Source organism: Pyrus communis, chromosome 6, assembly GCF_963583255.1.
Source record: "Pyrus communis chromosome 6, drPyrComm1.1, whole genome shotgun sequence".
Classification (NCBI taxonomy): Eukaryota; Viridiplantae; Streptophyta; class Magnoliopsida; order Rosales; family Rosaceae; genus Pyrus; species Pyrus communis.
The window spans coordinates 8,634,959-8,707,047 of NC_084808.1; the positions used below are offsets into that span (position 1 = coordinate 8,634,959).

At 36.9% G+C, this 72,089-nt stretch overlaps 1 protein-coding gene across 1 annotated transcript; it reads right to left on the reverse strand.

Moving 5' to 3' along the window:
• Positions 1-35,658: 35,658 nt before the first annotated feature.
• LOC137735995 (uncharacterized) lies at positions 35,659-36,687 on the reverse strand. The gene has a single exon (XM_068475346.1). It carries the CDS (start codon positions 36,685-36,687, stop codon positions 35,659-35,661), a length of 1,029 nt encoding a protein of 342 aa, XP_068331447.1.
• Positions 36,688-72,089: the final 35,402 nt, after the last annotated feature.

Below are 72,089 nucleotides of genomic sequence, written 5' to 3' on the forward strand. Positions count from 1 at the left end.
CATTGATGAAGGGTGGATGACACTACTCCATTATTGTGGATCCAAGGCCTTACTAAGAATAAGTTGTTGGAAGTTGTTACACCAATCATGTGGAATAACATGCTTGATTTGAGTTCATCACTGATCATCTCCACTCAGATCATGCCTATTGTTTTTTGTCCTCCTTGGTTAAAACCTCGGATTAGGAGCCGGCTTCGGGACAGTTCACCCACCTTGATGCCGATTGTGGTCATTGTTGACTTTGGCATGATGTTTATGGCCGACCCACCATCCACAAGCAAGCATGCGGTTGATTTTGTGCTCTCTCACTTACCCAGAGACGAAGAAATGACGGTTGTGAGGCTTTGATCCTAACAGTAAGTCTTCGTCGATGAAGTTGATTACATCATGGGCGGCATAGCATGTGGCATATTCATCCTTGCTTACTTGCACCTCGTGGTCATCGGGACTCGCCAAGACCGCTACTAATGCTTTTCGCATTTCCTTAGACAATAGTAGTGTTTCCTTGATGATAAATTATGTTGGCATGCCTTTTTTGGGCGTGAGGATCTTCTTTTTCTATCTCTACTTCAACCATGTGACAAACAATAGTAGTGCACTGTTGGAAGAAGTCCGTTGGGAAGTATTCATGCAAGGAGACGAGATTACGTGGCTTTTTCTCCATAGGTCCCCCAGCGTATGTTGGCTTAGCAGCTCTTACGTTTCTTTTGGGCTTCCTACTGTTGCGGTGGCAGTGCTTTTTCCCTTGTTCCACCTTTGGTCTTATGGCTTGTGGTCTTGGCTTCCTTATCCTTTTGTAGGTCACCAATGTCCATCATTCTTCATCAGTGGTAGGCATATTTTGGTCGCTTGCACCTAGTAGTCATGCGTCAGTTGGAGAGGCATGGGATCGAATGATCTAAACACAATCGTGGTAGCATGTGGTGTGGCATCTTCCAGGTCAAGTTCAATTTGCCCTTGTTGTGCAAGCTTCATGATGAGCTCTTTGAGGACGAAGCACTTACCGGCATGATGACTTACAATATGATGGTATTTACAGTACCTATGATCGTTAATACGATTTATCTCTTCAAGGCACTTGCATTCAGGCAACTCAATTACCTTATTTTCCAGCAAGTCGTCTAGCATTACAGCCACGTCAGAGTCAGGAAAAAGGTATGTTTTCTGCTCTAGTTCCCTCAAGGAGTTTTTGTACCCATCTTGGGTGTGAGAAGGCTCAGCTCCCTTCATCTCTTTCATTTTCTTTTTGGAAGAGATCTTGACGGGCGCAAAGGAGGTCTTGATGGAGGCAGTAAAGATTGTAAAAGCTTACTTGGCGGGCTTTTTCCTTGTCTTGTCTACCTTTGGGGTGGACACCTTATCCTTTTTGAAGTTGGTGATCAGCTCCTTCTTCCCATGATTGGAAATACTAAGCTCTATATCATGGGATCAAGTTGCCAATTCTTCAAATGTTCTCAGATTTATGCCTTGGATGATGTAATGTAACCCCTAGTGCATACCTTGAACACACATCTCAATGACGAAGGTTTCAAAAAGCCATTTTTTTGCAATCTAGACTTAATGAACGCCACCTATTGATGTAATTGACGACAGGTTCATTCTTCCACTATTTGGTACTCGTTAGCTCCAGCATGCTTATGGTGTGGCAAGTGTTGTAGAAGCGGTTGAGGAATTCCCTTTCAAGCTGGTCCCAATTATTGATAGACTCGGGCTCGAGGTCGGTGTACCAGTCAAAAGCATTACCTTTTAGCGAGTGAACGAATTGCTTATCGAGGTAGTCTCTTTTCGTCCTATCATTGTTGCAGGTTTCAATGAAATGGGCAATATGTTGTTTAGGATTACCCTTTCCATCTATTTGCATGAATTTGGGTAGCTGTTAACCCTTTAGCATCCCCAAGGCATCAATCATTTTAGTGTATGGCTTTGAGTAGAGCATGGAATCATGCGAGCTTCCTTCATATTGCACCTTAATTGTGCTTGTGATTATCTCTTGCAGCTGTTAGATAGAGAGAGATCTATTTAGCTTCTCCTCAGCTTTGTCCATCAGAGGCTTCTCATTTCGTCAGTTTCCTCTTTTGGTGGATCAAACTTCGGGTTAACTTTCTCTTCGTGCTGCGCCTCTAGACAGTTGAATAATGTAGTAATCTCCAAGTCATTTTCCTCTACGGTCATTGTTAGCCCTGTGATTGCTTTGCTCATTTGTGATAGCTGCTCTTTGGTGGATACGAGTTGTTGCTTGAGTCGGCATCGGAAGTCAACGACTCGGAGTACCTCCTCGGGCTTTCTTCCCTTGGCGCACTTAAGAAAGCCAGGGTGATCACAGGCTCATGCCTTGGGTGCTCTTGCTCATTCGGTAGAGTTGATGCAGGAACGGCAGAGAAAACACTTACCTTGCTTTGGGTTGTGACGCCCAAAATACCATTACTTGCAGCAAGGATGTTCTTGTTCTTCGCGTTAGTTGCGAGAATAGCTTGATCCTTTCTTGATGCCATATGTGTTTCTTGTGGATTCGAAGGCAGAGATGAGAGGCAAAAAAGACCCACTAGGCGTGCCAATTTTGTAAACACGAAAATTCTATAACGAATGAAATGAGAACGCATGTACAAAATAGATTTGTATTGATGAATTTGTAGGGCTATAATCTCTGTTTACAATTTTCCTTTGATTCAGTCTTCAAATTTGATGTAGATGCATAGGTTATCGATCCAAGGGTCACGATGATTTGATCTCGGACGAACGATTGAACGATTGCCTCAAGTTTTGAGCTTGAAACAATGTGTGGATAGTTTTCACCTCAAAGTTGCGGCAAAGGTAGTGTTGATGAATGATTTCATTGATTCAAGGGTCTTGGCGACTTGATCTTACTTGATCTTGAAACAAACATTGTTACAAGTTTTGAGCTTGCAACAAAGTCTTGAAGGAATCGGCACAAGTGCTTGTTGATTCTTGAAGGGAATGCTTCGGCTTTGGTCTAAAGAAAGCTTCGGCTTTGGTTGTATGTTCTTCGAAGAGAACTTTGGCAACATAGTAGTCTAAAAAGATTTGGCAGAGATTCTCCTTTTGTGAGAATTTCGGCCTTTCAATGTAGAAATTGTTGACCTTTATGCTTGTCTGAGGACCTTGTATTTATATACTTCTCAAAGCTTGCCTTTGCATGGATTTGGCTTTGATTTGTGTCTTGATTCATCCATGGGAGAATTTAAGCATGCTTTGTGTCTTAATTTCAGCCACTTTCCCTTGCTTGGCCGAAATATATAGGACTTTCTTGCCTATTTTGCAAGCAATCTTTAATTCTTGATTGTTTTGTGAAGATGCTTTAGCTTTCTTTCTGGTTTTGGGAGCAATTTAAGAACCCTTGTCAATTTTAAGGAGATTTTTTCCCCTTTGCCACATTTTAGAAATGCTTTTGAGTTTCTTTTGCTTGATTTGTGCCACATGTCATTGAAGACTTGTCCATTTATGATGAGTCATATGCTACGTTAAACCTTGTGATGCATCATTTGGATGCAACGAAATTTACATGTCTCCAATAAAATTTACCTATGCTGATATGTAAATACTTTATTATTGAAATAATAACATGAATAAAAACCAAAAGACCTTGATTAGAAATTGAAAACAAACCTATTTATCCATCTTTAATTCTAAACATCAAGCTATTTGTGTACTATTTACCAAAACCAAAAATGTAAAACATCCATGTAGCGTGCGCAAATATATCCACGACTTCACTGTATATTTGTGTTTAGCAAGTTGTGATGTGATATTTTTTAACACAAATTAAACCCTCTTTTTTATAGTTGTAGTATGTGAAAGTAGGGATCGTTCTAGGCCGGGGATTAGAAGGGATGCTAATCTACACTAATTTAACTCAAAAATAGAAAACTAGACTCAAACAACTCAACACAAGCTAAACTGACTCAATTAACACAAGTTTAATTGACTCAAAACATGAACTAGAAAGAAGTTTGGATGAAAATTAAACTAAAAAAACTAAGAATACAAAATGGGGGTTGTTTTGACGAATTTTAACTAAAACTAAGTAGGTTCCAGAATCAAACTAAAGGTTGCACGAAATTGGGTGAATTAAAGGGTGAAAGGCTAGCTAGAGGGTCATTCTCCACACATGACACATATGCATACAAATCGATTTCCAGTTATTATTCCTATAAACCATGAATGATAATGCCCCAAATTAATTGTGAACAACACTATTTAACTCTCAGATTTTCCTAATTTCATTGAATTGGACTCAGCAACGCAATCAAATTATTCTTATCAAGTTCCGTATATGAATTGCATGATAGAGATACGTATCAAAGATCATTAAGTTCTATGAAAATCATGGGCATTGACAAGGCATTCGTAACTATGAACTGCATGATACTCCTGTTATGGATTTGTGCATGCAAACTAAGTATGCATCCTTAATCAACATACAAGAATAAGTTATCAATCAAACATATAAGTAAATTGCATTTATGTTTTACGAAACAATAACTAGAGAAAATCAATTCATATCACATATATGTTCATGGCTTTGAATTCACCTCTAACTAAAACGAAATTAGTTCGACATGTTTGCAATTAAACAAAACCAATCTATTTTAAACATTGGACTAAATCTAAGGATAGAAAGAACCCAGAAACGCTCCAGCACTCCAACGGCCTTGGATGGCATGTCATGGCACAAGCTCTTCTTCTGCTTCCTTCCTTGCAAAGCTGCGACACAAAGTGTATTTTTCTGATTTTCTCACTAAGGCTCTCGCTCCTTTTGTGCAGCATAAATGTGTAGATATATAGGCTAGGGTTCACGGCACAAATCCTTGGAGGACAAGGATAGGGCACGGTAGATTTCTATAATGATGAAAATGCATTCTAAGTAGTAATCAAGCAAAGAAATAATGAGATCATGCAACGACTTTAGAAAACAAAAACATTACAGATTAATAACTCTCCAAATAAAGTTTAGGCTCAAGTCTCTCAGGGTTGTAGCGTTTGTTTGAGTTCCTTCCTTCAAGCATGTTACAAAAACTAATTTTTTCTCTTTGTGATTACATGTGAATTCGTAAATGACAACTACAACTAAGCATAAACCAAAGAGCATATCAAACTTCCATCCATGTTTGTAACTTTCTTTAACAATCATTCAATTAAAAACCAAGTCCACATCATTGTGTTGGAAGGTACCCTAAGACACAAACAATCAACAAAAACGACTCTTTTTTGGTATTTTCTCAAGCTTTTTTTTTATTTTTTTTCAAAATTTATGGATTTTCTATTATAGGACACTTTAAAACACTTCAAAACACAATAAAAACACTTAAAAACAGTGATTAACAACTTTTAGAAGTGATAGGTGATAAAATTCGAAAATAAGTCATGGAAAGCATTCTGTTTACCACCCCCCCAACACTTAAACCAAACATTGTCCTCAATGTTTCAAAAGTAGACTCACATGCAAACAATCAAACAACACAAATAACAAACATGACAATAATGGCAAAGTAAATGTAATAAAGAGTAGGGTTAAAGAATGCAAATCTAGTTTTGGAGGCGGAGATTCCTAAGTTTTCTTTATTTAAACGCATGGGTTGCCTCCTAAGAGGTGCTTGCTTTAACGTCTTCCAGCCAGACGATACCTCATTTTAAGCTCCATTAGGGTCCACGGCATAGAGAGGTATTTCCTCCACGACATGCTCCTCAAAGTACTTATAATAAGGATCTATGAACGGAAGTGGGTAGTGATCCTTCCTGATTGTGGCGTTGAGCTTCCTAAAGTCAATGTAAACTCTCCCACCAACTTGGATTCGATTGGGCACCTGAATCAAAGAAGGTAACAACCTATTAATTGAAATAGGAATTGGAATTAGAATAGGTGGCTCACCAATATACTGCGACGAAGGCTCAAAAGTAGCAGCACTGTCAACAAATTCACTAGGGATGCTCTCTGCTAGAATGGGTATTCTGAGGGCAGTGGCGTGTTCCTTGTGCTCCACTCCAATTCCCTCTTCGATGGTGGTTCTAGATACATCCTTCCTGATTAGTGCTACTGAACGTTCGTGCCCCAAATTTTTAATCACATCTATGGCAACACAAGAACGAACAGCATTAGGATTCTTAACAGATTCAGGAACACTGAATTTAATAATATCGCCACCAAACTCCATGAAAGGTCATTTTCATGAAAGGTCGTTCAAGTAAGATTGGCAACGGTGAAGAGTAGGCTGAATCTTCCATCTCAAGCACATAGAAATCGGCTGGAAAGATCAAATAGTTAACTTGCACCAAAACATCTTCCAAAACTCCTTTCGAAAGTTCATTAGAACGATCGGCTAATTGGATAATAACTTCATCATTTCTAAGCTCTCCTAGATTCATAGATGCATAAACAGAATATGGCATGACATTAATGGAAGCATCTAAATCTAGCATAGCATATTCAAACCTTGTATTACCAATTACACAAGGGATAGTGAAACTACCTAGATCTTTGCATTTAGGTGGCAGCTTCCTTTGCAACATTGCAGAGACATTTTCACTTACATGTACCACATTTTTCTCCCGAATTCGTTTCTTTGTTGTACAAAGCTTCTTCAAAAACTTAGCATACTTCGAAATTTGCTTTATTGCATCAATAAGCGGGATATTGACTTGCACCTTCCTAAAAGTCTCTAGAATGTCTTTTTCATTCTCTTCGTTCCTAGATTGCATAAGCCTTCCAAGGAAAGGCACATTTGGTGGAATAACGTTAGAAGGAATTGAATTTGGACCTACCTTAGTGGAATTGGATGACATAGGGTGCCTAGGGGCCTACGGCAAGGGGTGTTCTTCCCTTGCCGTGGCTCTTTCTTCTTGTTGCAGCAACTTTTCATCCTCCTCTTGGGTTGGTTTTGATGTTTTTGAACTTGTTCCAATTTCTTTGCCACTTCTCAAAGTGATGGCGTTGGCAGTTTCAAAACCTCCATTTCGATTGATAATGGTTGAACTAGGTAGTTTCCTTCTTCTCTAAACTGTCCCATGAATTCCGGCATCTGCCCAATTTGCTTCTTCACTTCACACATCTCTTTGGCTTGATTTTGTAAACCCTGAGTCAAAGAAGTTAGTACTTGAAGAATTTTATCATTATCCAATGATGAACCTGAATTTGGTTGGGCAGATTGTGGTTGAGGTTGTGTTGGTGCGAATGGCCTTTAAAATATCCCGGGGGGTGGCTGTCTAAATCTGCCTTGTTGTTGAGGTTGTTGAGCCTCCCTCCACTTCATGTTTGGGTGATCTCTTCAACCCGTATTGTAAGTGTTGGAGTATGGATCATACCTTGATTGATTTTGGCTTTGATAGCCCATGACATTGGCACTTTCCCATCCCCCATTCTCTATCAATTGAGGGCATTGATCAGAAAGGTGTCCTTGCATAGAGAACATGCTACAAGTACTTGTTCCTTGCATTTTGGATCCTTCAACAACCTATGATACAAGAACAGTGAGATTAGCCAATTGCGATTCAATTTCGGCCATTGAACTTACCTCATTAACTTGGTGTTGTTGTGGAGGGTCTCTCTGTCTAACTCTTTCGTATTGTTATGCATTCAAGGCTTGGTTCACTATTAAGATCTTCGCTGCAACTGGTGTTTTGTCAACCAAGGCACCTCCCACTAAAGCAACAAGCATTTGTCTCTCAAGTGGAAGTAGTCCTTCATAGAAATATTGAATCAAAAGTTCTTCCTTCATTTGATGTTGAGGGCATGATGCAAATAGAGTCTTGAAATGCTCATAATACGCTAGAAAGGATTCTCCTTGGCTTTGTTAAATTCCACTAATCCTTTTCCTCAAAAGAATGACTCTTGAAGTTGGGAAGAATTTCTCTTAGAATGCTCTCTTTATGCTTTCCCAAAAAGTGACGGTTCCAGGTGCCCATTCAAAGAGCCAAACCTCATCCTTTTCCAAAAGAGAGAATGGAAAGGCTTTCATCTTCAGAATATTGCCATCCATGTTGATTGGCATTGTACTCGAGCATACTACTTCAAATTCCTTAATATGCTTGTTTGGATCTTCCATGGACAGCCCATGGTATTTGGGAATGTGATGCAGCAAGCTAGACTTCAATTGGAACTCATCAGTCTTACCTTAAGCCGCCCTAGGATATTGAATGCATAGGGGCACGACATTGTTTAATCCCGAGGTTGAAAGTTCCTTAATTGTTCAATTGTCCACAGCCATGCCTTGTTCTTCCTCTTCCTCTTATTCTTCCTCAATTTCTGATTCAGAGCTAGAACTAGGTGGATTGGGTTTTGGTTGCTTCCTCTTCCTTCTCAAAGTTCGTTCAAAATCATCGTTAAACTCCAATATATATGCACGAACAGATTGAGAATGTCGAGTAATAAACTAGTACCTAAAACAAAGTAAACAAAACAAAACAAAATAAAAAACACAAGAAAAGCAAAAACAGAATCAAAAGGGAGATTCGCAATTTTGCTAATCTCCGGCAATGGAGCCAAATTTTGATGTGATATCTTTTAACACACAAATTAAACCCTCTTTTTGATAGTTGTAGTATGTGAAAGTAGGGATCATTCTAGGCCGGAGATTAGAAGGGATACTAATCTACACTAGTTCAACTCAAAAATAGAAAACTAGACTCAAACAACTCAACACAAGCTAAACTGACTCAATTAACACAAAACCAAGTTAAATTGACTCACAACATGAACTACAGAGAGGTTTGGACGAAAATTAAACTAAAAAGACTAAGAATACTAAACGGGGGTTGTTTGACGAATTTTAATTAAAACTAAGTAGGCTGTAGAAACAAACTAAATGTTGCATGAAATTGGGTGAATTAAAGGGTGAAAAGCTAGTTAGAGGGTCCTTCTCCACACATGACACATATGCATACAAATCGATTTCCAGTTATTATTCCTATAAACCATGAATGACAATACCCCAAATTAATTGTGAACAACACTAATTAACTCTCAGATTTTCGTAATTTCATTGAATTGGACTTAGTGACGCAATCAAATTATTCTTATCAAGTTCCCTATATGAACTGCATGATAGAGATACGTATCAAAGACCATTAAGTTCTATCAAAATCATAAGCATTGACAAGGTATTCGTAACTATGAACTGCATGATACTCTTGCCATGGATTTACTTAACACAATCATGACTAGTGATGTCCACTACTTATAAATATAAGTTCATAACTATTAGGTGAAATTCCCTTATATTTTAGCATCAGATTCATGCGTGCAAACTAAATATGCATCCTTAATCAACATACAAGAATAAGTTATATATCAAACAAATAAGTAAATCGCATTCATGTTTTACGAAACAATAACTGGAGGAAATCAATTCATATCACATATATGTTCATGGCTTTGAATTCGCCTCTAACTAAAACGAAATTAGTTCCACATGTTTGCAATTAAACAAAACCAGTCTAATTTAAACATTGAACTAAATTTAAGGATAGAAAGAACCCAGAAATGCTTCAGCACTCCAATGGCCTTGGATGGCAGGTCATGGCACAAGCTCTTCTTCTCCTTCCTTCCTTGCAAAGCTGCAGCACAAAGTGTATTTTTCTGATTTTCACTCTAAGGCTCTCTCTCCTTTTGTGCGGCATAAATGTGTATATATATAGGCTAGGGTTCACGTCACTAATCCTTGGAGGACAAGGATTGGGCACGGCAGATTTCTTGGGGGAAAAGGACTAGAGTGGTGCGGCATAAATCTAGGCAGAGGATAGGGCTTCTAGAACCAGATATTTAGGTGATTTAATGTGAAATTGATTCCCCCTTGCAACTGAAATTAAGGTAGGATAAGATTAGGATAGGATAAGATAAGATAAACTTGGATAAGGTTTGGATAAGATAAGGTAATTTGGATAATGTTTCCTTCTTTTTAGCTAATTCCTTATCTTCCAAGTCTTGAATTAATTTCTCCAGATGTTAAGCACATTCCTAGCCTCTTTTGATCTTCAAAAACGTCCATCCACCTTGTTCCATGCATGTGCTATCCATTCCAAGCCCAAAACTGTTCTAAAATGCTCCAAATTGTCTTTTATTGCCACTTTTGCCATTTGAACCTACAAACACACAAAAATGGCTTAAAACACTCTAATAAATAGAAACTAACTGAGTAAATGCAAGGAAATAGGTTAACAAAGTCACATAAATATGCTCATATCATGTTGTAATATTGACTGCATCATCTATTTAAGTCATGGACATTCTATATTTTTATTATTTGTTGACATTGACACACAGTCAAGCCTTTTATCTACATTGTAGTTAGCTTACGTTTTCGTGGGACCTACTTTATAGTGTATTTTTAATCATCTATCTTTAATGTCTTACTTAAAAATTCATGTCTACCAAAAATCTTCCAAATTCGAAACCATATAACCGTTGGATTACATTAGTGTTTCTTTGTAGAACTTTATTCGTCCGTTTTCTTCACTACAAATGAATATCTTAATGGATTTGACTTTATCTAATTTCTTGGAATGATGATTTATGAATGATGCATTAAAATATAAACGATTCAGATCGTTGAAATACATTACAAATTGAGCTTTATAAAATGAGTATCAAAATATGTGTCAAAAGTGTGTGTCCCCAAATCCTCCTTATATATATATATAGCGAGCTGGTGGTTGAAGGATACATTGAAGTGGAACTTACAACCTATGATCCGCTTGGCCATTATTTCTCCTTTCAAGTGTATATATGCATAGTTTAGGGAAAATTACATAAAATTATCTCAACTATATGTGAGTCACATAACAATCTCATACCTCATGTTTTAAACATTGTAATGTCATACTTCATGTTATGAGTTTGTTGCAATGTCACACCTCCGTTAACTTTTCTGTTAATTTGGAATGTCACACCTCCGTTAACTTTTCTGTTAATTTTTCTGTTAAATGCTGACATGACATGAGCAGTGCCAACTCTTTTCTAATTTGGAATAAAAAATTAATTATTAATAATATATTATTTGTTATTTATTTAAAAATTAATATTAATTATAAACAAAGAATAATTTATTGCATCCACTAATACGTACATGCATGCATGATTGCAGATTTATTTTTTTTTTTTTTTTTTTTTTTTTTTTTGAAACAGATTGCAGATTATATTACCATCGGCAAGAGCCTTTTATTTATTTATTTATTATTATTAGTTTTTATTTCGAGAAAGGAATTTCAAAAAGGCTAAGAGGATGCAGATCCATCACCAAGAGAAGCCTCCAACCACGGAGGAGCTTCTTCCATCCACACATTACACGAACTATAAATTTTGCCAATATATGAGCAACAAAAAACATCGTCGTGCAATATAAAAGTAAATTAAGTGGAGAAAGCTTTAGATGTTCTACCAGAAGCATATGCATAGTGTTAGTTGTTTCTTCTTTTTTTATCTTTTATTCATGATAGATAAAAATCAAACTCTTGTTGTGAGTCTGGAAAATCTCCGTATGTGAGTAAAATTAAGAGCCTGGCAAACATGAAATCAGTTTAGAAATATAGTGCTAGATCAACTATAATTAATATTAGAAATAGTTTTAATAACTTGCAAAACACCTCCTTGATTTTGTCTGTAGCTAGTATATACAAACTTAAGCATGATACGTGATAGCATAATAATATATATTCCACTTTAGAAAGGCATTAGGTGAACCTCGTCACACTCTGAAAGCTTTTTCGACCACTTTTCAGAACATATACATCTCGCTCAACTTGGATGATCACTTTCAGTCGACCTACTTCTCTCATCAGTTTGAATTAAAACTTTCTTTCCCCACCTTTCTATATAGTCTTTGGCTCAGCATCATTATAAAAAGGTCTTGCTTTGTAGTGATCGGTTCCTTCGTAGGGAAAAAGTTTATTTCCCACTACCATACAATGCCTTTTCAAGCCCTCCCACCCTTGCAATAATAGAGGAACCATAATAATGCTAATGAAACCTTCTTTTGTTTTTTCTTCTTCCCTCCAAGTAAGGATTGATAGATCCACCAATAACCCTATCAATAACCCAAGTAAGGATTGATAGATCCACCAATAACCCTAGTTCCAAGGATTTTCCAAGTTGGCACTCATGTGATTAATTCGTTAGAATTATGAATCAAATAATATTTATTTAAATGTTTGATTTAGTTTAGCAATTGATACACAACATATAATTAACATCCTAACCATATACTTCAAATTTTAATTGATCAAACCCTTAAGTAAGAAATTCAAAAATCGCAATATCAATTAGTGAAGATAATGGGTGACGATCAAATTTCCAAACGAGAATGCTAGGGGCTAGTTTAAGTGATAAGAGAGGTGTGGCGTATTGTGTTAAGCATTAAATAGGCTTGTAATTCAATTCCTTACAATATTTTTTTTTTTTCATAAAAATATAATTTATGAGGGTGAGAGAATAAATTAATTACAAATTCATCATTCTTGAAATTCAAATCTAAAACCCTCCATTTACAAATAAAAAAATACCATTACATCATAATACTAAACAGAAATTCCATACAATATAAAAACAAGTACCAAAAAAAAAAAAAAAAAAAAAAAAAAAGGAATTCTCCAAAAAAGTCTTATTGATGGAAGAAAAACACCACGTAGCCCTTCTTTTCTTTTGTTTTTATATGCGACAATCATGTCACCAAGGTCAAACTTTAAGCATAAAATAGCTACAAATCATTCACAGCTGGGAAGAATTGTGAATTGAGAGTCATCCCCTCCAAAAGGTTTTTGGTAGCTTCTTGCACTCGAAGCAAGCAAGACTTTGAAGCCCCCCTCCTTTTTTCCATCCCTCCTTTTTAGTTTAGAATAAAGAAAAAGTGGCCTTGCCTTTTCATGAGGAATGAATTCGATCGGCGAGAGGAGCACCAATCAAGCAAAAGATGACTATTGGTTCTCCTTTAATTTCACCAGTGTACTATCATCTAGGTTTTCTTTTTCTTTTTTGCGTTGATTGTATCATCTATTTGATTAAAAGAAACTACAGGAAAAAGTTTAAATTGTGATGTCAAATGCTGAATCAACTTTTTTGTTTTTCCCTTCAAAAGTGTCCAAAAAAGAGAAAACAGGGAGAGTATTATTAAAACAGTTACATTAGGACTGGAATTTGTTTGACAAAATGTTAAAAAAAGACGGAAAATTGGCTAAAAAATGGTTTGAATTATTAATTTTCTGAACAAAAGTTCAAAAGAGAAATCGGAAGTGAAGTTCAAATCTTGATGGATGTTTGGCAGTTTACACCAATAACATATGAAGTGTCCGAAAGAGTATATATTACATCTACATAAAAATAGATCAATTCCAATTCTGTATACAGGTTTTAGAAAATTATTTACATCTTCTCTATATTCAGGTTTTTGAAAATTATTTATATGATTAAAGGATATATAGTTTGTTTATTAAGTGTAAAAATCTTGATGATGGGGCCACCGCCCATCAAAGTTTACTTCGAACTAACTGATTAACTTTCTTCATTCCCCAATGACTATTGAAATATGCCGAATCTCCACCTCAAAAGCATTGTTGAAAGAACATGCATTCCCTAATGACCTTCCTTTTTGGTTTCATTGGATCATAAATTTGCTTTTATTTTTTGGAGTTATGGAATCCTTAAGAGTACTAACAATAGAGAATCCCACTTAGAACAGAAGAAAAGCTACCTTTTTTCGGAGGAGGATTCTCTACCTTGATAATCTCTTTACCCTTCCATGCCCTTCTATTTGAACGGTTACGGTTAAGCCACATCAACATCTTATATTAATTTTTTTATAGAGATAATAAGACAAAAAAATATATATAAGAGGAAGGGATAAAAGAGAATGTGAATAGGAGGGTAGAGAATCTTCCTCCCTTTTTTTCCATTGATGGTGTGCAAAATTGGTTTTGTCAAGCACTTATCTCTTCTACTTTACACTTAAAGCATTCAACTTTATGAGAAGAAAGCTACTTTTAACAAAAGCTTTCTAAAGAACGACTGACCCTTTTAAGCACATTGCAAAAGGAAGACATGCCTACGTGAGACTCTTAAACCGTACATTAATGTATCGACAATATTGTTGTGGATTTCAATTAAAACCATAAAGTTATGTTCTAAGAAGTGCTTTTAAAAGTTACGACAAATCTTGAAGATGCTCATCTGCTATAGGACCTACTACATTAATCAATTTATTAATCACTAGTGGTTAACGTGATATATATCTTCATGAATACAAGTATGTTAGTATTTTCTCTCTGTTACTGCTATCATTTATTGTGACAGATCAGTACTGGTAGTTTTGTATGTTTGGCGACTGTGTGATCGAACTTGTGGGTGTCTGTCTACTAGGGGTTTAATGTTATTTGTCTACTTTGCGCAAATTCATTCCAGATCAATTTATTGGTCACCGGAATTATGTACTCAATAATACTCTGTATTTACTTTGTATTGATTAATGAAAGGCTATGCTATCATTTCTGGTCAAAAAAAAAAAAAAAAAAAAAAACAAAACAAACTAACAAACAATCAATCAAACAATAGCCAGTGGAAAACTAAATAAACATGATAGATCTGAGTTTGTGATATCCAGTCTCGACATTTTTATTTATTTATTTACGAGTATGCTATTTGTTGATTTTCACATTTTGAGATAAGACTTGGTGCATTTTGTTAGGTATTGGGTTGACGAATCTAGTGTTGTTGTCCCAGTAGGGCCACTTAGACTAACGTTTGACTTTTTATTCAACATGCCCCAAATTATTCTAGTGTCTCGTTTATCTATAGAATTTTGAGTTAAGACTTGTGCGTTTTGTTAGGCATTGGTTGTGTCTGAGTGCTTAGAACTTCGTGTGAGTTGGTAGTAATCTAAACTCAAGGTGAGTGATTTTAATATTATGTGATAAACTATTTTGCATATGAAAATTTCATGTTAATATACTTTGTGGATATAAAGTGAATTTATAGATGTGTTTAATGCTAGCCATCGATCTACTTTGTGAAATATATGTATGTATGTATGTTTGAAATGTTGCAAGCTGAGAGGGCTAGTAGATGATCAATACCCTGGAATACTTTCTTTCTAATTTTGTGTGTAAGGATCTTAAAAGCCTAGTGTTATACCTTTCTTTTTTATTCCATGAGATGCTCTTTACTTTCAGTAGGTTCTATGTGTGGTTCTGGAACGCTACGTCTATTTGATTCGATGAGAGGTTTTGGAACCCTAAATCCTATCAGATTCCATGAGAGGTTTTGGAATCCTACTCCAGTTCCTTGAGAGATTCAAGAACTCGGTGCATGGTCTCTATCCGGTTCCATGAGAGAGGTTTTGGAACCTACTTTGTATATCCTTACTATCCGGTTTCATGAGAGGTTTTGGAATGTGAAACTTTATGACGTCACTCTAGCCTATTATTTTTTCCAATATGTACCAATTTTCTTTTTAGTTTCCATTTGTACCAATTTTTTTTTTTGTGGCCATATTTTAAAACTTTTATTTGTACCCATAATTTTTTTAACCCTTTATTTATCCTCATAATTTATTTATAATGTACTCATATTTTGTAGAGAAACTAATAAAAATGATCCATTTTCTTGATCTTTGGACTAAAATAGGATTTTCTGAATATGTACAAAACATGCACACGACATGCACAACAATGTGATAGAAATAGGATTTTTCTAAAACTTGAAATGACCAAAAATCTTAGTCAACATTTTTTCCTTCCTTCTCCAAAAATCTCTCTCGCAACCCTGCTCGACAAATGGCAAAGAGAACCCCTAAACCTCCCAAGCATCGCTCTTTTTGGATCGTCTTTCTCTCTCCCCCTATCTCTTTCTCTCTCTAGCTCGATCATCATCCATTTTTACTTCTAATTACTTGTTTTTTGAATTTAGGGGTTTTTGGATTTGTAGACATGGTAAGTCGAACAAAATAGGAATAGGTTTTTGGATTTGTAGACATGGTGTGTAATACCCTAAAAATTTAAATATATGAATTTAATATTCATAATTGTGAATATGTGAGAAAAATCGAAAATAAATCGATTTATGGTTATGAAGAATTTAATCGAGAACTTTTAAAGTTTTGTTCCATAAATTATTATAATTTACGGTTCTGTATTATTGAGATTTTATGTTATTTTTGGAGAAATTATATTAATTCATTTAAGTTTAGTTTTAAATTGAACTAGTTATGAAGTTTTAGAATTAATTATTTAAAATCTGTAGGCCTTGTGAATTCACAATTTATATTTTTGAATAGAGCTCGATCTCACGAACGCGTAGACGCAAACCGTTCATGAAACGGAATTATAACCAAGAAGTTATTAACGTTTAAAGTCGAGGACAAAATGGTCAATTTATTTTTGAGAAGGCTCCAGATTTCTTTAGCCAAATCTGGGGAAAGCCACGTGTGTGTGGAGGGGGGGGGGGGGGTGGGGGTGGAGAGGGCACGGATACCCTTGAGTAACCGTAACCCGACCCAGTTCTATCTTCCAACTCCGGCCACCACGGACGGCGAGGTTGGTGTCAAAATGATCTTTACCTCGAAGCCAATCGATCCCTCTATCAATTCCACCCCAAAAATTAGAGAATTTGGCTTTGATTTTACAAAACCCATATCGGACGGTGCGATGGGTTTATCTTCGAATCACCAAAACCTAAAACAATTTCCTTCAACCACCACCACCAATAGGCTCCCCTCAACCTCAAGAACAAAGCCCATGCATTGGTTTAGGCATTGGAGATGTTGTGGAGTCAAATAAAAAACCCCCAAAATCAAGCGTTGCCGGTGGGTTCGAGGCAAATTGGAGCCTTTCCAGGACAAATTGGACTTGGCCGCAGGTATAAAGTTTGCTCTACTCTTTGAGATCTTCAATTTTGTAATTTTGGATAATTTTTAGAAATAGTTGAATTTTTTGGCGAGCCTGGGGGACGGGTTCGGTGGCGCACAGCCAAGGAGCCGACATTGTGTTTTTTGGGCCAAAATTCATTATTCTAATTATGCTTTTGAGACCTAACTGCTATGGTTTGAATATTAATACGAATGTGGTATATGTTGGATTAAATGAATATATTTGGATTTGGTTTGAATTTTTGTATATGTGAACTACGAATGGTTTGATCCCTGTTTAGGGTATGTAGGCAGTCTAACGAGAAGTTAGATGCAGCCATAAAATTAAACGAGGTTAAATAATCAAGAATTACAATTTAGTTGAGAACTATTCTTAGTTTGGAAAAATTGATCTAAGAGAAGTAAAGGGTAATGAATCGGGAATAAAATTGTTATGTTTTGATAAGAGAATTAAGGTTATAGAACTTGTGGAATTAAGGAACTTAATTAAAGGGTCATGAATATTGGTGGCTAAATAAACAAGAGTTTTATTTTGGGCCTATCAACAAACTTAATTCCCGAAAATAAATATTTTAGGGCGGGGGCATGACAGAGTGAGAGAGAGATTGGATTGTGTTCTATTTTTTTTTTTAATTGGTTTTTTTTTTTTTTGTATGTGTTTTTGCGTTTTGTTAATTTTTATTATGGGTTTCAATTTTTGAGTTCTGTGCTTTAATTTTTGGATTCTGGGTCTCAATTTTGGGTTTTAATTTTGAGTTCTGTGTTTTAAATTTTGGATTCTAGATTTTAATTTTTGAGATTCTAGGGCATTTTTTATTCTAGGGCGTTTTTGCTATGAATTTTTTGCATTTTTAGCTTAATTTTGATTATTCTTTCTGTTAGCTATTAAGAAATGGGTAATTACTTGGTCAAATTCCCTAGCAGAAAATCCCATGTAGCTTAGTTTCTGGGTGTTAGGAGCTTTCAATGGAATTCAATCAACATAAACATCCTTATGCTTTTGTGTTCGTGAGTGTGTGTGAATGTTTTAGTTAATACTTCCTGTTTAGTTTGGGCAAATGTGTCTTGATGAAGTGATAAGAAGCTTATTTTGAAACTCTATATCCTCAGACAACTTCAGCTATTTGAAATGCATAAGCATAAAGATTATGTAAAAACTGTCCACTTATTTTGCACAAGATAGGTAGATATTTTGTCATATGGGTATTTGTTTTTAATACACTATTGTCTTCTTGATTTGATTTACCTTCCTTATGATTTTTTATTGTTATGAGTATATACAAGGTGTTTGATCTGAAAAATTATACAATGTTGTATTCCATATCGAATAAGCATGTTCAAAAGATTAAGATTAGGTAAGCGTAGTTCAAATGCATCTTTGCAATCATATTTTGTGGACGCACTTGCAATAGTAGTGATTTATGCATTTCATATTCCTTTTGTTATTGCTTAATGGATATATATATGAGTATGGATTTTATGAAGCAAACTGAGGAGATTTATATTCATGAATTTGGTTTTTGGGAAGTGGGTGCTCTCTTGATTTGATTACTTACCATGCTTTACTTGATGCTTAGGTAAGACAAATTTCTATTAGTGACGCTTATGAGCTTTCAAGTCATTTCAGGGGGATGGCTATGGTCTTTGACTCAGTGGATTATTATATGCTGCTAGACTTAATGATGCTTTGAACTTCTTAAGAGAGATGAACAAGAAAGGTTTGGTTCCAGATGCCTACTTTTCCAACCTTCAGTGTTCTTATTGAAGGACTTTGTAAGGCTTCTGAACTTGAGGAAACACATTTATTATTGTAAAAAATGGATCTATTATTTAGGTTATGTTGACAAGTTTTGACAATTTTATGGAAACATTGTGACAATTTTAATGTTTTAGCCTCTGTTGAAGGCTCTTGTAAAAGGCAAATTGAAGAAACTTGGAATAGTTTGTATTCAAATGAATATTTTCGTATATTTTCTTATATCTTTTGTAAATCCGTTACTCGGTTCTTTTTTGGGATGTTCCTATCGATTTCGATTTCTTGTGTCTCTTTTGTAGCCTCCATGATTGATTTACTAATGAGGATGTTCCTATCGATTTCGATTTCTTTTTTCTGTACATTTCAAATGTGCATATTGTGAGCATCCTATGAGCATAGTGTGTACATGCTATTTGCATGTTATGTGCATGGCTTGATCATGTTTTGTGCGTTAAACAATGTCAAATTTGGGGTTCTGGTCAATTATTTTAGTCTAATTTTGACCTAACGTTATTAACAAGAACATAGAATCATGCCCTGTAGGATTCAAACGTATGACATCAAGTTTTGTAGACTTAAGCATGCTTTATTCATGCTCTATTATGTGCATACTTTCATTCAAGAAAGCAAACATTGTTAATATTACCAAAACTTCTCCATTTTCCATTTACAAACAAAAGTATATGACAACTAAATTTCAAGAAGAGTAAAGGAAAACAAACAAATTTAGTCCCTATTAGAATCATTTAACATATCACAAAAACTATTCACTTCCTGGTGCCATTTGCACTAATTGCTGCTATTGAATTTGTCATATGTGCCAGTAATCCGAATAGGATCATAGTGTGAAAGGATCCTATGCAGTTCCACAGTCGCTGCATGGTTTCATGGCAGCATTGTCATCGTGAAGTTTCATTATTCTACCTCTAATTTCCCTTTCCACCCAAATTAACAAAAAATATCACAGAACTCTTTTTTTGTACTCTATTACTCTCACCAATTTCTGATGGTTGAGATAATGCAGACACTTGAGGCCTTTCTCTTTTTCATCCTCCCATGGCACACCAAAATTACACCGTAGACGTACGTTGATGCTTGAAGACCCTTGAAGGTTGCCATCTTGAAAGACTCAATTCTGAGTTTGGAATTATTGTATTCAAAGTAACATCGCATCCCTTGCTTGTACAGGGTCTCAAAATTGTTGCTTTTCCTGCACTGTTTCAGGAACTTGGGCATGAAGTCAACATGTTGACCTTTCAAATGTCCGAAGGTTAATTTGTTCAAATATGAGATCGTGGTGGCTGAGTTGGTTGAACTTTTTGCACACCATTTTGGTTGAATACAAGTCATGAAAAGAGTGGGAATCAACCTTCGTGAATATTTCCAAAAGAACCTCGTCCAAAAGAGATTCTATGAAAATTAGGGTGGTTGTGCCTTTCTTCATCACTCTGGCTTTCTTCATAGTTCTACCGTTCTTTATTGTTCTACAACTTGATAAGGTGGTTTATGCTTTGACAAGCATGAATAAATACACCACCTCTCTTGCAACCCAAAAGTCATTCATACATAATATCCAAACAATTAATTAAAAATACTCAAGCATGCATGCAACCGTCATAACTCATAATTAACATAACCTAGAGAAACCAACCTAACCACCAAACCTATGACACCCATCCTTGATTATTATTTCTACTTTTTTTATTCTTTACATGACAAGTGCATATTGTGTGCAGGCGTTGTGCAGGGATTGGACATGACCTAAGCATTTGTCGTATGGTTTTTCCACCTCAGCCAACTTTGCCTAGAAGGGTTTGAAATAGGCTATAAGACTTTCATCTCTTATCTGAAGGGATGGCCTGAACATAGCTTCATGGCGTTTTCGGACATTGCTGTACACAGAATGTGTTCGTAAATAAGTCGGCAATGGTTTCAAAGTACTCAATGGACATGGTCGGTAGCTCTAAATACATCTCATAGCGGGTCCTTCCAAGGTAGACTGGAACATTTTCTACATCCAGGCGTCGTTGTTGCTATACAATGCCATGACATTTCTATAATGCATGATATGGTAGTTTAGGTCAGAATCACCGCAAAATGGCTTGAACCTTAGTTGAGAGAAATTTTCTGGCGGGGGCACTTCTTCAATTGTTGTTAAATGGGGCGTCCTGACCTAAACCATTAGCCTATTTAGAGTACGAGCCTGGATGAGACTTGCATGGTTATCTTCATTCAGAGAGTATCACTGTTCTTGGTTCCCAGGAGCCTCGAGTTCATTGAACCTTAAACGATGAGGTTCCGCCCTCAGCACCCCTGAGGTGTTTTGAGGGGGATTCTACGGATCTTGGGTTCCTTCTCATATGCCTGCACTTGGTATCCGCCTATTGTCAATGGGATTTTTTTTTGAGATTTGCTGCGTTTGCTAATGCCTGAATGATTGGAGATGTTATGGGATCGCCTTCTAGAGTTATGGTGCTTATGCTTTCAAATCTAAAGATGAGGATTTATGTAAGAGACATTATCCCACTCAAGTTCTCCAAGTTCTTCATTCGTTTTTGTATGTCCAGGAGGTTAGAATGGCTCTCAGTATGAGTGACAGTCTAGTTCTTCTATAGCTTTTTGACAGAAGTGCTGATCTTGGTTAAAGTTTCCCAAATCTAATCCATAGAGGGGAAGGTCCTTTGACTGGATCTCCTCTTTCCCTAGGGGTGGTTGTTATCCCTTGAGGGTCGTTGCTGGCTCTAGGCGTTGTTGTAGTAGTTGAAGGTAACGTGCCTCTTGCCCCAGGGATAACTAATGTATCAGAGGGTAGGCCTTCTTTTCCGGATGGGCTGAGTTGAGCGTGAACTAAACTTTCTTCGGTTGGCATATTTGCTAATGGAGTGTCTGGTCAAGAGGAATATGGGTTTTCTCTTAATGAAAGCACCAATTGTTGGAATCAAATATGCGTACCTTTGTGAGTGTCAGTTGAGCAAAAATCTATGTAGTCTGGAACAACCTACAAAACATTGAAACAACCGTAAGCAAACCTTAGGTTAGATAAGGGTGTGTGTCAGCCAAAGACTCTCCGACGATCAAGTTAGTGAATGATTTTAAGCTCAAGCAGTGGGCAAGAGAATTGACGTGTATAGATTGCGTTATCGTAGGTGAACCCTAGATGGGTGTATTATACCATGAGGGAAACCTTTATAGGATATAATTCTTATTCTAAACCGAGAGAATCCTAAAAGGATATCTAGTAAGTAGATATTGCATCTTTTATGAGTGTGGTTACTTGTAACGCACGCTTAGCCTTACATTGTAGGAACTCCAAGACTTATAGGATTTGATTAAGTCCACAACCAGATGAAATCGCGTGTCTTGCAGAGCATGCATGGTCATCCAGCAGAATTGTTTGGACTTTACCTAGTGTCCTGGAGCAAAATGATGGTGGCACCCTACTTCATCTGATACAGCTCCACATGGAGCTGGTAAGTCCATAAATGGACTTCTAGGTAACAATATTCAGATCAACCTTACTTCGGCCTTGGAAAATCATGGCCCCAAAATGCTCAACCTCTGTAGCCAAGGCCATGCGGGCACACCACTCAGCCTCTAATTCCTATAACATTATCCGGAACCAGACCTCCACCATCAGTAAAAAATCTTCAAACTCTCACTTAGGAACAAACTCATAATTCTGCGTATAAAAACAGTAATTTCATAACACCATCAAGATTGATATCCATTCAGAAACAGTACAAGCATCTAAATTGAAATTACAATTTACGGAATATGTACTCACCGCTAAACATCATCAAACATGATGTTCTAGTAAGCTACCTTCTTTTTCCTCAGTGGGAGTAATTGGATGGATAAGAAGTTGCATCCGACAAAATTGATGTTGCATAAGTTATTAGATCAATTGTTAATAAAAATTTAGCAAGTTTATTAAAATTGGAAATAAATACGTATCGATTGTTGAGCAAAAAGACCCTCTTCAACTTCTCATGGGACTAATTTAAGTTGGTGTCCCAACGGAAAATCTGGGGCAATAACTCAGGGTTTTCTGTAAACAACTTGTAGCGAAAACAAATGAAAAAGGACGTTAAACTTAGAACAATAAAATAAAAGGGAAATTACCTGAAAAGCATACGAAAACCCCCTCAAGTTATAGGAGTCCTAAATCACAACACCGATTTTTGTCTACATTTTTTTTTCTTTTACAACCTTGTGGCAAGTCAAACCGGTCGCGGTTATGCTTGGCATCGACAACTAGAATGATGCAAATCCCCAAGGATATGTCTCTCATTTTTCTTGATTATCTACCAATTCAAGTAGGTGGTAGTCGATGTCCTTGCCAAAACAACAATGTGGACGAAGTACAGTAGGCTCGGATTGTAGAGATCGTCTTAGTTTTGGCACAAGTTGAATTGATCCTCCAATTGTTTCAAGGTTATCTTTTTCTTCCCTCTGAAATTGATCCCTCTAATACGACATTCATCTTCCTCTTTTTGGGGGGAAATTCTCTGAAACTAAGTCTGCTCACCAAACAAAATTTGCTGTTTTCAAAAGTCGCAACATGCTCCCCAAAACGGAAGGAGATGAAATCATCACTCACTCTATCCTTAATAGCCCTAAGGATATCGTAGTGGTTCAGCAGCCTAAACTAGTCAATGCGGTCCACATTAACCAAATGACCGAAATAAGAATCCTCGAATTTTTTCAGTAGATCCTTTGAAAACCGGCTTCTAATATTCCCCAGACACCCTGAGGTGTATAACAAACAGGAGATGGTAGCAAGAAACACCTCATCCAGCGGGCACATAAGTTTTGATAAAAAGATTTAACTTTCGACCTGCAAGATTTTCAACATAATCAAATCAAATTAAAAAGATGAACATGCAAACAGGATATGCACAATATATGCATATTGTATGCCTAAATCGAACTAGTTCACCAACCAAATATAACCAAATTTGCCTAGCCACTATACATGCACAGAAGATGCACATACTACTATGCACAAAATATGCACATAATATCTACCAATTCATGAAAAAAATTCATTAAATTATTGTCAGAAATATCCAACGGATATGCACAGAATGTACATATAGTATGCACAAATTCAAGTAATTCTTGACCAAATTCAAGCCTGCCCAACATATAGACATGCACATATTATGCACGCAGCATGACATGATGAAAAAAATTCAATCAATTAATTTCTAGCAACATCTAATATAATGCACAACACAAATTAATGTCGAACAACTTAACAATACAAAATACTAAACCGCACCCAAAACCCAAAATTCCCAAATTTACAAAACCTAGGTCGAAATAATGAAATTTCATTTCAAACCGTACCTCTCTTCTGATTTTGCCATTGAAGATTTTTGAAAGGATGGATTAAAAACTCAACTAGGTTGCGAAATATGTAGAACGGATTTGAAAGTTAGCGTTGGTCGGAAACTGGGGTGGAAAAGGGTCGCACCATTTGGGGTTAGGATTCTTAGAGTTGAGGGTTGGGCATCAGAGATTTTTGAACAAGAAGGTGCAAATACAGACTAGGTTTGACAAATTAACCCATTTATACACAAGGGCAAGTGGCTCATTTTAAGGTGTAGGAAAAATTTTATTTTTATCCTATTATTGTGCTTGGTGTGTGCATTCTCTGTACATATTAAAAAAATTCTATTTTAATCTTAAAATTAAAAAAAAAAAAAAAAAAAAAGTTAATTTATATTCATTTATATCAATTTCCTTTTTTCAATCAATTATCATTGGCATCCACAATGTGCCTTAGCACGTGGAGGCGAAAAGGTAATGAGGTTGGTAGTAGTTGTACAAAGCCAAATGTTCCTTAGTTTATTAAAGGAAAAAAATAAAAAATAAAAAAGACTAAATTGGATTAATGACTCCCATGATGAGAGGGTAATTGGAAGATAGCCCCCGTGATGAAAAAATTTGGATTTAAACCTTCGTGGTGAACTTCGTGAGGATTTAAGCTCAAAATTAACATCTTCCTCGTCTGTTTGTTAACCCATTCAACCTTCATAACCAAAAGAGAAAAAAACTCATTCATCCAAGTTTATGAATTCATTGATCCATGCTTCGATTCCATTCAAATACTGAAAAATGAAATATTGGGTTGTGAAAACTGACCTACAGATTGAGGGTGGTGTGGTTTGAGCCTCTCTGCAGTAAAAGAAGCTTTAAGATTTATAAAAATAAGAAAGAACCACAATTTGGGTGGTAAATATTAACTTACTCAAACTTTACGAAATCTAAAGGTTAATAAATTACAAGGGATTGGAGCCAAAAGCTTGAAACTTCACAACCCATATCAAATCTCAGCCGCAGATGCCACCTGAGCGTGAAAGCAAGCCCATTTTTCTGGTTTTACCGTAAAGAAAGCTCCTTTTTTTCTTCTGGGTATTCTAGTCAGAGAAAGAGCTGAAATTTAAAAACTTGCTCGGATTGAATTAACCCAGAGAACACAAAAAGTGACACTGCTTTGGACCGGAAAATTTAAAATCCAATGAAATCTTTGGGGGAAGTGTGTGATTGTTAATTTTGGGTTAACAGTTCACATAAATGTTAATTTTGAGCTTAAATCCTAACAGAGTTCACCACAAGAGTTTAAATCCGAATTTTTTCACTACGGAGGCTGTCTTCCGATTACTCTCTTAACATAGGGACCATTAATCCAATTTAGCCAATAACAAAACTAGAAAATTGAGAAGAGTAGCGAGTCTATAAAAAGTAAATAGGCAAAAAGGTGGGTAGTGGTTGTGGCTTCGAAAAACACGTAAAAGGCAAGGGTGAGGGAATTTGATCATGATTTTTGTTTCTGCGAAGGCATGCTTTTCTCTTTTCTCCTTTTGCATTATGAAGTTTGGAGCCCCAAAAAGTTGTATTTATTTTTTAACAAAAGATATTATCTACACTAAAAGGTAAGAAAAGTGGGTCAAACCTCACAATGAACTAGTAATAATATGGTTCAAATTGATTTTTGACAAGAATGAAATCTAAGACTTCTCATTTACAAGTGAAGAGAAATTCCGTATTCCACATTTTCACTTGCATTTGTTTAATGTACATAATCATCATCATTACTCATTATGTGATTTCTTATTAGAGTAATATTAAATTACATTTCAGAAATAATATGATGTGGTTATTGATGGTTAAATTATTACTTAAGTATACATTAACGCGATTATTTTTTATTAATGACAGATTACATAGTTTACAAATTTGGTGTAATAAATTAGTCTACTTAGCATTATCATTCTTTTTAAATAAAATATACTTGAATAACCATGTCACATCCCAGCCCGGACCCCCACCACATCTCAGGTTCGACTCCACCGTAGCACGATATTGTCCGCTTTGGGCCCCGACCACGCCTTCACGGTTTTGTTTCTGGGAACTCACTCGAGAACTTTCCAATGGGTCACCCATCTTGGGAATACTCTCACCCGAACTCGCTTAACTTCAGAGTTCCGATGGAACCTGAAGCCAGTGAGCTCCCAAAAGGCCTCGTGCTAGGTAGTAATGGAAATATACATATAAGGCTAACAGGATCCTCACCCCTGGGCGATGTGGGATCTTACAATCCACCCCCTTAGGGGCCCGACGTCCTCGTCGGTACACTTCCGACCAGGAATTGGCTTTGATACCAAATTGTCACATCCCGGCCCTGGCCCCCACCACATCCCAAGCTTGACTCCACCGTAACATGATATTGTCTGCTTTGGGCCCCGACCAGGCCCTCACGATTTTGTTTCTGGGAACTCACACGAGAATTTCCCAGTGGGTCACCCATCCTGGGAATGCTCTTGCCCGAACTCGCTTAATTTTGGAGTTGCGATGGAACCCGAAGCCAGTGAGCTCCCAAAAGGCCTCGTGCTAGGTAGAGATGAGAATATACATTTAGGGAACATTCCGTCAGTGCATGGCTGGCGCGTAAGGGCGTGTGGGGCGTCGGAAAATTATTCTAAAAATATGGGGATGCTCGTGGTGTTGAGTAGGCCATGATGGCATATTCAAATACCCTAATTGAGCAACGTATGAGAAGTTGCTACATGGTTTTGGTTATGTGCTTTAAATTAACGTTAAAATAGTTGTTTCACATATAGGTAAGATGTTTCTAGAGGACGAGCGCAGCCAGGCGAGACTCGGGGGTTACGACCCTGCTACATACCAGTGAGTGGGCTTTTTGTTTATATATATATGCGTTCCCAAAAACTGTTTTTAAACGGAATTTCGCTTAAAATGCCATGTCATGTTTGCTTTACATTTTAGCATATGTATTAGTATAGCTTTGCATAATATTGCATGATGCTGCGAAAGCCCAGGTAAGTTTAGGTGTACATAATGATGGTACAATTGCATGGTAGTTGATTATGAGTTGATGCACGTAGAGCTCATTATCCTGCACCCTGGTGTTAGTGCTCTGCCCATGGCCAGGTTCTAGCCTTCACGTGATCATTCACCTCCCGCACCGCGCGCTCAGCTTAGATCCAAGTCAGGTGCCAACCTGTCGTACATACCACATTAGGTGGTTCCGACTCATAGGTGACTTGTAATTCATTGCACAACCTTCACGTGATCATAGCACTTGAGCGTACTTATTTACACCCAGCCTGTCGTACAGACCACATTAGGTGGTTCTGACTCGTGTGTAGATTTAGTGTCGTACATGTCACATTAGGTGACTCCGACTGGATTGATGAGCAATAGGTTCAACCATACAGGTTACATTAAGTGACTCCAACTGGCATATCACTTTTACGTTGATTTATATCACCTAGCTTACATATTTACTGCTGAGATAATGACATGGCATATACTTGGTTTCCATTGCTTTCGTGAATGATTTCTATATACATATGTAATACTATTTTCTGGGAAATTACGGTGAGGTGTTATTACATTTTAAAGACAAAGTTGTTTTTAAAAACTTTGTTTTTGCCCACTCACACTTCCTGTTTTGCGCCCCTCTAGGTTCTAGGTAGAAGTTTGTGTTGGTGGCTTACGAGGATTCTACAACAGTTCTGACAGACTTCAAATAATGTAGGAATTTCCATCATGTCTTGTATAATTAATACTTAGCTTGTTGGACTGCACTTAGGTTACCTACGTTCTGAGCACTTACATTACTATTTTATACACCTTCACTCGTACTTATATACTTACCTAGTGTAAAGTAGTTAGTTTGGTTTTTATTTACCCACATATTCGTATCTCTATCACTTCCTCACTGCGCATATGCCTCGATTTAGGTCGGGATGTGTCAACCAAGTATGAGATCACTAAAGAATAGTTGTTTACAACATATCTCACATGCCTAAATAATTAAATATCATGCTCATTCATTACTTATCTTATTTCTACAAAATAAACATACCCTATAAACAAGTTATTATTATGCTTATATTATCAAGCTATTACTTTAATTATATACGTTTAAAAAAGAGATATTTTGTGATACTACGCGGGTAAACAGTTTGACAAATTCTAAGAAAGGTGAGGGAAAATTCTCTTAGAAAAATACAGGAAGAATCCAAATTGTGTGGTTGTGAGTGGCCTTGAACATTCTCTTATCAAGGACTTTGAATTTTTTTTAAAGGTAATGTTAATGAGATTAAATTTATAAAATTAAATAATGTGTCGCTAATAGAGATAAATACGTTTATCAACGTTTAAGTAATAAATCAATCATCAACTTTCATGTCTTTTAATTTTCAAAATTTAGTTTACAAATTAGTCTCCCTAGCATATTACCCTTTTTAATGAGGATATAGAGGATAGGCAACTCAAACTACGCATATGATTTGATTGTCGAACTACAAAGGTAACCTTACTCTCTAACACGCACAAAACGGTCAGAAAAAACCAAGCTTCGAGATTTAACCATCAACTACAAAAGTTGGTTATTTCTTTTCTGCTTTCAATGATCAGAAATGACTAACTTTCTGGTAAAACGCCCATCTTCGAAATTTTATTTAAATAAAAGGATGAAGCTAAGACCCCAAAAAACCCAAATAAAACGTACAGTAACAGTTCTCATAGACAGAGAAAAGGGTTTAATTGTTATTGTTTTTGTTTTTGTTTATTTTGGTAAATTGATTGTTTTTGTTTGGTAAAGGATATTGTAGTGGGTATTAATTGCTTTCAGTACCTTACATTTCACAGCTTTCCATTTTAACTACATTGTGGGAGATAAAATGAAAAGCTGATACAGGAATTCAACAACAGACCTGGCCATCTGTCCCCAAAAAAGAACAGTGCTACGTCGATACATTTAATTAAGCAAAGCTCAAGCAAATAAAACAACTTGCAATAAACTTGTTGACCATTTTGACCTACATTATTATAAGATTAAATTTAGTTTATTGCTCTCAGGTTTATTGATTTTTAATATTTCATGCATCAAATTTTTTTTTTTATTAAAATCTAGTACTTAAAATCATAATTTTATGTCATTCCGTTAACATTTTGTGTAAATAAATTCCCTTATGTATAAGACATTTTGGAACAGAACTAACCTGACCAAATTGGCTGTTAGATTTTATTGGACGGTTGTGAGACTAAGATTGTACCAATTAATATCAATTGCATTGAATTTGAAATGAACATTTTTCTATCAAATGGCCCTACAGATTTCATGCTTATCTCCATTTGAATTGATGTGGCACATATCTAATCTAATCAGTGATAAAAAATCACAATCCAGGAGTTCAAGCAAGATTGAACTTTTCTGCTCAAAAAATAAAGAATTGTCGTATATGTAACTATCTAGCTAGCCTAAAGCAACTTGATTATTGCGGTTTAGCTTGAGGCACACGAGTTTGAAAACTTTGCCAAATCACCATCATTATATTTGAAGCAAAATCATGCACCAACACAACCCATGTTTGGTTTATCTTTTCCTTTTGCCATGGTATGGGACCTATCATAACAATATATTATATGATTGTGTGTTAATTTAATAAAATTTAATGTATTGACTTTCATTATATTTTACGTGCGCATGCGGTAATTAATTAATTAATTAATTTTTTATTAAAATGTATTTAAAAACAATAAACTTACTAACCGCAAGCAATATAACTACATTTTTTTTTATATATTTTGCAAAATAATGAACTTATTAACCACCCACGGTCACACTACCTGGTATTTTTTGTGAAACTTTTTTATTTTTATTTATATATATATATATATATATATATTTATATTTTATTTGAATCTCTAACGAGAGAAGAACAATTTGAGTATTATGAAAGCTTTATTCTTTTTGCATTCTCCTTTAATATACATATATAGAAATTATCGATCCTTGATCCTTGATGTTCCAACTTAAAGGTAACCCAATATTCAATTTGTTTCGTTTACTACTATGATGGAGTGCAAAGGAAACCTGCATATTTGTAAACCAAACAAGTTGAAAGGCATTAGGAGAAGCCTAGTGTATGTTTCGTTAGGCTTCAATTTATTACGTCTCCTGGACCTGTAATTTCTCATGAACTTTCTAGACTTACAGTGTAGTATGATGGTGTTGTAGTTTGGGTTAAAGAGGCCCTTTCTTGGTTGGAATCGTTTCTATATATCAATAGGGGTGTGCTATGCACAAACTCCTTTTTACTTCTCATTCATTCCTTGTTAATTTCTGTCCATTGATCTTCTTCAATTCATCTGATCCGACGGCCGAAAACCAAAAAGGTGTGAGAGAAGTAAAAAGGGGTGTGTGGATATCGCACCCCTATCAATATTGTTATATCTCCTTGTAGATTTTCTGATTTGAAGTTTCAATGTATATTTCATGTATATTTTGTACAAGAGTGAATCCGGGTATATATGAGAAGAGAGAGGGAAAAGAGATGGGAAGGATGGCTGCAGAAAGCATCCGACAAGAAAGAAGAAGGCATGTTGCCTACCTAATCTAAACCTTACACAAAGACATTTGATGTGGTCAAAACTAACACACAAATTAAACCTTTTTTAGACAATTGTAGTGTACGTAAGTAGGGATCGTTCTAGGCCGGGGATTAGAAGGGATGCTAATCAACACAAATTAGACTTAAAAACACAAAACTAGACTTTAATGACTCAAGACTGACCAGATTGACTCAAAACAGAGCAAAACAAACAAATTGACTCAAAACAGGAACTAAAGAGTGATTTGGACGAATTCTATACTTAACTTGACTCAAAACACTAACGGGGGACAAGTTTGAACAAACTTTAAAACTAAACTAACACAACACAATGGCGGGGGGTTTGGTTTGGATGAAATTTAAAACTAAAACTAAGTAACTTGCAGAAAACAAACTAATTGATACTAAATTAGGGTGAATGAAGGGGGTGAAAGGCTAGCTAGAGGGTCATTTTCCACACATGACACATATGCAACATAAATCAATGTCCAATTACTATTCCTATAAACCATGAATGACAATACCCCAAGTTAACTGTGAACTGCACAAATTAACCATCAGATTTTCCTAAATTCATTGAATTGGACTTAGCGACGCAATCAAATTATTCTTATCAAGTTCCCTATATGAACAACATGATAGAGATACATATCAAAGATCATTAAGTTCTATGAAAATCATAAGCATTGACATTGCATTCGTAACTATGAATTGCATGATACTCCTGCCAGGAATTTACTTAACACAATCATGACTAGTGATTTCCACTACTTACAAATATAAGTTCATAACGATTATGTGAAATTCCCTTGTATTTTAGCATCAAATTCATGCGTGCAAACTAAGTAGGCCTCCTTAATCAACATACAAGAATAAGTTATCAATCAAACAGATAAGTAAATTGCATTCACGATTTATGAAACAATAACTGGATGTAATTGATTCATATCACACATATGTTCATGGCTTTGAATTCACCTCTAGCTAAAACGAAATTAGTTCCACATGTGTATCATAACTGAAAACCAAAGTAAAATAAACATTGAACTAAAAACTAAAGATGGAATACACCTAGAAACACTCCAGCAATCCAAAGGCCTTGGATGGCAGGCACCGCTCCAAGCTCTCCTTCCTTGCAAGCTATGACACTATGTGTTTATTCCTCTATATTTTTCTCTCTAAAACTCCCCTCTAAGTTTTGCGGCAAGGATGTGCATTTATAGGGCAGACACACAGGACTAATCCTTGGAAGACAAGGATAGGACACGGTACAATTCTAGGAGAAAAGGAATTAAATTGTTTGCATGATTTCAGGACTTCTAGAATCAGATATGCATTGTTAAAACATGATAAGGACTCCTAAATTCAGATGGGAATGATCTAGAATAGGATAAGGACTCCTTTTATAGATGGAGATGAGTTTAGAAAATGTTGGATTAAATAGGATAATGTTTGGATAATATGGGATAAGATAAGATAAGATAAGATTGGATAAGATAGGATAAGGTTGGATTGTTTCAGCTGATTCCTTGTCTTCCAAGCCTTAATTTAATTCTTCCAGATTTGTAGCACATTTTTAGCATCATTTGTCACCAAAAACGTCCATCCATTATGTTCCATACATATGCTATCCAATCCAAGTCCAAAACTGCTCCAAATTGCTCTTTTTGGCCATTTATTGTCATCTTCACCAATTGAACCTACAATAATACGAAAATAAAGTAAATCACTATAATAAATGGAAATTAACTAAGTAAATGCAAAGAAATAAGATAACAAAGTCGCATAAATATGCTCCTATCAACATTACCCCATTCAGTTTCATCCCTTAAATCAAAGGAAAAGGTGATTTACATACCTTTACCCTAAAGATTACAATGAGCCTTACCCTAGAGATTTACCCTAGGGGTCACCTTGGTAGCAGACTCCATATGCAGCATCAGTCGTATGCACCATCAGTAGATGCAGCATCATAACACCTCCCTTAAGCTGGATCGAGGAGGTTAATCGAGTCCAGCTTGCCCAGAAAACAGTGGAATTGAGCAGATGCAAGATCTTTGGTAACGAGATCTGCTAGTTGATCATGGCTTCGCGTGAAAATGATTCGGATGACTTGAGTTTGCACTTGCGCTCTAACAAAATGACAGTCCACTTCAATGTGTTTCTTTCTTTCATGGAACATAGGGTTAACAGCAATGTGCATGGTTGCTTGATTATCACACATAAGAGACATGGGAGTAGTACTAGTAAACCCTAAGTCTGAAAGAAGCCCTTTAAGCCATATAAGTTCACATGCAATGGCTGCTATGGCATGATATTCAGCCTCTGCGCTGGAGCGAGCAATGACATGTTGCTTCTTGCTCTTCCAAGTGACAAGATTTCCACCAATAAACGTGCAATAACCTGTGGTAGATTTCTTATCAAGTGCATTCTTTGCCTAATCTGCATCAGTGTAGCCACTGATGGCAATGGAATTGTTGTTACACATGATGATTACTTGTCCTACTGAACCCTTGAGATAACGCAAGGCTCTTTTAACCATGTTAAGTTGATCAACCATAAGAGAATGCATAAATTGGTTTGCCAAGCTCACTGCATATTTGATATCAGGACATGTGATGGTGAGATATATAAGTTTGCCCACCAATTGTTGATAGTAGCTCACATCATGCATGGCTTCTCTATCTATATTGAACTTTAGTTTTATAGTCCACGAGAGTGATGGCAGGTTTGCAATCAAGCATTTTTTTTTCTTCCTGAAGAAGATCCAATACATATTTTCATTGATGTAGAAACTCCCTTTGAAGAGGTTGCCATTTCGATGCCCAAAAAATACTTCAGCTTTCCTAGGTCTTTGATAGCAAAGGTTTGTCATAGTGAGAGTTTTAGTGCCTCAATTTCAGCATTACTTCGTAGGAATCCAGCCTTTTCTATAACTGAGCTGAGCTTGGCATACCAAGCTCTTGGGGATTGTTTCAATCTATAGATTTCCTTGTGTAGTTTACAAACCATGTTGCCTTTAATACCATCATAACTTGGAGGAGGCTGCATGTACACTTCTTCTTGTAACTCTCCATGAAGGAAAGCATTCTTCACATCCATTTGATAAAGAGTCCACCCACATTGATTGCATTTGAGAGTAGAACCCTCACTGAATTCATCTTGGCCACAGGTGCAAATATTTCCTTGTAATCTACCCCAGAGGTTTGAGTGAACCCTTGAGCAACAAGCTTGGCCTTGTGTCTCTAAATAAAACAATCAGCCTTGAATTTAATCTTGTAAATCCAACGACTTCTAACAGCCTTTTTTCCTGGTGGTAGTTGAACCAAGCTCCAAGTTTTATTTTCTTCTAGAGCATAAAGCTCATCAACCATTGCTTGATTCAATTATGGGAGGAGAGATGCCTCTTGAAAGCTTCCAGGTTCACTGTGTTTATCAATTTCACAGAGAAATGCAGCATGAAATGTTGAGAACTCACCAAGGCTGATACTTTCACTGATAGGATACCGTGAGGCATAAGTAACATAGTCTTGCAGCCTAGTTGGAGGTTTTCTAGTTCGAGGAGGATTTCTTCTAAGCCTTTGAGACTCTGTAGGAAATTGTGAATGATCAGAATGAGACTCCTCGTCTCCCTTATTGGCAAGGATACGATGATCAGAGATTGAGTCAATTTGTATTTCTTCAATATTTGGTGTCATAACAACTGAGCTTTCTTCCAACACTGAATTATTAATGACAGGAGCAAGTGGAAACATTTCAAACAGTTCCTCCCCCTGACTTGCAGTTTTCCATTTGTGAGTAAAATAAAGGCAATCTTCTTCAAATTTCAGATCCCTTGACACAACATAGTTTTTAATAGCTGGATTGTGGCACTTGTATCCCTTTTTGGTAGAAGAATACCCCACAAACACACACTTGGTTGCCCTGGCATCTAATTTGTCACGGTTCAAGGCTTGAATGTCAACAAAGCAAACACATCTAAATACCTTGACATGTGTCAAATCAATATTTCTACCCTTGAGTACTTCATAGGGAGATTTAAACCCTACCACACGACTTGGGAGTCGGTTAATGAGGTAAGTGGCAGTGAGGATGGCTAATAAACAAAATTTCTTTGGAACATGCATGTGAAGCACAAAAGCATGAGTCTTCTCCAAAAGATCTCTATTTTTTCTCTCAGCTACTCCATTTTGTTGGGGAGTCCCTACACAGCTGATTTGATGTATTATGCCTTGAGAACTTATGTATTGAAGCATGTTGTTGGTAGAAATTTAGTGCCATTATCTGATCTCAACACCTTAATGTTTGATTGAAATTGTGTTTTAACATGCATATGAAAATCTTTGAAAATAGTTTGGACTTCACTCTTTGATTTCATAAGATACACAAAACTCATTCGAGAGAAGTCATCAACAAATAAGACAAAGTAGTAGAGTAAACATATAAAATTGACAAAAAGTTTACTTTTCCTAGACATTGAGTTACCAAAAGGTAGTATAGTAAACTTAGAAAATTCACAAGTATCACAAGTAAAATGTGATTTGCAAAAATTTGGAAACAGTTTAGACAAGATAACTTCAGAGGGGTAAGCTAATCTCTTATGCCAAAGTTGGTTTCCATCTATGGACTTCGATTGAGCTTGAAGAGCCTGAGTAAAACATGCATTCCTGCACACGTAGTAAAGTCCATTTATGAAGACCCTTTCACCAATCATCTTCATTGTGAGAACATCTTAAAACATCACGTTATTTGGTGCGAAAATGGCACCACAGTTTAGGGTGTTTGTGATCTTTCCAATTGACAGAAGTTGGAAAGGAAAGGTTGGTACATATAAGACAGTGGAAGGTGTTTTGTGTGAGAGTAAGTTTATTTCTCCTTTTCCCAAAATTAAAACAGTTTTTCCATTTGCAACAGACACATGTGAGGGATTTGAAAAGCGTTTAAAATGATGCAAATTTGTGATTTTGTTTGTCACATGATTTGTGGCTCCTGAATCAATTATCCAACAATCATTTTCAGTACCAGTTAACAAGGTAGTAGTGAATGCTTTGAGTATACCTGGTGCTTCATCCCGTGAAACTTTCTCATTTCCAGCAAGAAAGCTGGCAAATTATCCCAACATGGCTACATGATTGTTCTCTTCATTTCCTTGAGCTTGTGAACCACCTTCGTGTCCCTTGCTTTGAAGATAAACTGCAAACTCATTGATAAGAGACAATGGATTGGCAGTGAACTCCATGGATCCTTGTGAGATAATAAAAGACCTTAGTATCATTTTTCCATCTTTGCTGAACTTAGGCTTGAGTTCAGGATGAAGTTCCCAACACTTGTCTTCCACATGACCAACACCGTTGCAATATTTGCATGTCAGGTGTGGACTACACTTGTACACCTTAGCCTCTGAGGTCTTGTAATTTGAGGGATATACACGAGTCCTAGTCAATCTTGAGTTATGCTCAGCATTTATCACTTTCTTCCTTGCTTCTTCTCGTTGGATAGTTGCACAGACATTGTTGAAGGTAGGAAACTCTTGACTCATCAAGACGTGACTCCTTATATCCTTGTACTCGGAGTTCAAACTCCCTAACAATTGATAGATTCTATCTTTCTCAGCTCGTTTCAAGAAAATAGCAGGATCTGTGGTATGTGGAAGGTATACATCCAACTCATTCCACATAGCCTTGAGGCGTACAAGGTGTTGAACAAATGTTTTCCCTTCTTGTTGGGCACAGACAATGTCCTTCTTAAGTTGAAAGACACGTGCATAGTTGTTTTGATTTCCATACATATCCTGCAAGGCTTTCCAAAGCTCACATGAAGAATTGTAGTAGCTAAAAATCTCAGCAACATGTTTCTCTATGGTGTTGAGCAGTAAGGACATGACAAGTGGATCCTTGCAAAGCCATGCACCATATGTAGATGAAGAGATGTCTGGAGCTTCCACACTTCCATTTACAAACCCTAATTTCTTTTTGCCTCTGAGAGCAAGAGACACAGCTCGAGACCAAGGGAGATAATTAAACTCGTTCAAGAGAATTGAACACAAACGTTGATTGGTGTTAACCTCGATGCCTGAGAAATTTGAAGAAGAGGTATGCGAGATGTCACCCTCTATGTTTACTAAATCTTCTTCAGCCATGGCTTAAGATTGAAGGAAAGATGTAGCGGAAAAAAATGGCCAGAGGCAGGTTACAAAACCTGCTCTGATACCATGTAGATTTTCTGGTTTGAAGTTTCAATGTATATTTGTACAAGAGTGAGTCCGGGTATATATGAGAAGAGAGAGGGAAAAGGGATGGGAAGGATGGTTGCAGAAAGCAGCCGACAAGAAAGAAGAAGGCATGTTGCCTACCTAATCGAAACCTTACATAAAGACATTACCCCAATCAGTCTCCTCCATTAAATCAAGGGAAAAGGTGATTTACATACCCTTACCCTAAAGATTACAATGAGTCTTACCCTAGAGATTTACCCTAGGGGTCACCTTGGTAGTAGACTCCATATGCAACATTCGTAGATGTAGCATTAGTCATATGCATCATCAGTAGATGTAGTATCACTGATGCAGCATCACAACACTCCTAATGCTTAAAGTTAATGACTAGGGGTGAGGTTTCTTTTTTAGGAAAAAACTAACTAGAAAGGGTTGAAAACTTTGAGTTTTAACTAAAAATTATGTTTTAACTTTATTTAATGATTAGTCTAAGGCTCAATAATAAATTCCTCCAACTAAAATGCACAATGTGCGATGGCTTTGCAGCAATTTGCGTGTGAATAGCAGAAAATTGGTTAAGAGGCTGAGTACCAACCCTGACTTTACCATATCCACGTGGCTTGAAATACGTTGTTCACAAATTCTGTTACTTATTTTTATTTTGAGAAATGTTAAGAGAAAGTCACTCAAAGTGAGATTATCTATACTCTTTACCATCTCATACTTTTGTCATAACGTTTTATAATGTTGGAACGAAAATTGACATTAAACTGTGAGGTGGTAGATAGTCTATGAAGAATCACTCTTGAGAGAGTCCACCTAGCATTTCTGGTTTGTTTTTTTAGAGTTGTTATTTTCATTTAAAAAGTTTGTTGTGTATACCTCATAATTGAATTTTCTTTCAAATCGTAGAATATTTTGAGTGCACAATGATTTTTTATGTGTTATCAATAATAGGTACGTTTGTATTATATTGCCTATCTATATTATAACAATCAAATATTTAAATTTTGTTTAACTCCTTTTTTAAAAAAAAAAAATGAGTTTTGAGGAACCAAATCTATTACAAAATTTAAATATTTGACTGTTATAATATGAATAGGCAATATAATACATTTTGACCGTTGAATAGTTAAAAGGAAAAGTTAAAAGGAAAATAAATGATTTAGCAAAAAAAAAAAAGCCACAATAAATGAAATAAATAATAAGAGATGAAGAGGGCAGTCAATCCAATCCAAGTGAGTCAAATCTATGCTCATGAATCTATCTCCCACTTGAAAAGAAAAAGCGAGCCTCTGCCTCTCTTGATTATGTTTTAATATTGAAAGTGAGACTATTTTTTAAATTTTTTTTTTATCATTAAAGAGAGAGAGGGTGCGTAACTACAATAATTTAGAGAAAGAGAGAGTTTCGAATTCAGAATGCATGGGTAGAAACTCAACACCTTATCTACTAGGATATTGGAACATAACTCACTCTTCCATTGAGTTGTTCATTTTATTCACTTTTCCATTGAGTTGTTCATTTTATGTGTTTATGTTTGCATATGAATATTGTTATTCAAACAAGAGCCAAACATAGGAAGATGGGTTTCTTTTTATATGTATTTGGTGAATCTGTCAAGACACTTTACGAAACACCCCAAAGATTACACGAACTAATTATTAGTTTAGTCGTAGTTGTGAGAGCGATGAATTTCGCCTTTAGTTATTGTTAATCATTTTGTAGTGGTGTACCTATATTATGAATATGATTGTACGTTCTTGTAAACTACCAAAATATTTACAAAATCCATCCGAATTATAAATTTCATCAAGACGAGCATTTTTGGAAGAGAGAGAGGGATTTGAGTTTTTGCTCGTTCATGAAAAAACTGAGTATTACGATCACCACTTTTCAGCCAATCCACCCGAAGTCTCTGCCTCCAGATTGTCTCTTCCATTTCAAGGAGGACGGCAAAGGTAGATTCAATCTTTTTCTTTTAACTTTATATTATCAGCAACCACACATCCTTGCAAAGCTTTCTTTATACGCCTTAACCAACAGTTTTTGAATATGCCTAAACGATTGTGGATTCCACCCTGCTAAATCTTCAGCGCACCGTTTAATCCCCTTTTTAACACCCATGCTTATCAGCTAAAATCCCAACCCTTGCTTAACAATAACTAAAAGCTAAAATACCAACACTAAAATCCCAACCCTTGCTTATCAGTTAAGCCACATTAGAATAACTATAATTATGTATCAAACTTGTCATCTATGATAATTATATACAAGACCGTTCACTTACAAATAAAGATAAATCGCCAAAAATGTGATGCTAATTGCCACATATATTCGCATACAAATTTCAATTAAGGTTTTTTTTTTTTTTTTTTTTTTCTTTTTATAATTTATAAAGAATTCTTGTATTACATTTAATGATAGACCTAAATAGTTATATGTAATAAAACACGAGTATAAACTGTTATAACCTATCAAATGTCAAGTGTATATTATATAACAATTTGCACAGTTTTATTTCAAATGGAAAAAACTCAACGACAAATACAATATATTAAAACATAAACACAATGAGATTATATATAAAATCACAAATCACTGACTTGTTTCTTGAAGATAGAGGCTTGCAGAAGCAATTTCGTAAGACAGAAATTCGTCCCTACACTAGTGCAGCAGTTCAATGGACGTCTATTTTGCAGGATACAACTATCTAATCCAAGTTCTTGCACTCGAACTCGGATTCTTGGTGAATTGGTTGTGGTGTTTTTCTGTGAACTGTGAAGGATTTGATGGAAGATTGTTCTTCTTGTTTCTGATCCGACAGCCATATATAATGGCATAAATGAGCAGTTGAAACCGTTCATATTTATCTTTAAGAACGGTTACAACCGTTCATGTGATCGGTTTTATCATTTCAGAAAAAAAAAAATCTGAATGAAAAAATCAAAAACGTAAAAATGATACTTTTCGTCCATCCGAGCCCAAGAGGCCCAAGGCCCAAGGCCCATCTTTGACATTTAATATATGCACCCAAACTCTCCAAGTCTAAGGCCCAAGGTCCATGACTTTGGCCCAAGGTCCATGACTTTGGCCCAATTCATTTCAAACTATAAGTGAGTGAACTCACTTATAAAGAAGAAGTTATAAAGTGGTTTGGGGATGTGGGACTTGGAGTCCCATATAAAACTCAAGTTCCAACAATACCCCACATTTTCTATTCAAACTCTAGCAATACCCCACATTTGAATTGAAAATGAGATACTAGCTAAATTAGTAATGTCTTTCCAGAGAACTTAGATATGATACGCATCGGGATAGGTGTCTTTTGGACTTGAACCTTCTCTAGTGAGTACTTATCGGTTTTACCTAATGAAGTAGTGAATGTACTATCTTAAACTGATCATTCTTAGTAGTAAAATTGAAACAATAAGTATCACACATATCACATCTTGACACATGTCAATTCATACGGTTGTGTTCATTTTGGTCTTGAACATATCCTGATTTCATGAGACCTTTAGAGAATTGTAGCCATACCAATTCTCAAAGATGCGACCCCACATCAATCTCATATAGGTAATGCTAATAAAGAATATCCTGTTCTATTCATCTTAATCATAAGATATTAGCATTATTAAGAATAGTTATTCACCCTTTTCGTCTTACAGGCAACACACAGTTTTCCATCATAAGAATGAGTAAAGATATTGTGTTGTTTACTTTGAGTTTTCCTCAACTAGTTTGCCTATTGAACCTAGACCATGGGATCTCCAATTAGGTAGGTTAGGTTTCCGTCAAGTTATAACTCATTGAGTTGGCTTTAAACCTATTCCCCTCGATGTAAATGCCACTTGATCCTTGGATAGGCCTTTTGTCAAAGGATCGGCAATATTCTCCTTAGATTTAATATAATCAATGGAAATAGTTCCATTCTTGAGTAGTTGTCTAATGGTTTTATGTCGTCGCCTTATATGTCTCGACTTCCCATTATATTCAGCGTTTTTGGCTCGACCTTGTGTAGCCATGCTGTCATAATGTATACATATTGCAGTCACGTGCTTGGGCTCTTCCAGAAAATGTTTAAGCCATTCAGCTTCATCAGCAGCTGTATCTAAGGTTATAAACTCTGATTCCATTGTTGAACGTGCTATACATGTTTGCTTGGATGATTTCCATGACACAGCTGCTCCACCAAGTGTAAATACATATCCACTTGTGGATTTACTGTCTGTGCTTCCTGAAATCCAATTTGCATCACTATATCCTTCTAAAACTGGGGGATATTGAGTGTAATGCAAACCATAGTTCATTGTATGCTTTAAGTATCTTAATACCCTTATTAAAGCATTCCAATGATCTCTTCCAGGATTACTTGAATACCTACTTAGTCAGCTTATTGAATAAGCAAGATCAGGTCTTGTACAATTCATAATGTACATCAAGCAACCTATAACTTGGGTATACTCCAATTGAGATACGCTCTCTTCTTCATTTTTAGTAAGTTTATGAATGGGATCAAAAGGAGTTACTACAGGTTTACAATCATAATGTCCAAAACTTTTTAGAACCTTTTCCACATAATGTGATTGAGTTAGGACATATCCATTTGAATTCCTTAGAATTCGAACTCCAAGAATCACATCAGCTAATCCCATATCTTTCATATCAAAACTAGAATTTAGCATTTTCTTTGTGGAGTTAATCACATCTTTGTTTGTTCCCATTATAAGCATGTCATCAACATATAGACATACAATAACACAAGCATTTTTCGTTTTCTTAACATAAATGCATTTATCACTTTCATTGATTACAAATCCATTCGTAATCATATTATGATCGAATTTTTCATGCCATTGCTTAGGTGCTTGTTTGAGTCCATATAATGACTTAATCAACTTGCAAACTTTCTTTTCTTGACCTTTGACAATGAAACCTTCAGGTTGATCCATATATATTTCTTCGTCTAATTCACCATTTAGAAATGCAATCTTGACATCCATTTGATGTATCTCAAGATTGTACACAGATGCTATAGCTATTAATAACGTTATAGATGTTATTCTAGCTACTGGTGAATAAGTGTCAAAGTAGTCAAGTCCTTCTTTTTGACGATACCCTTTGGCAACTAAACGAGCCTTATACTTGTCTATGGTACCATCCAGTCTCAATTTCCTCTTGAAAATCCATTTGTGTCCTATTGGTTTATTTCCAGGAGGCAAATTAACTAATTCCCATGTATTATTTTGCATGATGGATTCTATTTCACTTTGAATAGCTTCTTTCTAATAAGGTGCTTCAGATGATTCTAATGCAGCCTTATAAGTTTGAGGCTCTTCTTCGGTTACAAAAGTGAGGAAATCAGGACCAAAATCCTTTGCAATTTTTGCTCTTTTACTTTTTCGTGGTTCCAAATCTTGGCTTTGAACTCTAGAAGTTGAAGCATGATTATCGTCATCATTTCTTGTAGTAACCTCATGTACTCTTTTGTTCAAAACATATGACCTATCTTTATAAGGAAAAATTTCCTCAAAGAACTCTACTTCTGCAGATTCAAGTATAGTATTTATATGAATGTCTGCAATTTCAGATTTATGAACCAAAAATCTATATGCTGAACTATTATTGGCATGACCAATAAATATACAATCCACTGTTTTTGGTCCAATTTTTTGTCTCTTCGGAAGAGGCACTTGAACTTTTGCAAGACAACCCCACACTTTCAAGGTTCTATATGTAGGTAACCTACCTTTCCAGATTTCATAAGGAGATTGATTAGTCTTCTTATGTGGAATTCGGTTCAAGATCGTGTTTGCAGCAAGAAGTGCCTCACCCTATAAATTATGTGGTGCACCAGAACTGTTCAACATGGAATTAATCATATCCTTCAGTGTACGATTTTTCCATTCAGCCACTCCATTTTGTTGAGGAGTATATGGTGCTGTTGTTTGATGTATTATTCCATGTGTCGAACAAAATTCTGCAAAGTCATTAGATTCGTATTCACCACCTCTATCCGATCTTAAGACTTTTATTCTTTTGTCTAGTTGATTTTCGACTTCGGCTTTAAATGTCTTAAACATGTTTAAAGCTTCATCTTTACTATGAATCAAATAGACATAACAATACTTGCTGCAATCATCAATGAAAGAGATATAATAGTTCTTTCCTCCACGAGTTGGTGTGGATTTGAAATCACAAAGATCACTATGGATTAAACCAAGTATTTCGTTGGATTTTTCCACTGATTTATATGAGTGTCTTGCATATTTAGATTCTGTGCATATCTCACATTTAGATACTTTGTTCATGGAACATTTTTACAATAAGCCTAAGTTAACCATTCTTTGAAGAGAACGAAAATTAACATGACCTAATCTTGCATGCCATAATGTAGAGGACTCAATCAAGTAAGCAGAAGAAGCATTAGGCTTGTTATTATTAATAACATTAGCAGAAAGTACATTCATTTTGAAGAGCCCCTCAGCCAGGTAGCGCTTTCCCACATACACCCCACCTTTGGTAATTACAAACTTGTCAGATTCAAACACAATTTTGAAACCTTTGTTACTCAGAAGTGATCCAGAAATCAGGTTCTTACGAATATCAAGAACATGGAGAACATTGGTGAGTGAAAGCTCTTTTCCAGAAGTGAGTTTGAGCGTCACATTTCCCTTCCCTGCAACGGCAGACGCATTTGCATTTCCCATGTACAGATTTTCTCCACCAGTAACAGATTGGTAAGTAACAAATAAATTTCGATCAGCACACACATGCCTTGTTGCTCCTATATCAACAAACCAGTCATTTGAATTAGTCAATAAATTGACTTCAGAGACAACAGCAACAAACGTGTCTTCTGCAAGATTTGCTTGATTGGAACTTCCAGAATTTTGATCCTTCTTGTGGCAGCAGTCCTTTGCCCTATGACTTGTCTTTCCACAAACCCAGCAACCTCCTTTGATTTTCTTGAAGGTTTTCCCTTTCACAGTAGTCATTGCTTTCTTTGCAGCATCCTTGCCTTTGTTTTTATGATGGTGCCTTGCCTTGTGTGAGTCACCTTCTTCCACAACATTGGCTTTTGCCTCCAGCGATGAGACATCATACTTCTCATTTTTGTGATGATCCTCCTCCACACGCAGTTTGAGAATCAACTGATCCATGCTCATGTCTTCAGTTAGATGCTTCAGATAAATCTTGAAGTCCTTCCAATTCGAAGGCAGTTTCTCTATGATAGAGCCAACCACAAAACCTTCTTTCTATCCAAGGGTTTCTTCATCTAACTCATGAACAATCACTTGGAGTTCTTCAACTTGCTTGACAACAAACTTGGTGTCACTCATCTTGTAATTCAGAAATTTTCCAATTACTAACTTCTTGGAACTTGCCACTTCAGACTTGTACTTCTTATCGAGAGACTCCCACAGTTCTTTCGCTGTCTTATATGATGAATAAACATCATACAGTGAGTCATCTAAAGCATTCAGAATGTAGTTCCTACATAGAAATTCACTGTGAGTCTAGGCTTATATAGCCTGCAGAATTTCGGGAAGAATATCTCCCTCTTCTGGTGCTTTGGGGGCCTCAGAAGTGATCACATGACTCAAGTTCAGAGTTGTTAAGTAGAACAACATCTTCTGTTGCCAACGTTTGAAATCAACTCCCTTGAACTTCTCAAGTTTCTCAACATGTTGCTTGACGGCACCAACATTTGATTGATCCATCGAATTTCTGTCTTAGATTGTTATAACCTATCAAATGTCAAGTGTATATTATATAACAATTTGCACAGTTTTATTTCAAATGGAAAAAACTCAACGACAAATACAATATATTAAAACATAAACACAATGAGATTATATATAAAATCATAAGTCACTGACTTGTTTCTTGAAGATAGAGGCTTGCAGAAGCAATCTCCTAAGATAGAAATTTGTCCCTACACCAGTGCAGCAGTTCCATGGACGTCTATCTTGCAGGATACAACTATCTAATCCAAGTTCTTGCACTCGAACTCGGATTCTTGGTGAATTGGTTGTGGTGTTTCTCTGTGAACTGTGAAGGATTTGATGGAAGATTGTTCTTCTTGTTTCTGATCCGACAGCCATATATAATGGCATAAATGAGCAGTTGAAACCGTTCATATTTATCTTTAAGAACGGTTACAACCGTTCATGTGATCGGTTTTATCATTTCAGAAAAAAAAAAAAATCTGAATGAAAAAATCAAAAACGTAAAAATGATACTTGGGTTTTTCGTCCATCCGAGCCCAAGAGGCCCAAGGCCCAAGGCCCATCTTTGACATTTAATATATGCACCCAAACTCTCCAAGTCTAAGGCCCAAGGTCCATGACTTTGGCCCAATTCATTTCAAACTATAAGTGAGTGAACTCACTTGTAAAGAAGAAGTTATAAAGTGGTTTGGGCGATGTGGGACTTGGAGTCCCATATAAAACTCAAGTTCCAACATAAACCTGATATGGAGTCAATAGTTTGATAGACCTACATAGCTATATCTAATGAAATACATGAGTATAAAGATGATCTGGAGTTGCCATGGTTGAGAACTTTGGTTGCTTAAGTCTTCTACAAGTTTTTAACCCTTATGCAATCGACTCAATGGGCAGTTTGTAACTTTGATGAGTGTGGAAATATACATCGCTATCAATGGGAACATGTCATGTGTCTAACTTATCAAATATGACATTCTGTCTTTCAGGAAATACGCAGATCATTAATTAAACCCTAATGGACTAATGGGTCACATTCACTACGAATGCCTTAAAAGCTGAGAATCAACAGGGCCCCTAGGCACAATTAATAGAGGTCAATCGCCACACGACCTACATAGATTACCCTGATAAGCTATATAGGCTTACCTATCAGTGTCGAAAAAAGAAGACTAAAGATTAGCAAATTGTAGAAAAAAAAAGAAAAGAAAAAAAAAAAAAAAAGAAGAGCACCGACCTAATTCGCCAGTCGAGCCGAGTCGTCCAGCCAAACATCACCCAACATAGTCAAGCTGACTTGATTGGAGTTGTCTAGCTGCGATGCCATAGCCTAGCGTGTGTGCACGAGCAGCAACTACGCCAACGTTTTTTTGGCTACTTCTCTTTTTTTAAATGTCAATGCAGAGTCAAATATTTTTACGCTCACAAAAAATTCAGAACTTTCTTGATCTTTGTTCTTGACCGATGTTTGTGTGAATATTTGTGAGATGAGTTGGAACCAAATTTATGCATCATAGTGAGTAGAGGAGGTGTGCAAGTCCGGCCAAGTTTGGCTACCTGTAAGAAAGTAAACAACCGAAGTTAGACCTTGGTACTGGTGAGATACCAGCCAAAGGTTCTTTGACGGTTTTGTTCATAAGTAATATTAAGACTCAAGCAATGGGTAAGAAAATAATGTATCCGTTACGAAAGTGTTAGTAGAGGTTTACCCTAGATGAGGATATTTATACTTAGCCGGGAGAGAAACCGTTTAGGATAAATAATCCGCATTGAATCAGGAGAATCCAAGAGGATATGTAAGATTATATATTGTGTCCTCTTAGGAGTGTGATTACTTGCTGCGCATACCAATTCCTAGATTGTAGGAATCTCAAAAAATATAGGAAACCAGTTTGGTCTCTAAATGGATCAGGTTTCCGTATCTTGCCAAACAAGAATGGTTAATCTCAGCGAAGTCAGCGAATTTCGTCCAACTTTCTAGAGTACAACAAGATGTGGTGGCATCACTGGGTCGTTTGAGTAGATCAATTTGATCAGGCCTATTTAGTTCATGACTGGACTTTTGGTGTACACATATCTATTTCACCTTACTTTAGCCTTGGAAAATCATGGTCCCATAATTGCTCCTCACTATATATTTGAGGGGGCGTCCTCGTAAGGATGGATAGTTATTCAAAGATTATACCTTTTAGAGTAGATCGGAGTACATGTCGTTTGATCTTCTTTTGATCCGTCGTGACCGCAGGGTAATAGAGGTGTTCTGGATTCAAGCGTGCAAATTGACAATTGTGTTCTAGAGACAACAATGATGGAGGACACCGTGTGTGCACAAGGTGCTATTTTTTGTGCTTTCGAGTAATTTCGACTATTGGATGCATAGTTCTCGAGGTAAGACGTTACAGATTCAACGGTGAGACTATTCCGAAGGATCCGACTTTCATTGCTTACGCTTCCTAAGATTTCAAATCCTTCTGAACTTCAAATCCGTAGAAATAAACAGCCCAGTTTCAAGTTTCAACCTTTTAAAACATTCTCCCTTCATTCTCCAACCAACAAAGAGCTTTCCCCAGTGCTCAACTGCATTGGTGACTAACTAGAACACCCATTTCAAGCCCCCTATTATCAGGGTGCACAATCAAGAGGACTATGATGCTTTCTCCCATCAACGCCAAGATTTTCTGAACCGATGCAAGGTTCAGGGAGAAGTGGGCACTAGGACTACTGTTGTTAGAACCTTCTGCCCTAGAGTGTCCATTTACCAAGATTCACCCTTGGTACCTATATTAGGCTTAAAATTCCCCATCTCTAACCTTTTGAAGGAAATATTGATTTACTACAACATTTCTCTCTGTAGCCTTACTTTGGCATCGTACAAACATTTCCCTTTGCAGCTTTACTTTGGCATTGAACTGAATTATCACTTATTTCGAACTGCTAAACAAGTGGAATAGGGTGAAGCTCGGGCTTTAGTAATTTTGCATGTTGTACACCATGAGGATAAGTTCTAGAGGCCACTACTTCTTCCAATCAAGGCCAAACCTTCTCTGGGACTCTGGGACACATACATCATTGATTTACCCAAGCATGATAAGGATTGATACAAGGATGTCTTACTGATTGATGAAGACTAGGAGGACAACATTTCAAAGTCAGTGTTCGGGGAACACTCATTCGATTGATTTGAAGTATGACAACGATGTGAGGAATGTCGGATTGTGTCGACTAGAACTGATCGACATTGTGTTCCAAATTATCTTGTTGAAGCATCGAAAGTAGACATAGATCATTTCATGGGAGGAGTGCCATTGTCAAGCACTACAAGGACATCTCCATCTTAGAGCCACTTGAGGACGAGATGCCAAAATGGGAGGTGTTTTCGTTAGAGCTTTGGATATGCCAAAGCCCAAGAAAAGAAAGAAGAAGAAGTTCAACGGTGTTGTGGAGAAGTTTGGCGGAGGAATTCGCAAGAAGAGGAAATCTGTTGAGAGGGGAGGTTTGAAGGTTTCCTGGAGAATAACCAACAAGCCTTCCAAGGTTGGAGGTTATGTGTGGTTCGAGGTAAGAACCTCTAAGGAGCATTAGTAGTGACAATAACATCAGTAACCACCACTTAAAGTGGTTAGAGAAGAGAGAGAAAGGGAGAGAGAGAGAAGTCGTTGAGTGATGGTGGAGATTCATCAAAATCGTAAAAGAACATCAACAATAGCGACAATAACAACAACAAAACAACAACATCAACAACAATCGCCAAACCCAACTTTTGTTGAGGTAATAGTGTTTTGACCTCAATCCACTTTGATTTCATCTAGCATTCTAGTAGTCACCCAACTTTAGCCATCTAGAGACGTAAACTTCTCCTTTACAATAGCAGCTGGAGTCGAGCAGTCGATCCAACCTCCGCTTCTTCTAAAGCTAGTTTGGAATCACCATGTGCTTCCAACCAATGCTAGCGAACTACACAATGTGGAGCACGTAATGACATTGGTCTGCACTTCTATTGACCAGTGAACCTCAGAAAAGCAGCATTATATTTGTCGACTTGATAAAAAATTGCTATAAGTTGATGTCGTTCTTATGGGCCAAATTGACAAAATTTGCAAATTGGAGGCACCTTCAGAAGAAAAAAAAACCTATATATAAAATCGAATTCGAGAAGCAACCAAAGGAGAAGTCCACAGAGCTAAAGAAAATGTTGACGGATCAACAAGTCAAAAGTGAAATAAATGCAGGTGACATAATAGAATAACTGGGTCGTGGATCATGCCATCCTTTGGTTGAGTGTGGATAGGCTGCCACAAGGTAGAGTTGAGAGAAAAAGGCACATGCTGTGGCCTTTCGGCAAACCTAATCGAACTCTGCGTAGCCTTTAAAGAAGCATTAGAGTTGAAGTACTCTGAGGACTATGATTGATGATACATCATTGTTTTTTTTACTAACCTCGAGCACCATGAAAACTAGTATGCTCAAAGGAAGATGTAAGAGATAAAAAAAAAGGCTAACTTCCTAATTCATGTCTCCCTTAAAGATGAGGTCACAGGGCTCGAATGATTAGAGGTCATATGCACTAGCATCAATCTTAAGATGACTCTAAACCTACTTCACCTGCCAGTCTCGATGTTGTTCCCAAACTTGGATCTGCTATTGAGAAGAGTAAGCAAGGTGTTGTTGTGAATGATTCTGATGAAAAGAACTGATGTTTCTTTTTAAGTATTTTGGAGATATTATATAGGAATTGGGGGCAATGTCCATTTCAAAATCTAAACAACCCATTTGCCCATGTCATCAGACTTTGGTTATTCACTTTTTATGCAACTTATTTCTAAGTTTACATATATTGGCTAAGCTATTCTACTCAAATCATTGATCCTATGAGAGTACAACACTTAAAACTTTTCATCCCTTGCTTCCTTTTTGTGGAATATAGTTTAATATGATAATCTTTCGGAGTAAACCAACTCGGAGTACTAAGTGATGGATGCAAAGCCATAAATAATCCGACAAATCTAGGGAGTTGACACGTGGAATTTTATCTACAAATGACGAGAATGCCTTTATATTGGATAAGTGAGGCCCACATTTATTCCACGCACAGTTCAACCTTCTTGAAGACTTAAGTTGCTGACTACAATTTTCCCAAACTCTACTATTTATGGTAGGGAAATACGACAAGGGAATTAAAGATAATATTAATTACTAATCCTTATCTTTATGATTTCCTTGTGACATCCCACATCGCCTAGGGGAGTGATCCTTATATGTATATTCCCATCCCTACCTAGTACGAGGCCTTTTGGGAGCTCACTGGCTTCGGGTTCCACGGGAACTCCGAAGTTAAGCGAGAAGGGGGCTAGAGCAATCCTATGATGGGTGACCCACTGGGAAGTTGCTCGTGAGTTCCCAAAAACAAAACCGTGAGGGAATGGTAAGCCCAAAGCGGACAATATCGTACTACGGTGGTGAAGCGGGCCTGGGAAGTGATCTGCCCGGGGCCGGGATGTGACAATTTGGTATCAGAGCCTAACCCTGGTCGTGAGTGTGCCGATGAAGACGTTGGGCCCCTAAGGGGGATAGATTGTGACATCCTACATCGCCTAGGGGAGTGATCCTTATATGTATATTCCCATCCCTACGTAGCACGAGTCTTTTTGGGAGTTCACTAGCTTCGGGTTCCACAGGAACTCCGAAGTTAAGTAAGAAGGGGCCTAGAGCAATCCCATGATGGGTGACCCACTGGGAAGTTGCTCGTGAGTTCCCAAAAACAAAACCGTGAGGGAATGGTAAGCCCAAAGCAGACAATATCATGCTACGGTGGTGGAGCGGGCCCGGGAAGTGATCCGCCCCGGGCCAGGATGTGACATTCCTTATTCAAGATCAACTCAATAAAGCAAGGAATCACAACCATATACAATTAAGGATACTGTGAGATAATCCCTAGATATTATTTAATTAATAAGATCTTTGGAATAATTATTTCCTCCATACAACAAGTAACACACCTTGGCCAACTGGATAACAACACATGGCGCGAGATCTCTGCCCATGACTGGACATATTTCCCTATAAATATCCCATTATGCACCAAACCTGGGATGCTTTTGCTCCATAATTAAGCCCTACTCTCTCTTTTCAAAGAAACTGACTTAGGCATCGGAGATGCATTAGCCAACTCCCTCCTTCTCCCCCCTCCCCCCACCCCAACTCCTTGTGCACGTGGCTTTGGTCTTTGATAAAGGTTTTCAATTGTTTTGTAGGTATAAGTTTGTCAAGACGGAATACAATGGATTTTTACTTCCACAAATTGATGCTTCATTGAAAGCTTGATTTACTTCTCGAGGATGCTTTCGCAATTCCTTTTGGAATTTCTTCCTGTTTGAATTTTTTAGGTTCTCCATGTTATGGATCTTTTGATCAAGCTGAATTTGGGCCTTGTGGAGACGCTTAGCTCCTCTAGTTCGTTTCTGGCACCGAGTTTTGAAATACTTTAAAAGAAAAATCACTTACTAGGAAGTATTCCAGATGAATCAACAACTCTAACTAGCAATGATTTAATAATTACAATAAATCGTAATTGCCTGAATGAGGTGTGGAAGCTAAAAGCCCACTAATTTGGCGTGAGAGAGAGGGTTTGTTCTTTATTGCATGGTTTCAAGTTGTTAATCTAGGGTTTCTAATGGCTTGATGACTTTGGTAGATTGGGGAGGCTTGTGGTAAATATCATAATGAAGGAAAATGGTTGAAGCTTATAGATTTACGTTTTCACGCACTAAGAGATAACTTGCTCATCTTGGTGCATCCTGACTTCAAGCATATTGATGCTCTTGATATATAGGTGCATGGATCATTCCAAGTTCTAGCTGGGGAATCCCTTCGTTTCCTCTCCTATTCCAAATTTTCTAAGTCTTCCTTTCTTCTTGCCATAGTAGCAGTTACATCATTTTTCTTTTGGATAACACTATAGAGGATTGATACCCTCCTCATGAGACCTAGGTTGAACATACCGCCCAAAATTCCTTAATTCCTGCACCAAGTCCTATAGAACAACTCCATCTTAGGCTATGCTCCTCTCCATTTTCTCCCTCATTTTTTTGTATGAGCTTAGAAAAGGAAAGACTCATTCTTTCTGCACATTAAGGGATGCACGCGGCTCAAGGTTAAAATATGATCAACTAGCTTAGCTTTGGTTTTTTGTTGGTTTTGAGTGTTTTAGTTGGTTTATAAGGCAACAGGTAAAGGTTGTCTTCTCAAGCCATTCCATGTGAACTAAGAATCATGGGCTTGGATTTTGGTGCTCCAAGTAGCCCAAAATCTTCACAATTTCAATAGGGTCAATGAACTTTCATAACCATCCATACCATGACCCACTCGGCAAACCCTGTTATGTGACTTGGGCCCACTTAAGCGTGTGGCGTGCTTGATGTGATTCGAATTAGAATATTAATGTATTAACATGAAAATTCGGCTTGGCACAATGAATATGCATGATTTGCATGGGGTTGGCGTGATTTTGTGAATGCCCAATTTATAGGATTATTTTTTTGGTGTGGCATGATTGTGAAATTTGCATACGCCTTGCTTTCCAATTTACGCATGAATTTAAGCTTGGTTTGCGAACAAATATTCAATGATTGGGCTTTAGAATTTAATTCGGCTTAGCCCCTTGATTTTTTGGACTATGAGAAAATCAAACGAGGCCAAAGAATCAAACCTTAGCCTAGAACTCAAACCACGATTTCTGATGGGACTCTTTCACTTCCCGCGTGCAAACTAATGACACCTTCATGATGCTTTTTTCATTGTTTCCCATGCTTCGTTCAGGAACCTTTGTGTATTTTCTTTGGTTGAAGAGTAGCAATTTAATGCTCTATTTTCTCCCTTAAGATAAATTTTTGTTCTTTTCCACTTTTCCATGTTATTCCAATTTCCTTCCTTCTATACTTGTTTTTCCTATTCTTTCTCTTCATTCTAGGTATGCAAGCTTCAAAGGTCCATTTATGGACTTAAGAAAGCCTCTAGGAGCTGGAACATTCGTTTTGACACTAAAATATCGTTTGGTTTTACTCAAAACAATGACAACAATTGTGTTTATCAAAAGGTCATTAGGGATGTTGTTGCATTCCTTGTGTTATATTTAGATGACATATAATATTCGGGAATGACACTACAGTACTTTCTTCTGTAACAGTGTGGTTATCTAAACTCTCCCACATGAAAGGTTTCGGCTATGCATCTTATGTACTTAGGATAAAGCTTGATCGTGATAAATCCAGAAAATTAATTGGATTATACCAATCAATGTACAGAGATAAGGTGTTGAGTGATGCGAGATTTATACGCACACAAATTAAACCCTCTTTTCGTCAAATTGTAGTATATGTATAAGTAGGGATCGTTCTGGACCGGGGATTAGGAGGGATTGTTAATCACTTGGATTTGACTCAAAAACGTAAAATAACAATATGAATGTATTTCTAACTAATCTAACACTTTAAAATAAATGGGGGATTGGTTTTGGATGAATTTAAACTAAAACAGAAACTTGGAATTAAAACAGATTCTAAAAACGAAATTAATGAAATAGAATGATGAACAACTAGTTAGAGGGTTCCTTATCCACACATGAACATAAGCATATAAATTGACTCCCAGTTATGACTTCAACAAACGATGAATGACAATGCTCCAAGTTAATTAGGTTTGCTTAAACTAACTTTCAGATTTCCCTAGATTCATTGGATTGAATGGGATACGCATTACAACCAAATTATTCCTAATCAAAGTCCCTAACCATGGAATACGCATGATAGAGACATTCAACAAAGATCATTAAGTTCAACGGAAATCATAAACATCGACTAGGCATTCATAACTATGGAATACGCATGTTAATCCAGCCTAGGGTTTACTAAACACAATCGTGACTAGCGATCTTTACTACTCATGAATATAAGTTCATAACGATTAGGTGAAATTCCCTTATATCCTAGCATCAAGTTTAGACATGCAAATTAAGTGTCGACCCTCAACCCACATACATAAACAAGTTCTTAATCAAAACAGAAAAGTAACCCACATCTAAAGTTCATGAATTCATAACTGGAGTAAATCAAATCATAACTAACATATGTCCATGGCTTCAAATTCGCCTCTAACTACAAAGAAATTAGTTTCACATGTTTAACATAATTGAATAACAAGTTAAATTAAACATGAAAACAGAAACAAGAAAAGAAAGAACAAATGGATGGAAAGTTAGCTACGGGGTTCATCTCCACATATGTTATACTTGCATAATAAAACGATTTCCAATTGCATTTCAATAAATCATTAATTCTCAACGCCCCGGGTTAATTAGGTCCGCTTAAATTAACCGTCAAGTTTTCCTTAAGTTAATGAATTGGATGGGTTAGCGCAACGCAATTCACAACATTCTCCAAAAGTCCTTTACGTGAAAAGCACAATAAAGATACAATCAAAGATCATTAAGCATCATGAAAACTATAAGTGTTGACGAGGCATTCGTTACTATGGAATACGCATGAAACTTATGCCAAGAATTCATTTAACGCGATTGTTTATAAGCAACCTCCACTACTCGTGAATATAAGTTCGTAACTATTAGGTGAAACTCACTTATATTCTAGCGTCATATTCATGCATGAAAATTAAGTGTACACTCTCAATAAACATACATAAATATGTTATCAATCAAACGGTTAAACAAATTGAACCACAACTTATGAAACGCAATTAGAAGTAATCAAATCAAAATGCAAGCATAAACATATATTTCGAATCACCCCCTAGCTAAAGGGGGTTTAGTTTATTATAACTTTGAAATCAAAGAAACACCTAAACATTCCAACAACTCAAACTTGAATTGTATGAACGTTTAGGCACTCTTCTCTTCCATTCCTCATACGTACAAACAAAGAGAATTGAATTTAAACATTGAAATCAAAGAAACACCTAAACATTCCAACAACTCAAACTTGAATTGTATGAACGTTTAGGCACTCTTCTCTTCCTCGTTGTTGTAGCACAAGGTCTAAGGATAATTGGTTTGGGGGAATGGAAGTGTGGAATGGAAAAGGAGTGGTGGAGAAGTGGAAGGGGAATGGAGAAATGGTTTTTGGATTCTAAGGGAGACTCACGGCTAAGAGAGAAAATGGAAGTGTTTGTGGTGTGTTGTGTATGAAATGAGATGTCCATGAATGAATGAATGCAAGGGTATTTATAGGAGTAGTGGAGGGAACATATGGCTATGTCATTTGTAGGTAAAGTAGGTGGATGTTGTAGGTGAAGTAGGTGGATGTTGTAGGTGAAGTGGATGTTGTAGGTGAAGTAGGTGGATGTTGTAGGTGAAGTAGGTGGATGTTGTAGGTGAAGTGGATGGATGTTGTAGGTGAAGTGGATGTTGTAGGTGAAGTAGGTGGATGTTGTAGGTGAAGTAGGTGGATGATATGTTAAGTGATAAGTGATAAGTGATATGATATGTGGTTATGATATGATAAGTGGTTAAGTGGTGATGATAAGTGATAAGTGATTAAGTGATATGATATGTGGTGATGATAAGTGATAAGTGCATGTGGGTTAACTAATGAAGGAAATGCATGTGCAATGACAATGTGTTAGAATGGATGTGTGTTATGCATGGCATGATTGGGATTAGGAAAGGTTTAAATGTCCTAAAACTAAAGAGAACAAGGTTCCAACACTTTGGCTCCAATTAGGTCTTCAATTTCGTCCAACACTTTGGCTTCAAGCATAAGCTATCCGTCCTTAGCCCAAAAGTGCTCCAAAAGTCTCCAAAATGCATCTTTTTGCTCCTTTAGCCCTTTCGACCTACAAACACACGAAAATAGCTTAAAGTACTAAAATAACTAAAGAAACATAACGTAAATGCACGAGAACAAGCCATTTAAGTCGCATGAAAATGCTCCTATCAAATACCCCCACACTTATCTTTGCTAGTCCTCGAGCAAAACAAAACAAAAGAAACCAGAAACAAAACAAAACGAACAAGTAAAACACAACCTAAACCTTCCAACAAACGTCTCAGGGATTTCCAAAGCACATGACAAGTTAAAAATCATTATTCCCACAGATTTTAGCCATTTTTACACTTAAGTACATTCTTACTCATAGTCACCACATACTAGTTCACAATTAAGCATTTAAAACCATGTTTTGAATGTAGTAACATGCCTTAGAGAATTCCCTCAATTCCTTACTAGAATGCACTCTATTTTCACATAGATTTTCTGACTACACACCCTACACTAGTTATATGTGAGAAGATTGATGTAAACATGTAGACGAACACTCACATATGTTATAACAAGGAAAGCATTTTCTGAATTTACGATAACGACATGAATATGATCTCATGAATGGAATGCTACTACTTAGAATGAGAACCAGTGATTCCATAAGCTCATATCAATTCCAAACTCCACATTATTAAACACATAACGATCAAGATAGAAGTCAAAGGGGTGTAACGGGGCTAAAGGTGTTTGGCTAAAGAAGGTATATGGAAAACAAAGGTTCTCAAAGAAATAGCGAGCAAAGCATTTGAATTAACGTAGAAATCACTTTTGAATGAAAACTCAACTTTTGATCAAGGGGGAACAAGTTCTTTTTCCTTTCTTTCTTTTCTTTTCTGTTTTTCTTTTACATATATTTTTCACAATTTTTTTTTTTTTTTTTTTTTTTTTTTTTTTTTTTTCAAAACATACATAAACGCTTAAGAACAAAACATTCTCTCCCCCACACTCATTTTCTTTCATAATGTACTCAAAAGGAATTCATTTAAGTCATGCTCACTATCTTTTAAGAACAAGGGTACGGATGGTCCTAATCTAGGCTAGGTAAGGGTTGATGTGGTTAGCAAAGAAAATAGGTTAAACGAGGCTCAACGGGGTTAAGACTTACAATATATACGAAATATGGGAAGTAAGGCTATTTGGCTATGGTGGCAACTACACAACTTCATCTTGATATATGTTATGCAATCAATATCATGCTTTGAATGAAACGGATATAAGTTCTAGCATTTAGTTCTATCATGATACAATTGCATTCTAAGTAGCAACCAAGCAAGGAATAATGAGATCATGCAACAACTTTAGAAAACAAAGAATCACAGAAAATAACTCTCCAAAGAAAGTAATGGCTTGAGTCTCACAGGGTTGTAGCGTTTGTTTGAGTTCCTTCCTTCAATCATGTTACAAAAACGAATTTTTCTTTTATGATTGCATGTGAAGTCATACATTATAACCATAACCAAACATATACCAAGAGTAAATCAAACTTTCATCCATGTTTATAATTCTCTTTAACAGTCATGCAATTACAAACCAAATCCTCATCATTGTGTTGGAAGGTACCCTAAGACACAAACACACAAAAACGACTCAAAACACTCTTTTTAGGTTTTTCAAAACATGTTTTTCAAATTTTTATGGATTTTCGGATTTATAAAAACAAAACATACTAAAACACTCTAAAACATCTTAAAAACACCTTAAAACAGTAAGGAACAACCTTTAAAGTTATGGGCGATAAAATCCCACGAATTTGCATTAACAACATTAGTTACCCCCACACTTAAATCAAACATTGTCCTCAATGTTTTAAGCTTAAAATCATACAAAGCATAAGTAAACACACAAAAAGCATTTAAACATACTAAACATGGCAGAATGTAAATAACAAAGAGAAAAGTTTAGAGACGCAAATCTGGTTGTGGAATGTAAATTCCATCTTCTCCTTATTGATTTCATTGAGGCTTGATGTTGTTGATTCCACAGGGGCTCCTCCCATCGTTGATTTTCCTTTGTGCTACTCTTGAACTGGGCAGCAGGATTCTTTTGGTCTCCCCCGAAGGTCTGAGCTTACTCCTTTGGTCTGTTTCTTTGTTCAATCTTTCCAATTCGTATTGAAAAGGGTTGGAGGATAACTCAGCCTATGTTTGTCTCCACATGCTTCAATGTATCATTTTCACTTTCCTTACTCGCTCCCCTTTGCAGAAGTGGTCCCTTCTCCAGAAGTGTATCAACCGTTGAAGATGACTACTCGAGAGCAACGCTAGGTAAGCAATCAGGAATAGATTCCAGGCAGTTGGCTCCAGATCGGAAGACTGACTCCAAGTGCCGGCTGATTGCTTCTTTTACTTTGCCATGCGAGTAAGAACAAGGACAAAGAAAAAGACAGGGAAAGAGCATGATATGAGATACTTTTGCTTTTGACCTTGATGATATGAGATACCTTTGCTTTTGAAGAAGCGGTGAATGAATCAGCACATGTATTTGTTGTGCTGCTTCCTCCTGGGTCATATGTACTCCAAGCATCTGGTATCATCTTTGGGGAAGAAGAAAGAATTGAGTATTTCGAAAGGCTTTGCTGGGAGTGCGCCCTCAGAGGTGAGGGAGAGTTGGGCATTTTCTTCAGGTTTGCCCTGCCATAAAAGACGAAGGTCGACATATATAGAGATAATATCAAATGGTGGTACTTTTTACCTTTGTCGACAAACGTTTTGATCCCGCAAATTCGGCTTTTTGAAATAATGGCGCCTCTTCGATCTCTGAACACGCCTCTTCGATTTCTGAGCAGGCGCCCCTTCGATTTCTGAACGACGCCCCTTCGCTTTCTGAACGACGCCCCTTCGCTTTCTGAACGACGCCCCTTCGCTTTCTGAACGACACGTGGTAGTGCAGATGCGGCTCCTTTTGACAAAGCTGCACGCGTCTTCTGAAAAGCTGAGAAAACGTCGCCGAACTTTGCGCTTGTCGGCTAAAGATGTGTAGTTGCGATGATGGCCTCCACGTGTTGTCTGAAAAGAAGAAATCTTTTGACAAAGTTGAACGCGCCTTCTGAAAAGCCGAGAAAGCGTCGCCTAAATTACGCCGGAAATTCTGGCTTTTTGAATTGGTGGACGCGTCGCCTTGGCTTTTTTATTGAGCTATCGATCACCACAACAAACACACTCTGAAGATTTCCCATTCTTGAAAATTGACTCCGGCCCTTTGAAATTTAACTCCATCCCTTCTCTTTGAACACTTTTGAAAAATGGCAAACTCATCGAACCTTAGCTTGGAATTGAGCCTTAGCAGTGATACGGGCGCGCCGCGTCAAGGTAACGTATGGCGCCCTTCTTTCTTATCTTCTAACGGTCCTCTTTCAGGTGAAGACTCTGTGATGCAGGACGCCACAACAGCTACAATAGTAGCTAGGAACCTCCTCACACCAAAAGATAGTAGGCTGCTGTCAGGACGGTCCGATGAGTTGGCCGTTCAAGAGTCCCTCGCACTTAGTGTTCAGTGTGCGAGTTCTGTGTCCAACATGGGCCAACGCCTGCTTGCCCGCTCCCGTCAGGTGGAATCATTGATGGCAGAGGTGGAAAGTCTCAAGCAGGAGATCCAGCAGCTGAAGTATGAGAATAGAAGTTTGCACGTGCTTGCAAACAACTATTCGACGGGCATGAAGAGGAAGCTTGATGAGCTGCAAGAGTCTGAAGGTCGGATTCACAGTGACCGTCAAAGGTTCTCGTCTTTCCTCCAGAGGCACCTTTTTCCTGGCTCATCCAGCGCTTGGCCAAGTATTGAGGCCTGGAATGCTCTATCTTCGATGCCTCCCGCTCCGATGCCTTCTGCTCCTATGCCTTCTGTTGCTACGCCTTCCGCTCCGATGCCTTCTGTTCCTACGCCTTCCGCTTCAAGAGTAACGCCACGTAGTGGGGCCTCAAGCAAACACCCTTTGTGAAGCACCATCTTTCTTTGTTTAGCAGTGCCTATCAATAAATCAAACATTTTCTCAATGTTACAATCATAGACTCACACAATTAATAAACAAACAAACAATAACAACTAAACAACCTAACAAGGCAGAAACGAAATAGCAACAAAGAGAAGAGTTTTTTAGGAATCTGGATTTGGAGTGCTTTCTAAGTCTTCTTTTGTTGAATGCATGGGTTGCCTCCCAAGTAGCGCTAAGACACAAACAAACACCAAAATGACTCAAATGACTCTAAAAACACATATTTTTGGGTTTTTCAAAAGAAATTTTTTTTTTTTTTTTTTTTTTTTTTTTTTTTTTTTACATAAATAAAATCAAACGGCATGGAATTTATCTTTGAATGGGCGGTGATACTTGAAATGATCCTGTAATAGTTTAAATTCCAGATTGGGTGCCTGAATCATTAACCACATGTTAGTATAAAAGAAAATTGAAATTCGGGGAGGCGGCTTACCTGTGTGCTCCAAAATGAACTCCAGAATAAACACCCCTTCGAAAGTTATGACTTGTCCCGTGTCATAAAATCCAACTTCCTTGGGAATTGTGGTTTCAAATATGTCCTCTTTGATGCCTTCTACATCTTCTCCAGCCACTACCTTCTCTTGAATCATTCTTCTTGGTGTACAAAGTCCTTTGAAGAATTCAACACCATCTAAAACTTGCTGTGTTGCACCAAGAATTTGAATAGCATTTTGCTCCTTTGGGAAGGCTTCCACGATGTCCTTTTTACTCTCTTCTTGGTTGGGAATCAAAAACCTGCTAGGAAAAGGGACATTGGGTGGAATAACATCAGAATAACATGGAATTGGGACGTCCTTACTGGTGGTGGGTGGTTTAGAGGGCTTAGGGGGCTGCGGCAAGGGTTGTTCTACCCTTGCCGTGTGCATGTCTTCTTCCTCCTCCTCAATTAGCAGCTCTTCATCCACTTCTAGGCTATGTTTGGACATTTTTGGGTCAGCTCCAACCTCCATAGCACTTCCCAAAGTGATAGCATTATGGATTTCAAAATCTTCCTTCGAGTTTTCAATAGTTGAGTTGGAAAGTTCACTTTGCTCTTGAATTTGTTTCATGAACTCCATAATCTGCCCAAATTGCTCGTCCAATTTACCCAACTTCTTGTCTTGATTTTGTTCGTCCTGCGTCAAAGAGGTTAGTAATTGAAAATTTTTATCATTATCCATGGACATACTTGAACTTGATTGGAATTGTTGTGGGGGAGGTTGTGGTGGCTGCATAGGTGTTGTATTGAAGTCCTCATATGGTTGCCAATATGCTTCTTGTTGAGCCTCCTTGGCTTGATTTTGTGACCCCTGCGCCAAAGAATTTATTTCATTAAGAATTTGAATATAATCTATTGGCGAACTTGAATTTAATTGAGCATATTGCATATGAAGTTGTGGTGGCTGCATAGGTCTTGAATAGAACTCCTCATATGGTTGCCAATATGCTTCACGTTGAACTTGTTGATCTTCCCACCATATAGAGTTTGAATGATCCCTCCAATCTCTTTGTGGACATTGATTGGCTTGAAATCCTTGCCTATATGAAGCACCAAATGTAGGGACACTCTGCATTGTGGTCCTTTCGGCATACGGCAACAATTTAGAAGTAAGATTTGCCAATTGAGCTTGAATGCTAGCAAAATCCATATCTTACTTCTCTAGTACCTAAAATCAAAGAGAGAGAACTAAATCAAATATCAAAAGTAACAACAAACAAAGAAAACAACACTAAGTTAGAAACTAAAACGAAAACAACTAAACCAAAAAAAAAGAAAAGAACCAAGGGATTAGCAAAGTTGCTAATCCCCGGCAACGGCGCCAAAATTTGATGCGAGATTTATACGCACACAAATTAAACCCTCTTTTCGTCAAATTGTAGTATATGTATAAGTAGGGATCGTTCTGGACCGGGGATTAGGAGGGATTGTTAATCACTTGGATTTGACTCAAAAACGTAAAATAACAATATGAATGTATTTCTAACTAATCTAACACTTTAAAATAAATGGGGGATTGGTTTTGGATGAATTTAAACTAAAACAGAAACTTGGAATTAAAACAGATTCTAAAAACGAAATTAATGAAATAGAATGATGAACAACTAGTTAGAGGGTTCCTTATCCACACATGAACATAAGCATATAAATTGACTCCCAGTTATGACTTCAACAAACGATGAATGACAATGCTCCAAGTTAATTAGGTTTGCTTAAACTAACTTTCAGATTTCCCTAGATTCATTGGATTGAATGGGATACGCATTACAACCAAATTATTCCTAATCAAAGTCCCTAACCATGGAATACGCATGATAGAGACATTCAACAAAGATCATTAAGTTCAACGGAAATCATAAACATCGACTAGGCATTCATAACTATGGAATACGCATGTTAATCCAGCCTAGGGTTTACTAAACACAATCGTGACTAGCGATCTTTACTACTCATGAATATAAGTTCATAACGATTAGGTGAAATTCCCTTATATCCTAGCATCAAGTTTAGACATGCAAATTAAGTGTCGACCCTCAACCCACATACATAAACAAGTTCTTAATCAAAACAGAAAAGTAACCCACATCTAAAGTTCATGAATTCATAACTGGAGTAAATCAAATCATAACTAACATATGTCCATGGCTTCAAATTCGCCTCTAACTACAAAGAAATTAGTTTCACATGTTTAACATAATTGAATAACAAGTTAAATTAAACATGAAAACAGAAACAAGAAAAGAAAGAACAAATGGATGGAAAGTTAGCTACGGGGTTCATCTCCACATATGTTATACTTGCATAATAAAACGATTTCCAATTGCATTTCAATAAATCATTAATTCTCAACGCCCCGGGTTAATTAGGTCCGCTTAAATTAACCGTCAAGTTTTCCTTAAGTTAATGAATTGGATGGGTTAGCGCAACGCAATTCACAACATTCTCCAAAAGTCCTTTACGTGAAAAGCACAATAAAGATACAATCAAAGATCATTAAGCATCATGAAAACTATAAGTGTTGACGAGGCATTCGTTACTATGGAATACGCATGAAACTTATGCCAAGAATTCATTTAACGCGATTGTTTATAAGCAACCTCCACTACTCGTGAATATAAGTTCGTAACTATTAGGTGAAACTCACTTATATTCTAGCGTCATATTCATGCATGAAAATTAAGTGTACACTCTCAATAAACATACATAAATATGTTATCAATCAAACGGTTAAACAAATTGAACCACAACTTATGAAACGCAATTAGAAGTAATCAAATCAAAATGCAAGCATAAACATATATTTCGAATCACCCCCTAGCTAAAGGGGGTTTAGTTTATTATAACTTTGAAATCAAAGAAACACCTAAACATTCCAACAACTCAAACTTGAATTGTATGAACGTTTAGGCACTCTTCTCTTCCATTCCTCATACGTACAAACAAAGAGAATTGAATTTAAACATTGAAATCAAAGAAACACCTAAACATTCCAACAACTCAAACTTGAATTGTATGAACGTTTAGGCACTCTTCTCTTCCTCGTTGTTGTAGCACAAGGTCTAAGGATAATTGGTTTGGGGGAATGGAAGTGTGGAATGGAAAAGGAGTGGTGGAGAAGTGGAAGGGGAATGGAGAAATGGTTTTTGGATTCTAAGGGAGACTCACGGCTAAGAGAGAAAATGGAAGTGTTTGTGGTGTGTTGTGTATGAAATGAGATGTCCATGAATGAATGAATGCAAGGGTATTTATAGGAGTAGTGGAGGGAACATATGGCTATGTCATTTGTAGGTAAAGTAGGTGGATGTTGTAGGTGAAGTAGGTGGATGTTGTAGGTGAAGTGGATGTTGTAGGTGAAGTAGGTGGATGTTGTAGGTGAAGTAGGTGGATGTTGTAGGTGAAGTGGATGTTGTAGGTGAAGTAGGTGGATGTTGTAGGTGAAGTAGGTGGATGATATGTTAAGTGATAAGTGATAAGTGATATGATATGTGGTTATGATATGATAAGTGGTTAAGTGGTGATGATAAGTGATAAGTGATTAAGTGATATGATATGTGGTGATGATAAGTGATAAGTGCATGTGGGTTAACTAATGAAGGAAATGCATGTGCAATGACAATGTGTTAGAATGGATGTGTGTTATGCATGGCATGATTGGGATTAGGAAAGGTTTAAATGTCCTAAAACTAAAGAGAACAAGGTTCCAACACTTTGGCTCCAATTAGGTCTTCAATTTCGTCCAACACTTTGGCTTCAAGCATAAGCTATCCGTCCTTAGCCCAAAAGTGCTCCAAAAGTCTCCAAAATGCATCTTTTTGCTCCTTTAGCCCTTTCGACCTACAAACACACGAAAATAGCTTAAAGTACTAAAATAACTAAAGAAACATAACGTAAATGCACGAGAACAAGCCATTTAAGTCGCATGAAAATGCTCCTATCATTGAGTACGTTCCAAATGAAACAATCAAAGAAAGGGCTTCGTTCGGTAAAACATGGAATTCACCTTTATAAGTCCATGGAACCTAAGACTCCTAAAAAGATGTGCAAGTGAGTGTTATGAAGGAAAATTTTTGTCCTAACTAAGAACATGTGAGAACATTTGAACACATAAGCAAACTAATAACACTTTAAAGTAGGCATGCATTCAAAAACAATTCTAAAACCGATGACTTTCAAAGCCTAGTGAATGGTGAACCACAAGACTCTTTAACAACATTAGAGAGAAGGAAGGATTTTGAGATTCATTACCCTTGAAGCTCATCCTTGTTTACACAAGGGATTCACCTAAGTGGAGGGCCTTCAAGTCACCTCCTAGCTTCTTAGATCTTTCTTGTGATTTTCTTCCTTTTGATTCTCCTTTGCTCCTTAAGGATGTGAAGAAAGGATCTCCAAGAACACCAAAGGTTTGGTGTCTCTAAGTCTCCACACCAAGGATGAGGTGTGAAGATGAAATGGATGACTTAGAGGAAGAAAGATTGCTAGCTATCCCTCCCCTTAGTGGCCAGCCTCCACAGAAAAAAAGAGAGAAAAGGTTTCTCTTCTTTGACCCAAGAAAACCCTAGTGAGAAAATGGCTATAAAGTTGCCTTTATACCACCTCACATATGAGTGGCAAACTTGCAATTAAGCCAAGTTTGCATCCACTCACCCTATGGTCAGTTTTTCACTTGGTTATTGGGCTAATTTCCATTTAGTTTTAGTTGTCACACAACCTAAACTCAATGGGCCTTGAGGACGAAAAACCCTTTTGAGCCCCGAAACCCAAAACCAACTTAAAAGACCAATACAAACCTTTCATAAGATTAATTAACTAATTAATTAATCTTGACCATTCTCAATTAAACAATTTAAGTGCTTACCCATCTCATTTATATTTCTTCACTTTCATCCTTACTCGATGTACGATCCAATAGGTTCCAATTAGCGAGGCAGTGGGCGATTGTTACTCTTAATGATCGATTGTGAATTGAAACTACATTTCAATTCTCCCTTTGATGAAGATTAGTGTTTGCTAATCCTCAGGGCTTCCAAAAACCATGAGTGACACCTAGCAATATGTCATGGCTACCCAAGCTAAGTAGAAGTGGTTGGAGAACTTATCCAGTTACAATTACAATGCAATACGGTATTTCTCTAATACAATACTCTTAATCACATTGTTTGAGTGATAGTTTGTTTCATGTCTACTATCCAATGTGTAGTTCTCTATATGATTCAATTGAATATGATTTGGAACAAACTTCCTAAGTCATATTCATATGGTTTGGCCAAAGACTCCTGAATCATATCTCAGAGTATTCTCCCTCCACCATGGAAGGTTAGAGATCCCTTATTGTGAATTCATATGCCTACATGACTAGATAGCTTGACCCCAACAATGTTGTGGACACTCTCGATGGAATGCCTTTGGCGTGATCAAAGACCAAGGACCTAACCATTAGACATCTATGATGCCTCAAGTCAAATGACTACTTTGCATATTGCAACTTATGAGTTCTTACATGACATGTATGTTTGAACTCCTTTTTTATTGTTGTTCAGTGTACTCAATTACCTTTTGAGCACCTATGTGTTTGTCTTAATGTCCAACACTAAATGACTTGAGACTAGTCATACTCACGCTTGAGTTAACATAACACATAGTAACCTTAGCGGATTGTCAATGCCCGATTGGCAATACTATGGTTAGGAACATTTTAGGAATGAACATAAAAGAAAGGCCTTGTTACTCTAACTTACTTAGATCATTTCTCTCTTGGATTAAATAGATTCCTTGGATTCCCTTATTGCTTAAACACATAATACAATAAATAGTGATTAACAATAAGCTTTGCCCTTCATTAAACATATAATAGTTTAACATAATAAGTATTCTAAAAGCTATTACATCAAATAAGTGGCTTTGCGGGCATACTTCCAACATTTTATTCCTTATGCTTCCGCTACATGAAACCTCATGTGTGCCATGATATGCACAAAACTTGATATCGCTTATGCTGTGAGCATTACTAGTCGATATCAATCTAACTCGGGATCAGAACACTAGGCAGCTGTCAAGACGGTCCTTAATTACTTAAGAACAATGACACGATTTTTATGTCGCATCCCGGCCCGGGGCGAATCACTTCCCGGGCCCACTCCACTACCGTAGCACGATATTGTCCGCTTTGAGCTTACCATTCCCTCACGGTTTTCTTTTTGGGAACTTACGAGCAACTTCCCAGTGGGACACCCATCATGGGATTGCTCTAGCCTCCTTCTCACTTAACTTCGGAGTTCCTACGGAACCCGAAGCTAGTGAGCTCCCAAAAGGCCTCGTGCTAGGTAGGGATGGGAATATACATATAAGGATCACTCCCCTAGGCAATGTGGGATGTCACATTTTACCACTTGGAAAAGTAGGGATAAAAACACTTAAAAATATATTCTCACGAACTGGATGAGAACTACGAGTCATACACTTGTACCTAGAACACAAAACAAATCAGCAACCCTCTTAGAGGGCACGGCAAACCTACAAAAACTATGAAATAAGGCACGGTAAACACTAAAATAAAGAACAAATAAACACACGACACTCTTAACCTTAAGACACACTTTGACACGACACAAACACAAGGGATTAGCAAGTTTGCTAATCCCCGGCAACGGCGTCAAATTTTGATGTGAAAATTAACTTAACACACAAATTAACCCTCTTTTGACAATTGTTACATATAAGTAAGTAGGGATCGTTCTTAAACTGGGGATTAGGAGGGATTGCTAAACACTTTAAACTGACTCAAATAGATAAAACTAACCTTTAAAGCACTTAACTCAACTTAAAAGACTCAAAAGAAGTTCACAAGACTCAACATAAGCCAAAAACACTCAAAACTGCCTAAAAAACACAAACTGGGCAGATTTGACTCTAAACACCAAATTGGACGAAAATTAGCTCTAACTTGACTCAAAACACTCAAAAACACAATCTAAAACATATTTTAACTATTTAGACACTCTCAAACAAATGGGGATTTGGTTTTGGACGAAAACAAAACAAACCAAACAATAAATTAAACTAGGCAGATTTGGACGAATTTGATGGAATTAAGTGGATGGTGAGATAGCTAGGAGGTTTTTCTCCACACATGGCATACTTGCATACAACACAATCTCCAGTTGCTTATTCATGATTTATGAACCTCAACACCCCAAGTTAATTAGATACGCTTAAATTAACTCTCAGATTTCCCTTAGGTCATTGAATTGAATGGAATTAGCGCATTGCAATCAAATTATTCCTTAAAAGTTCTCTATATGAAAGCGCATAATAGAAAAACAATCAAAGATCATTAAGTTCTCTGGAAATCACAGGTGTTGACGAGGCATTCGTAACTATGAAAGCGCATGATACTTATGCCAAGAATTTACTTAACATAATTGTGACCAACAATCTTAACTACTCATGAATATAAGTTCCCAATGATTAGGTGAAGTTTCCTTATACCCTAGCATCAGATTTATGCATGCAAATTAAGTGTGCACTCTTAATTCATATACATAAACAAGTTTTAATTAAAACAGATAAGTAAATTGAATTCACCATTCATGAAATCACAACTGAAAGTAATCAAATCATCATGCAAATATAGCCATGGTTTCGAAATTCCCCCTAGCCAACAAGGGGATTAGTTCCTCATACTCGCAAAACAAAGATTATTGAATTTAAACATTGAAATCATAAGAAAGATTACACCTAAACGTTCAGCAATTCCAAGATGAATTTGATGCACGGCTAGGGCTTCTCTTCCTCCTCCTTGCTACGGCACAAGGTGTGTGTGTTGGATTTGGAGGTTTTGAATGATGTGTTCTTGTTTAGAGGGATGAATGATGGCTGATTATGGTGGTAGGGTGCGGCAGGTTATGAATGGAGGTGTATAGAGTAGATGGAGGATGAAGAATGGAGGCTAGGGTGTTGCGGCAAGGTGTTTTCTGTATAGCATAAGGGGTGGTACAAATTTATGGCTAAAAATATGTTTATATAGCCCTAGGGTTAATTAGATTAGGGTTACACTTAGCAGATTTTATGGATTAGGGCCCTAGGGTTCGGCACAAGTAAGTTAAATCCACTTAGGAGAGGGTTTAGCCCAATTAGTTTCGTAAAAGGATTTGTATACCCAAATCCACAAGGATTAAGGCCTAACAAATCAGAATCCAAAAGGAAAAAGGTTTAGAAAATTCGTCCAAAATTGGGCCTTCTAGAAACTAAGTGTTTTGTGGCTGATTTTGGGTTTTCTAGAAGAAATAAAAGGGGGAAGGGTGTGGAACCCTTTTAGGGTCAGATAAGGCTTCTAGAAATTAGGTTTTTAGGTCCACTTGTAGCTAGGATTAAGGTGGAACAAGATTAGGTTAGGATAAGATAGGATAAGGTTGGATAAGGTTAGATAAGGTTTTGGATAATGTTTCCTCTTTTGAGCTGATTCCTTATCCTCTTTGTCTTGACTTTAATTTCTTCCTCTTCTTATCAGATTCCTAGCCTTTTGAACTCCAAATTCGTCCATCCATCTTGGCCCATACATGTGCTATCCATTTAGTGCCCAAAACTGCTCCAAAATGCACCAAAATGCACTTTCTTGGTACTTTAACCCTTTGAACCTACAAACACACGAAAATGAGTTGTAATACGACATTAACTAGGAAATAATAGCACAAATGCACAAGAATAAGCTAGCTAAGTCGCCTAAATATGCTCCTATCACATGCTAAATGGGTGTCATTTCTCCAAGAATACACATTTGTCCTTCGACCCAAATCAAGAGGAATGAACATAGTTGCCGATGCACTCAGTCATCAGGTATGTTTGCTAAATACCTTATCTTACGAAAATTATAAATCTAATCCATTCTTTAGCAAAATTATGGAGCGGTGTGAGGTTGGCCAAAATAGGAATTTTACCATTGTCAATGGATATTTATTTAAGGGCACACAACTTTGTGTCCCTGAAGGTTTTTTTGGGCTCCAAGTTATTACTGAGTTGCATGGGGGAGGCTTAGGTGGTCATTTTGGCAAAGACAAAGCTCTTGCTCTAGTCTAAGAGCGGTATTATTGGCCAAGAATGTCTCGAGACGTGGAGAGATTTGTTAGTTGATGTATGACTTGCTAACAAGCCAAAGGTGGAAAACAAAATAGCGGCCTTTATCAGCTGTTTCTGATTCCAACTTAAGCTTGGTAAAGCATTGGCATGGACTTTGTATTGGGTTTACCAAGGCGCAAAGGGATAATGATTTGGTTTCAATTCACAATTGATCATCAAGAGTAATCATCACCCACATCCTCACTAGTTGGAACCTAATAGATCATATACCGAGTAAGGCTGAACATGAAGATATAATCGAGATGGATAATCAATTAAATGGTTTAATTGAGCATAGTCCAAAACTAATGGATAATCAATTAAATGGTTTAATTGAGCATAGTCCAGAATTAATTAATTAGTTAATTAATCATATGAAAGGTTCTTATTGGCCTTTTAAGTTAGATTCGGGTTTCAAGTCCTATATGGGTTTTGGTCCTCAAGGCATATTTAGTTTAGTTGTATGACAACTAAATGAAAATGAGCAATTAGCCCAACTAGATAAGGATGCCGGCCACATGCAAGGGATTGCGGTTGGTGAACTTATAACAAGTTTGCCACACAATTGTGAGGGGGTATATGTTGGAAATGTGCCCTAAAACCAATCATATGATGATACTTTACGGACATTTCACAATGTTAAACTAATGTAGTTTAAATGTAAAGGGCAAAGATTATTATTTGAGCCGTCTCATATAAATGTTATATGCTTAAACGATAAGTCCAAGGAATATGTGATTGGAAGAATAAGATCTAAAGAAGTTAGATTCATGAGACCATTCTTTCGTTGACACATCCTAAACGTTCATGATCATAGGATTGTCAATTGGGCATTGACAGTCCGTTAAGATCAGTACGTGCTATGTCTTCTCTCAGGGAGAGTGACTAGTCTCGAGTCATTGGTGTGTGTGACATCAAGACAAGTACGTAGGTGCTCAATAGAGAATGAGTTCACTGAACACGATCAACGAAGAGTTCTCATATTCATGTCACATGAGAACTCATGGTTGGGATAATGCAAATTAGTCTTTTGACCTGAGGCATCACAGTTGTCTTGTGGTTAGGTCCTTAATCTTTGATTATGTCAAAGTCACTCCATCAGGAGGGTGTCCACGGCATCGTTGGGGTTAAGCCACTTAGCCATGGAGGCAAGTGAATGCGCAACAAGGGATCTCTAACCTTCAAACTGTTTGAGGGAGAATACTCTATGATATGATTAAGAATCTTTGGCCAAAGTATGAATGAGATTTAGGAATGTGTTCCAAATCACATTCAAGGTAATCATATAAGCACAAGACTCACATTGGATAGTAGACATGAATAAACTATCAAACCAAACAATGTGGTCAAGAGTATTGTATTAGAGAAAGACCGTATTGCATTTGTAATCCTAAAACTGAATAGGTTCTCCACCTCTTCTGATTAGCTTGGGTAACCATGACATGCTGCTAGGCATCAACCATGGTTTGTGGAAGCCCTAAAAGTGTATTATCACTAACGGGAGAATTGAAAGTAAGTTTCAATTCACAATCGATTTGAAAGAGTTTGAATCGCCCACTGCCTCGCTAAAAGGAACCTAATGGATCATACACCGTGTAAGGTAGAGATTGAAGATTCAACGGAGATGAGTAAGAATAATTAAATGGTTTAATTATTTATGGCAAGGATTAATTAATATGATTATTAATCAAACGAATAAGTTCGTTAAAAAGACCTCGGGATAGTTTTGGACCTTAAGGCCCAATGGGCTTCGAACGTCAAGTCCATTGACTTAAGTTGTGTGACAACTTAATGAATAATGATTCACAAAGGCCCAAATAGCCCAATGAATACCCTAAGGCCGGCCATTTAGAGTAAGAGTGGGTTTTGGACTTAATTACAAGTTTGCCACTCAAATGAATTAAGGTATAAGTGTGACTTTATAGCCAAAATTCATTAAGGGTTGTTTTTGGGGATATTGGAGAAACACAAAATCTCCTTTCTCTCTAGAAATGGGCGGCCACCCTTGAGGAAAACATCTAGCAATCTTACCTTGGTGTGGAGACTTAGAGGTTCTCAATTTTGGGAACTTGGAGAAACTTTTTCATCCATCCAAATCCATGGATCTAAGATGCAAGGAATGAAGGCCCTCTCTTTGGGTGATTAGCCTTTGCTTATGCAAAGAGGAATCTACAAAGGTATTGATTTCTCAACTCACTTTGTTTTGAGTTGAGTCTTGGTTCACCTATCTACTAGGCTTTGAAGTTCATGGGTTAAGTTTTGTTTTTGAGTGCATATAAACATGATTCCGCCTTTTAATTGTTAATTGCATGTTGTTGATGTTGCTCAAATGAACTTGTTTTTCACAAATCTTCCTTCAAGTGGTATCAAGAGCCTAAGTCTAGTAGTTGGTGAATCCTTTTGGGTTTTGTAGTTCATAGTTTGTGATTTGAATGTTGTAATTGTTACAAGCTTTATTCTTGCTTCTTTGAATGTAAATTTTGTTAGAAAATTTGCCATCTCAAATGTTGTAGATGTAGTTCATATGAGCATGAATTTTGGAGCTAAAATTTGGTGCCATGTTTTTGGGGAAATTCGGTCAAATCCAAAGGGTGGATTTTTGGGTTCTTGTTTGACTTGTTAAAAGTGTTTTAAAGTGACTTTTGGAACCCCTATGTACCCTAGTATGGTTGTATGTTATTTCCCTTAAGTTTGAGTGGTTTTGGTATGTTTTTGGGTGAAGAATGTTCATGGAGCTCTTATGGGTTTTCATGGATGTTCTTCATTGTTCTTGATATGTTCTTGCCAAGAACAAAAGGTTTGGTGTTTTGATTCAAAGTTTTGATTTATTTCATAAAGTTTTTGTTTTGAAATATTTCTTATTTTTAAATATCTTAGATATTTGTTTTGAAAAATTAAAGAAATTTTAGTGGGTAGGTGTGTAATGATTTATTCCATTTCACACACCCCACTTACAAAACTTTGAAATTTTTTTATATACTTTGCTTCAATGGCCGGCCACCCTACTCAATTAGGGTCCTTGTGGGGCTTTTATGCAATTACATAAAGTTTTGATACTTTTGTGTATTTGTAGTTTGACCCAAAAGTTTACGTTTTTACGTAAAGGTCCAAAATCACTAAAAGGACAAATTGTTTTGCTCCTTTAATGAAGTTGTAGCTTTTGTGGAAATTTTTGGGTTCTAGTTGTA

Coding starts and splice junctions, on each gene's coding strand:
- LOC137735995 (XM_068475346.1), bottom strand. CDS start 36,687: ATGGCTGAAGAAGATTTAGTAAACATAGAGGGTGACATCTCGCATACC.